The sequence below is a fragment of the Hyperoodon ampullatus genome, assembly GCF_949752795.1.
Source record: "Hyperoodon ampullatus genome assembly, chromosome: 6".
Classification (NCBI taxonomy): Eukaryota; Metazoa; Chordata; class Mammalia; order Artiodactyla; family Ziphiidae; genus Hyperoodon; species Hyperoodon ampullatus.
Genome location: NC_136919.1, coordinates 103,339,328 through 103,411,416, shown reverse-complemented (window position 1 = coordinate 103,411,416; position 72,089 = coordinate 103,339,328). Strand labels below are relative to the sequence as shown.

Below are 72,089 nucleotides of genomic sequence, written 5' to 3'. Positions count from 1 at the left end.
TGCAATTGGGGGAGGAGAACTATTGCATTAGGGAGAATGCTGTGACCCTACGATCTGCAAGCCTCTCAGTGGTTAATCAAAAGGGGTTTTTCTTCTCTTGAGCGTAAGTAACAAGTGTATTAAGGGTAGGCTGTGGGAAAATGGGATAAAAGAGTAGCTTGAGTGGATGGTAGATCAGAGAATATTTTACCCTGAGGTCAGCCTGTTCTTAGGAGAGATTATATGTTGACTCAGTCTGACAGTGAGTCAGAGTTCTGGAGCCTGGAGGAAGGAGTGAAACTTTACAGTTTGATTAATTAGCAGTTTGTTCCAATTGATTAGTAGGAATAAACACTTCAGATGATTATTTATGAGACAAAAAAATGGCAATTTGGAATATCTTTGTCTGGCATTGGCATCGGTAAACAAGAGGAGGCATCTGTGGTGGTTCTTAGGATTAAGCTGTTTTCCACAACACAAAGGGCAGAGAGATATCTTAACTTATACTGTTTTCCAGGATTCGAGGGCTCAGGTAAAATTCAACATTATCACTAATAATAGTTTTCAGTATTGAAGGACACAATTAGACTATATAAAACTTTATTTTCTTTTCCAGTGGTCATCACACAGCCAAGCAAATGTATCCACTTGTTAAATTTAATTACCTTTTATCTTAGAGAGTTCCCCCAAATTAAATAGGTCGGAAATTTTTATAAAGAATCGAATATTGCTTTCCTGCCTGAAAAGTGTGGACTGAGTATCAGAGACTTATCAGATTCCTTTCAAGCTAAAGTCACCTTCATTCACTTGATAAGACTGTAGAGGGCACAATTGGACTGAAACAAAGCTTGAGTGAAAGAGTGTGAGAACTTTATTACACCTAGCTAATACCCAAATGTGTGCTGTCAGTGATTCATATCTGCCTTTCAGAGCAAAGGTTTTTTAAAAAATCTTTTTAAAAGAGGGTTTTCTTATTTGTCACTTTACTTTCTTTTTACTTAATCCTAACAACATTTCATGTGGGAAAATGTGTTTGAAGAGATGGAATTATAAATGAGTCCAGCATTATTGTTATAGTCCCTGTATCAAAGTGTTACTGTAAGCTAAGGCAAGGAAGTCAAAGATAGTAGATTAAGAGAAAACTGCTGGGTAAATGAGCAAGCATTATTAAAAACAAGTGAGGGCTTCCCTGGTGGCACAGTGGTTGAGAGTCTGCCTGCCGGTGCAGGGGACACGGGATCGAGCCCTGGTATGGGAGGATCCCACATGCCGCGGAGCAACTGGGCCCGCGCGCCACAATTGCTGAGCCTGTGCGTCTGGAGCCTGTGCTCCGCAGCAGGAGAGGCCGCGATAGTGAGAGGCCCGCGCACCGCGATGAAGAGTGGCCCCCACTCGCCGCAACTACAGAAAGCCCTCGCACAGAAACGAAGACCCAACACAGCCATAAATAAATAAATAAATAAATAAATAATAAAATAAATAAATAAATAAATAAAAAATAAATAAAAAATAAAAACAAGTGACAGGTTTGTATTACTCTATTGGAAGTAGCATATAGTAGTGGAAAGACTAAGGAATTAGTTGGGCTATCCGTAAGCTATTTGAAGCACAGCTTTTCCAAAGCTAAGTAAAGATTTCTCTAATCTTCAGCTAATTTGTGGTTTCAAAATCCTGTAGTGTTCTTGATGCAGTTACCACCAAAATGAAGCATGCCCTTCTGCCTAATGGTCTACTCCTCCCCTTCCTTGTACTATATGTGCAAAACAAATGACATATACGAACTCTTTATGTTCTCTTTTCACCCTGCTTTCATTCCACATTGCACCAAGATTTTATTTTCCACATCAGTAATGGCTTTATAATTTCCAAATTCAAAGGTTTTTCTTGTCTCATTCACTTTAAAATCTCAATTGCTTTTGATCTTTTGCTCCTCACAGATGACTCTCATCTTTTTTGCTGTAATTGTGTTGACTATGTACTACTTGTTACTCTTTTTACATATTTAGCAAATCAGTTTGTTACTTTGAGTGCTTCTTTTTGATTTTTCCCATTCCATTATTTTGGGAATTCACCATACTTCTGTATTTTGTGTGCTGGTTCTCCTCTATCAGACTATTGATTCAATTTTATGTTTCTAGCTAAAACCTGCCATTGGATTGGCTATTACCTCAGTGGGAAATGGCTATGGTATCCATGTAATGTACTCTCACTAAAGCCCCAACTTTGTATTGCTAATTGCCTTCTAAATATTCATAAATGGATGTCTTGCTATTCCTTGAAAGATAGCTATTCAAAATCATTTTTCTCTCCAAACCTAGTCCCGCTTTCTGATTTTCTCATTCTTCTATCTCTGCCATAGCCTTTAGATACAAAAAAAATTTGAATGTTTTTTCAACTAACACTCTGTAGGCTCCTTGCTATCCTCCTAGGCCAGGTCTTTGGGCCAAGGTAACTAGTCTCTGGATGCATTAGAAAGTCCAAGGGGGCAGAATTTTCTTTATGCTTTGTTCATTAATGTAGCCTAATCAGAAAGGATGATAACTAGCTCAATTAATATTCATTAATAAATGAATGAGCCCAAATGCCCAACGTTGTTAGGTTCTCCTATTATTTATTTTACTTTAATTACCAGATGACTATTTTTAATACCACTTTTGTATTGCTACTTTTCTGATCAGAAACTTCATTTAGTCTATTTTGTCTCTTTTTTTCCGACTTTTAAGATTGTCCATTTTTCTATTCTAAGGAGGTCCTAAGAAAGTGAATTAATGTTGTGGGTAAGAGTGAATGTACTGGAGTTAAACAGCCTGAGTTTGATTATTGTTCTTTCATTTACTAACTGGGAGAGATATTTAATTTTTCTGTGCCTTGATTTCTACATCTGTAAAATTGAGATAATGATCATTGGATTGATGTTAGGATGAAATAACTTAGTGCCTCTTAAGCACTCAAACAGTGCCTGATATTTAATGAATGCTCAATATGCATTATTACTATTATTATTAACCTCCACATTTGAAAAGCGTCTGTACAGTCAGTGACATCCAAATGTTTAATACAACATATCCCACCTTTCAAACAAAATTTTACATGTAATCCCAATAACTTTATGAAATACAAAATAAGTGTTGCTTTGATTATTTGTATCCTCCACTCTTTCATAAACTCATAAGTGTCCTTGACAAAATCCCCAAACTCCAAGAACTACAATTTAAAAACCACTGGTCTCAGTAAACATTTTTTTTTTTTTTTTTTTTTTTTTTTTGCATTACGTGGGCTTCTCACTACTGTGGCCTCTCCCGTTGCGGAGCACAGGCTCTGGACGCGCAGGCCCAGCAGCCATGGCTCACGGGCCTAGCCGCTCCGCGGCATGTGGGATCTTCCCAGACCGGGGCACGAACCCGTGTCCCCTGCATCGGCAGGCGGACTCTCAACCACTGCGCCACCAGGGAAGCCCCTCAGTAAACTTTTTTTAATATTTATTTATTTGGCTGCACTGGGTCTTAGTTGTGGCATGCAGACTTCTTAGTTATGGCATGCGGAATCTTAGTTGCAGCATGTGGACTCTTAGTTGCAGCATGCATGCGGGATCTAGTTCCCTGACCAGGTATTGAACCCGGGTCCCCTGCATTGGGAGCACAGAGTCTTACCCACTGGACCACCAGGGAAGTTCCTGGTCTCAGTAACTTTTGATATAAGTATTTATTGATTGACTAAGTCATTTTGAAAACCATTAGATTGTAGAAAGAGCAGGCATTTTAATAATGCATCTATTATATTCCTTTCTCAAATGAGGGTATTGTAAGACAAGGAAGTTACATTTGAAAATATTATCTAGCACAGAGAATTTATATCTATTTTAGTAAATTAATTTAGATCAAAAGAATGAACTTTTTTATAATAAATGAGGGGTAAGTTTGAATTAGAAATCATATTTAAGGAATCAAAGTATTGTGTTATTATGGTTGTCATATATAGAATAGATTATTTGCCCTTTGAGCATTTGGAGATGACTTAAAACATTATTTGTTTCTGAAGTAAGCCTATAAGATGTAAAAACCATTTTCTCAATGATAATATTGATATTAACAATACTTATCCTTTTACTTTCAACTCTGTAAGCTTAGTAAAACTTCAGACTTTATTGATATACCCATATCTAAAAGATATTTATCTCTACTGCTTAACTGGAAATTTTTGAGAAAAAATTAATTGATGTTATTAAAAGAAAGGTGTCATCTAAAATTACACTGTCTTATTCTTAGAAAGATTTTCCTGAGTAATCCAATGAACATGTGACTAAGAGTCATGTACCCTTAAAGGGGTTGAGAACTTGTTGTTCATGAGATATTTTAGTCCCTTACAAATGAGAAAAACATGAGCCTTCTTAGCTAAGCAATTTACCAAAGATAGATGATTGCATATTAAATATTAAGAAGTATTAAAATCTCTGTTCTCAATCCAATACTCTTTCCACCATTTGGAAAATTAATCATACAGTCTCAAACATCAAACTATTTTTTCCTGTATCCAAAAGAGAACAGAATGTCATGTTTTAGAATCCAGATGTCATATCAACTTAAAAAGCAACATAAAAAACAATTTTAAAATAAAACTTTGGATTAAGCAGATGATGACTGCTTGATTGGCTTATAGTGGAATATAAAGTAAATCAATAAGCAGAAATACTTCAGTCATCTGTTTTTCTGAATGTCAATAAACAGAGCTGTTCTAAGAAGGATTGAGAAATAGCAAAAGGCTGGTCTTTCTCCAATCTGTGGTTGTCTTTATTGAACTCATTTTCTTTTTTCTTTGCCCTTTTAGGTGCCTCTTATCTCTGTTCTCTCCTCCTCCTACCAAAACTTCTTCTAGGAAACTTATATCAAACTTGTACTGAAATGTAAATGGCTTACAAGCCTTAAGGTGCTGCCTCTCCCAGGGAAGTGTGAGGAGTGAGATTTAAGAGGGGCAATAAAAGATAAAGTTATAGAATATATATCTAAATATGAAATTTTAAGCATCAATGAGGAAGAGAGTAGCAGTTTTAAATTGTAGGAGAACACACTTCCCAGTGATTTTAAAACCATTGTTACTCTCCACAAAGAAACAAAAACCAAACAAACAAATATGCAACAAATATAACAGCCAAACACAAAAACAAAAATAAAAAAACCCAAATTAATGGGACTTGACTATGTTGAAACTGAGATTAATATGTGAAGTATTGATTTCTCTAATAAGTTGATTCCCTCAGTCCATGAACATGCTATATCCCTTTATTTAGGTATTCTTTAATTTTTCTCAGTAGTGTTTCATAATTTTGCATATAGAAATCTCCATATCTCTCATTAGATTTATTTTTATGTGTTTCACTTTTTAGATATTACCATCAAGAGCATCGTTTTCTGAATATCCTATTTGCTGTTGGTCTGTACAAATACAGTTGATTTTTAAAAATACCTTGGATTCAGCAACCTTGTTAAATTATCTTATTCAAATGGCTTACCTGTAGAATTTGTTTCAAATACCATAATGATTAAAAGATCAATTCTCTAAAACAATGTAATAAATCTAAGATTTCATACAAACAATAATGTTTTTAAAAATTCATACAGCAAAACTTGACAGGAAAAGAAGAATAAATATGTAAATCCACAATCATCGTGGGAGATTATTATTTTTATTTTTATTTTTATTATTATTATTTTTTGCGGTACGCGGGCCTCTCACTGTTGTGGCCTCTCCCATTGTGGAGCACAGGCTCCGGACGCGCAGGCTCAGCGGCCATGGCTCACGGGCCCAGCCACTCCATGGCACGTGGGTTCTTCCCGGACCAGGGCACGAACCCACGTCCCCTGCATCGGCAGGTGGACTCTCAACCACTGCGCCACCAGGGAAGCCCTTCGTGGGAGATTTTAACACAACTGTCTCAGTAGTAGGTAGAACAACCAGCCAAAAGTCCATGGAAGATTTTTAATACAAATACCAAACTTAATCAATTTGAAATATATAAAACGCTTTACGCAACAATGATGGAAATCACACTTTTAACAAGTATGTATAGACTATATTACAAAATTAATTACATGGTTGTACATAAAACAAGTCTCAACATATTTCAAAGACTGAAATACAATAAAATATGCTTTCTGACCATTGAGATGTTGAATTAGAAATCAGTAACAAAAATTATTTTAAAATAGATCCAAATGTTCAGGAATTAAACATTTTACTTAAATAATCCACAAAGTAGAAATCACAATTAGCATAAGAAAAGCAAAATATTAGGTATACTCCCATGGTTTATTATATATGTGTGTACTCTAACACCATCACAGTTTCCCCCACAAGCATATGCACTAACAGAGTTTGTATCCTATTTATCTAGTTTCCTTTAGGGTCTGATAAGGCCAATTGAAGATGCTTACTAAATACTAATTGGGTGTATTGGCAGAACTCTTGGTTTTAAGCAACATGATATGACTTAGATAACTTTAAGAAAATGAATTTATTACAATGATATAGAGTAGCTCACAGAATGGTTTGGAGAGTCAGAGAACCGTGGGTCTAAACTATCAGCCAGGAGAAATGTCTAAACTTATTTCATGGTCTGATGTGGTGAAGATGAGATTGCCACTACTGCTGGATTACTTGATTACTCTGCAGATAGTAATGTTGAGCTCACAAACACAGAACGTTAGATGCTGCTGGAAAGAGGATATTGCTTCCACTAGGGTTCTTTTGTGTGACCAGAATAGATTCTACAATTGCTGTTTTCCACTCACTCACTGGCAGCTTTTAATTGCAAATCTGGGGCATATGCATCCAACTGATAGAATTCCGTTTTTGTGCTAATGCCCTAGTTTCAAAGGAGGCTGAGAAAACAAGTACTTGAGATCTTTAGCTTCTATGGTGAAAGGTGGATTTGCCTCATAAAGAGGGAGATTCCTAAAACATAGGGAATGGACAAGGTTCATGCAATTTATCTATGACTTTCAGGCAGACATGTGTCTTGCCAAGACACTTTGGATAGTCTATTTACTGATCTGTAGGTTCTCTGAGCATGATGTCATTAAAATAGAGGATAAGTGTGATGCCAGAAGGTCAAGGTCCCTATGAGCTAAGCTGTGATATAGAATGAAAAAGTTGAGACAGTACAGTGAAATTAATACTGCTGCCTTGTGATTTGCAAGCAAATTGTTCTGATGTTCTCAGCTTTTTAGAATAAAGGAATAAAAGCATGTGCCTAATCGATAGCTATCGATTACTTAGAAAGCAAAGCAGGTTCCTTAGAACCTTATTGATTTGTTCTAGTGAAGGGACCACATATAGAATAACGGCCTCAATTTGCTGTCTCTAGCTGATCAAATTTATAAGTCTTCTGTTTTACTCCTGAATATTCTGACTTCTACACTAGACAAATTGAAATTTTAAAAGGGAATATGATAGAAATCACCAACCCTGAATTTGTAAAATCTTCAGTAGTGAAACTAATCACTGTGATTCTCTTAGGGATTTAATCATGCTTTTGACATATTATTATAATAAATAGAGGAAGCTCTTGGGGCTTTTAGTGGGGTTCTCATAATAAAAATATAATTCCCTGAGACACGCAGCCAAGATGGTGATTCTGCTTGTGGCTGAGTGTACTACTTTAATGATATACTAAGAAACTAATGAAATATTTATGGACATTTGGGGCATCCTACTAGTCCTACTGGGAGGCAGACTTAAGTCAAACTGCCGTTTATCATTTCATCTTCATGTCTCCACCCTGACTAGTGGAGAATAGTGGTATTGCAAGTACCAAGAATCAATACAGTGAAGGCTATAGAGGTTGGGATGGGAAAAATTGACTTCCATTTTCTAGGTAATTCTTCTTGGCTAAGTCATTACATGTCTCCAATCATGGCGAAAAAAATGTTAATATATATTGTAAAATTGACTTCTCTTTAGAAAGATGGCAAGTGAGGGTTGGAGAGTCCTTTCTTTATTGGAATCTACCATTATATCCTCATCCCACTTCAAAGAAGTCCAGTTCTTTTTCAGTCAATGCCCCATTCCAAGATGCCAATTAAACTCTCAGAATAAAGCAGTCATCAGAATTAAATGTTTAGAGTTATTCTATCTCAACTTGTGGATTCAAGAAGTAAGACTTTTACCACATTCACAGAAAGTTAATGATATTTTGGCATTACCTTGAGCTGGGAATTTAAGACTGGAATATTACATTCTTATTACATTGGTGTATCCTGTTGTCTTTATTTTTAATTTATTTTATTAATTTATGAAAAGAAATTTTATTGTGGTAAGAAAACAATATGCGATCTACTCTCAAATTTTTAAGTGTATAATACAGCCTCTGGCAACTATCATTCTATTCTTTGTTTCTACGAGTTGGACTATTTTAGATATCTCATGTAAGTGGAATCATGCAGTATTTGTTCTTCTGTGACTGGCATATTTCACTTAGCATAACATCTTCAGGTATATCTATGTTACTGCACATGGCAGATTTTCCTTCTTTTTTAAGGCTGGACAATATTCTATTGTATGTATATATTACATTTTTTTTTTTTTTTGTGGTACGCGGGCCTCTCACTGTTGTGGCCTCTCCCGCTGCGGAGCACAGGCTCCGGACACGCAGGCTCAACGGCCATGGCTCACGGGCCCAGCCGCTCCGCGGCATGTGGGATCTTCCCGGACCGGGGCACGAACCCATGTCGCCTGCATTGTCAGGCAGACTCTCAACCACTGCGCCACCAGGGAAGCCCTATATTACATTTTTAAAATGTATTCATCCATCAATGGAAATTTAGGTTTTGTCCATATCTTGGCTATCATGAATAATGCTGCAGTGAGCATGGTAGTGCAGAAGTATCTTCTAGATCTTGGTTTCAAATCTTTAGACTATCTACACAGAAGTGCCATTGCTGGGTCATGTGATAATTCTATTTTTAAGGTTTTGAAGACCCTCCATACTATTTTCCATAGCAACTGTACCATTTTACATTCTTACCAACAGTACACTGTAGTTCCAATTTCTCCACATCTTTACCAATACTTTATTTTTTTATTTTTATAATAGCCATCCTAACAGGTTCGGGATGATATCTCATTGTGTGGGGTTTTTTTGTTTGTTTTTGGGGGGATTTTTTGGTCTGCACTGTGTGGCATGTGGGATCTTAGCTCCCTGACTAGGGATTGAACCTGCATCCTCAGCAGTGAAAGCACAGTCTTAACCACTGGACCACCGGGGAATTCCCTCATTGTGGTTTTGATTTACATTTTTCTGATGATTAGTGATGTCGAGCACCTTTTCATATATCTGTTGACCATTTATATTTCTTCTTTGGAAAAATGTCTGTTCAAGCTCATTGACCATTTTTAAATTGGTTTATTTGGGGGGGTTTTTTGCTATTAAGTCATAGGAGTTTCTTATAAATTTTGAATATTAACCCCTTATCTGATACAGGGTTTGCAAATATTTTCTTTTCTTCCATAGGCTGCCTATTCATTTTGTTGATTGTTTCCTTTGCTGTTCAGAAGGTTTTTAGTTTGATGTAGTTCTACTTGCCCATTTTTGCTTTGTTGCCTGTGCTTTTGGTGTCATATAGATAGGACATCATTGCCAAAATTAGTGTCAAGGATCTTTTCCCCTATGTCTTCTTCTAGGAGTTTTACAGTTTCAGATCTTATGTTTAAGTCTTTAATCCATTTAGAGTTGATTTTTGTGTATGATACAAGAGTCCAGTTTCATTCTTTTGCATGTGGATATCCAATTTCACCAACACCATTTGTCAGTTGTGACAAAGAGCAAAGTTGGAGTCATAAGAGTTTCTGATTTCAAAAAATGTATTACAAACCTACAGTACTCAAAACAGCATGGTACTGGCAAAAAGACAGACTAATGGAACAGAATAAAGAGCCTAGAAATAAACATATGCATATACAGCCAACTGATCATTGACAAGGGAGCTAAGAATACAATTGGGAAAGGATGCTCTCCCAGTGCCCTTAGAAGTAACCATGACACCCTACAGATTTGGAATACCCAGGGCCTTCATACTTTTTTAAAAGGTAAATTTATTTATTTATTTTTGGCTCCATTGGGTCTTCATTGCTGTGCACGGGCTTTCTCTAGTTGTGGCGAGTGAGGGCTACTCTTCATTGCAGTGTGTGGGCTTCTCATTGCCGTGGCTTCTCTTGTTGCGGAGCACAGGCTCTAGGCTCATAGGCTTCAGTAGTTGTGGCACACGGGCTCAGTAGTTGTGGCTCGTGGGCTTAGTTGTTTCCCGGACCAGGGCTCAAACCCATGTCCCTTGCACTGTCAGGTGGATTCCTAACCACTGCACCACCAGGGAAGTCCCAGGACCTTCATACTTTTACATGTAAGTTACTACTTGATTTTCCTTAGTCAGGTCACTAGTAGGCTTTAAGTTCCAGGACACTCTAAGGATAATTTTTTCTCAATTTGTTTCTTATTGCCAACTAGAGATTTACTGTCTCCAGTGCCAACCAGGCTACATAACTGATGGCAATTTCCCCTATATCCTCAATGATCTGTTGTCTGTGATCTCTCCTGGTATCAATTTTTATGTTAGAGCAATCGGTGACTTACTCTGGGTTAATTAAGTAGAAAATAAACTATTAAAAAGATATTGGACAGTTTATGGAATCTCTAAATAAAAGATTCAAGAACCAGGATTGGTGTTTGGAAGTTTAAACTTATGCCTAGGAATCATGCTGTAGAATTGGTCCAGGGAGCAACCTAGTGCAAGAGTCACTGGGCAGAGACACTTCAGCTAGAACTACAAATATCAATGATAGGGGATGCTAAATACAGTAATATGAATCACTGATACATTTGTTCTGGATACTGAAAACAGTGTGTGCTTTCCACTTCCAGAATATATTCTAAGCAGTCTTTTCTTCTTGTCAGTAGCTTCTAGTCCAGTCTCCAGAATGGACATAACTGATTGTCAGAGCTAAGGTCATATGCTAGCCTATGGTTTTAAAGGATACTCAGAGATTAAGTAGGTGGCATTTTCAGTCTGTATAACAAGAGACAGATTCTTCCTCATAAGATGGGGATTTCCATAACTTATATATGGGTTCACACACTGGACAAAAACGAGGAGTAGAACTCTCCATTAGAGTTTATTCATGAATAAATACCACAGAAGTCATAATTTTCTTTACAATAATATTTTGGAAACAAGAATAAGGAAGTTAGATATATATATATATATATATATATATATATATACACACACACATCCATATATGTATATATGGGTGTGTGTGTCTTTATAAATTCTGACTTTATATAAAGTAGGCCTTTGTTTTTTACTGTTACTGTTCTGAATGCAGAATGGGGATCCTTTTAGTTACAAAGAGGAAAATGAAAACTTTTTTCTGAACTAAACTACATGAAATGTGAACATGAAGATTAACATCATCTCTGAGGCAGGAACCTCAAAATTATACTCCTTTTCAATCAATGCTATTGTCAGTTCTTAGTTTTATTAATTATTAAAGGAAAATATATATCCAAGACATTACTGCAAATAAATATTTTAGAATATGTCTGGCTTTTCCTGTACAGTGAAAACATTTTTGTAATATGAAATGTAAGAACAGATATTTTTCCCACATAAATTCTCGTTGCATATTCTCACACATTATAACCATATATAATTACTGTTAAGTGAAAAGCCTGAATTAGATGAGTAAATTGTTACAGCCAGTGGTAAGAAAATAATTATATATATATTTTTAGCACAGTATTTAAATTTTATATTTAAGAAACTTTTGAGAGACTTTTCATCTAGCTAATAAGTGAGTTAGCTTAAAACAGAGGAACGTTGTGAAGAGTGGCACCATGGTGTTTTTAGAATCAGAGAGATATGAATTCAAATTATTCAATGATAATTTTTGAGATCTTACCACAGCCAGGTACATGGCTTTTACATTTTCTCTAGGAATTTCATTTTCATCATCTAAACAATAGATATAAAACATTTAACTAATGAAGTTTTTGAGAGCAGAACAAATCTTAAAGGCAAGACACAAAAAGGTGAAAACCTTTCCAAGTAACTTGACTATGTTCCAGAGCAAAACTCAATAATATTTATAGAAATATAAAAATATTCATCACTACTACAAGGCAAAATTAATAAGTTATGGCATCCAACCAAGGATTACCAGGCATACAAAGGGACAGGAAAAGATGAACTATAATAAGAATAATCACTTGAAAGTGACCCAAAACTGGCACAGATGTTAGAATGAGAAGATAAGAAAGTCAAAATAGCTTTTATAATTGTACCACACATGTTAAAAAAAGTTATGTCGAAATATAGAAGATATATAAAAGAACCAAATTTAACTTCTAGAGATGAAAGCTACAGTTATTGAGATTAAAACAAAGCAAGAAACAAATCATTTGATAGGTTTTGTGTGTTTGAAACTTTGTTGTTTGAAAATTTGTTTCATTTGTTCTACCAGTCAGACCTGGTAGAAGAAACAGTGTTTCTGGGTAAGAGATGATGAAAATACCAGTCCTCCAGTTAGTTCACTGTCACTCTCAGAGAGCTTAAAAGAGAACTCAGTGTGGTCAAACAGTAGCCCAGAGAATAAGTTGGAGGGGGTTATTGCTTCCACTTTGGCGGGGTTCTTCCGTTGTAAAAGAGGCAAGAATGGGGATGAACCATAAACTCTTCCCATGCTGAAGCCACAGAGTGAACCCATCCCATGTTATTAGAGGCCACTGATATCAGAGGCAGAAGACCAGGATCATAACTGCTAATGGGCAGCTAATTGTGCTTGTAGTCAGAGGAGGGTCTCCCTCTTTTCCCCTTTTTCTTCTTAACTCTAAACTCAGGGTTATAATTAAACAAAACAGGAATTTAGAGAAGAGCATGTGGGAAGCTTTTTGGCTATTTGGAGTTGTTGCTTTGAAAAAATATCCCCCCAATAAAAATAATAACATAATAATAGCAGTACATGAAATGTCCATGTAGTTACTTAAATGAATTCTTTAAAATTAGATGTAATTTTTGGTCTAGACTGCAAAAGCATTAAATTTCCCTTGTAGCACTTACTGAAAAAAAATTAAACATTTAAATTTTTTTTCTTCATCAAGATTGAATTTCTCAATCAAGCCACATGTGATTAACCTGGTTTTTCAATGTATCTTTTATAACAGACACATAATCTGATAATAAACATGGCATTGTTTTCTAAATTATTTTTAATAACATACATGATAGAACATGAGAGGATCTTGGCCCATTTAGCAACCCCCATACTTTTATTTTAATGGAACATACAATTATGTAGAAAATAGAGCCTAGTGAATTTAAAAAGAATTATCTTTGGAAATGAAAAATAATGGAACTGAAAGATTATGTATAAATTAGAGACTATAAGGATTTGATTTATTTGAAGTACAGAGTCCTTAAATTGTGCTTCTGGTTAATAAACTGGCTTTAGACATTGGAGAGAGGTCTGTAATTTCTTCTACTACAGTCTGGTATTTCAAGAGCTACCAAGAAAACACTGCTGAATGGCTTTGGGTCTCACAAGTTAAGACACAAGAGATGTCAGATATCACCACTATGGTGGTAAATTCCCTCTAGGCGAAACAATTTTTAAAAATTTCACTTCTCTCATTAGAATACCACAGTGCAGAACTTCCGTGGTGGCGCAGTGGTTAAGAATCCGCCTGCCAAGGCAGGGGACATGGGTTCGAGCCCTGGTCCAGGAAGATCCCACATGCCCAGAGCAGCTAAGCCCGTGTGCCATAACTACTGAGCTTGCATGGCACAACTACTGAAGCCCACGTGCCTAGAGCCCGTGCTCCGCAACAAGCGAAGACACCGCAATGAGAAACCCACACACCGCAATGAAGAGTAACTCCCACTCGCCGCAACTAGAGAAAGCCCACGTGCAGCAATGAAGGCCCAACACAGCCAAAAGTAATAAAAATTAATTAATTAAAGAAAAAAAAAGAATACCACAGTGCAATGTCATCATCTCCTCAAGAAAAAGTGCCATATAATTCTGTTCTGTCTCTTCAGTGTTATGCAGTAAGACAAGATCTGTTTTCTCCAAGTACCCCCTCCCTTTTTTTGGTCATTTCCTCCTCCTAGAAGAGAGCCTTAGCTTAGATGAGAAAAGAAAGTTTCTATTATCATAACGCCAAATAAAGGCTATCAACATTTGAAAGAGATATTTTGATTGTAGATGTTTAACTGAAAGATTAAAACATATTTCCGTGGGACCTTCAAGGTATCTGACCTCTCCCACAGCCTATCTTGCTGAGATGAAAGGCGCCTATTGACTGCTAATCAAGTCTTGCAGAGTAAGAAGAAAGCCAAAAAAAACCAAGGTCATGGTGAAGAGGAGAAAAGTTAGGGAGAACCTACAGAGATGCAGCTTTAAGCTGAAACCTGTATAGACTTTAAATGGAAAAGAGGAAAACACTATCCATGCTCTCCACTGTTCTCTATGTGTTTTGTATTGTAAAGTAGGCTTTTCTTCTAGTAACAGACCCACTTTCATGCTCTTCCAGATATTCAAGTCTACATAAATAAGGATTTACATACTTGTGGTCTTGTCTGAGATTACTGTACTGTGACATAACTTATGGCTGTGCCTCCATCTAAGACTACCATAGAAATTAGCCAAGAAATACTCCACCGTTTATCTAAACTACCAGATTGTTGCTGAGGAAGGGGAGTGCTCACAGCTTTTGTAAATTGATGTAATGAATACTCTTTCAGCAGGGGAGTAACTTGAGAAAAGTAGTAATCTTGGCCTGGAAGCACTGGCCAAGTGTCAAGTTTGAGAATGCATGGTTTAACATGAATGCTTAGGTTAATACTTTCTTGTGAGTTTATTAGTTTCCCATAGGAAAAATACACAAGCTGTTATCAGGCAATGAAGAGAGGGAAGAAGTCTGGGGAAGGTCATTTGTGTATCTGCATCATCCAAAATGGATGATAGAAGGGAAATTAGATTGTTTATGAAGACGGAGGAAAAGTCCCTGAATGATATGGCAATATTGATGGGGGCAATGCAGTTGATACAGTATTTGGCTCCAGCTACATTTGAAACAGGGCTTGAAACTAGTGAGAAGACAGCCAGTAAGTACGTGAGAAGAAGAATGCATTATTTAGGAATTCATGATTCTCTGCCATTCTCAAATAATTCATTGAATAATTAATTGAGAGGATGGGTAAGGGAAATTGATTAAATAAGCTTTAGAGGAACTGATATAAATTATTTAGTGGGCAGTGTATATTATGATTGATTTAAGAGATTTTCAAGGGTAATTTTGACTTTCCTCCCTTAAACAATATTTTCCACTGATTTTAGCACCTAATCAAATATCAGAGTAATATTTGACTCCAATTTATGGACAGATTTGAATATACAAAATCTTAAGTAACCTAAGAATGGAAGGCAAGTTTAAAGAGAAGTTATAAGGTATGAATACAAATGTTTCCTCTCAATAAGCAGTGCAAAAGGAGAACTACAGCTGTAGAACCCTAGAGTTTGTAGAGCTTTTCAGTGTGATTGAGCCATCAGAGATCAATGTTTTATGGTACCATAGTAGGAAATCCTATATTATGATATCATAGTATCAAAGTTAGTAATCTTATTCAATTGTGATGGTATTTTAAAAGACTAAGAAAATTAGGATGTGTGTGTGTTTGTACTAAAGGAAGTTGAAGAAGAAACTATTAATCATTAATTTACTATATCCCAAATTCAGAATTCAGAAGTTGGCATGGTATAGATGCAGGAATATTTTTTGTCTGTGTTAGATTTAAGGAAGGAGTGACTATTATTTGATACCCATAGGAAGACTAAACCTAAAGAGAATATAAATACTTTTTTCTAGTGAGATTTTTTTTTCCTTTGAAAAAATGCTTCAGGGTAACACTAGTGTCTAAACTCTTTGGGGACAGTGGCTATTGGTGAGAGTATTTGGAAGTGTCGGTCTAGTTAAATAATAAACTTGATTCTTGGAGTTAAGGACTCTGAAAAAGCAAGAAAAGTTACTTCTCTAAGGGCAAGATCACCTTAAGGAAGTTAATTTGAAAATGTCATTTAACAGGTGTGAGTTTTGACACACTTCAGTGAATATGTACATCATGTTGTTTATTGACAAGGGGAAAAGGAATTACTTATCTCATTAACAAGACCACTTCTTACCAATCTGAAAGAACTAATGATATTTGGAGAGTTCAGATGGTATTATAATTGGTTCATCCAAGATTACTCCTAGAGTGAAATAAGTGGATTGGCATTCAGCATCTATTTGATCTATAGTCATTTCCCTTTATTCGAGGTTTCATTTTCTGCTGTTTCAGTTACCCACGGTCAACCGAAGTCCAAAAGTATTAAATAGAAACTCCCAGAAATAAACAATTCATAAATTTCTGAGTAGTGTGATGAAATCTTGTATCATCCATCCACCCACCGGGGTATGGACCATCCCTTTGTCTGGCGTATCTCACCCTTTAGTCACTTAGTAGCCATCTTCCATATAGAACTGACTGTCTCAGTATCACAGTGCTTGTGTCCAAGCCACCCTTATTTTACTTAATAATGGCCCCAAAGCAAAAGAGGAGTGATGCTGGCAATTTGGATATGCCAAAGAGAAGCTGTAAAGTACTTTCTTTCGGTGAAAAGGTGAAAGTTCTTGGTTTAATAAGGAAAGAAAAAATCATTTGCTGAGGTTGCTAAGATCTATGGTAAGAATGAATCTTCTGTATGTGAAATTGTGAAGAAGGAAAAATAAATTCATGCTAGTTTTGCGGTCAGACCTCAAATTGCAAAAGTTATAGCCACAGTGCATGATAAGTGCTTAGTTAAGATGGAAAAGGCATTAAATTTGTACAATAAGATATTTTGAGAGAGGAAGGGACCACATTCACATAACTTTTATTATAGTATATTGCTATAATTTTTACATTTTATTATTAGTTATTGTTAACCTCTTACTGTGCCTATCTTATAAATTTTATCATAGGTATGTAAGTATAGGAAAAAAACACAGTATATATAGGATTCGGTGCTATCTGCTGTTTCATGCAACCACTGGGGTCTTGGAATATATACCCTGAGGATAAGGGGGCTACTGCATTTTCTAGTATACCTTCCTAAGACAGAGGTTAGAAGTTAAGAAAAAAAATCCCAAACTCTCTTTCAGCTTGGGATCTTTATGTAAAAGAAATTCCACAAACTCAGTGCATTTACGTGAGACTTGGAATTTGAAAATAAGGAAAGGCAGTTATCCTGGTGCTTTAGCTTTTGTGGCCAGCAAGCATCGCTGTGGAGACATAAGTATTCATCTGTAGCATCATTCCTGTGTACTTAACTCCCTAGGTAGTAAGCACAATAGCTGTTTCTCTTTGTGAGTTTAGATGGAAAATCTATAGACTCTATGTACATTTAATGAAAGTTATGAAGCGGTAACAATTGTTACAATCACACAGGTCAAGAAATGGAACATTGGCAACAACCAAGAATCCCCTCCATGCCTTGCATCATCACAAAACCCTCCCATAGCACAAACAATAACCACTTACCTAACTTTTATGTTAACCCGTTCATTGTTTTTCTTTGTAGATTTATTACTTATGTGCACATTCCTGTAATACTGTTGATAGATATTTGTGTTGTTTTCTATTTATGGCTGTCATGAACAATGCTGAACAAGATACATGTTTACATATGTATCCTAGTACACATGAGAACACATTTCTCTAGGGAGTGAACTACTGGGTTACAGGGAAGTTTCAGGAATGAGATGCTGAGTCACAGAGAAAATATGTCCTTAAACCACAAGATAATGACAAGTGGTCAAATCAACTTACATTTCCAACAGTGGTGGTGACTCATATTTAAATTCCTTGACATTAGTTGTTATCATTTATTTTAATATTTCCTATCTAATCTGTGTGTAGTGGTACCTCATTATGGTGTGAATTTTAGTTTTCATGATTACTAGTGAAAATATAAATATTTTACAATTTTAAATATAGTTATTGGCTTTTGGGATTTGCTGTTTTTTGAAGGGTCTATTGAATTTTTGGCCTACTTTTCTATTGGGTTATTTGCCTTTTTATTCTCGCTTTTAAGAGTTTATTTCATTTTTTAATTGAAGTATAGTTGATTTACAATATTATATTACTTTCAGATGTAGAACATAGTGATTCAATATTTTTATAGATTATACTCCATTTAAAGTTATTATAAAATTTTGGCCATATTTCCTGAACTGTAAATATATCTTTGTAGCTGATTTATTTTACACATTTTATACCTCTTTATCTGCTACCCCTATCTTGCCCCTTCCTCCTTCTCTTTCCCCACTGGTAACCACTAGTCTGTTCTCTATAACTGTGAGTCTATTTCAGTTTTGTTATATTCATTCATTTTATTTTTTAGATTCCACATATAAATGATAACATACAGTATTTGTCTTTCTCTGTCTGACTTATTTCACTAATCATAATACCCTCCATGTCCATCCATGTTGTTGCAAATGGCAGGATTTCTTTCTTTTTCATGGCTGAGTAATATTTCTCTCTCTGTGTGCGTATGTGTGTGTGTGTGTGTGTGTGTGTATCATACCACATGTTATTTATTCATTTGGCTGTTAGCAGGCACTTAGGTTTCTTCCATATCTTGGCTATTGTAAATAATGTACATAATGCTGCTGTGAACATTGGGTGCATTCATCTTTTTGGATTAGTATTTTTGTTTTCTTTGTATATATACCCAGGAGTGGAATTGCTGCATCTTATGGTAGTTCTAATTTTAGTTTTTGAGAAACCTTCATACTGTTTTCCATAGTGGCTGCACCAATTCATATTCCTACCAACAGTGTACTAGGGTTCCCTTTTCTCCACATCCCTGCCAACATTTGTTATTTGTAGTCTTTTTGATGAAAGCCATTCTGACAGGTATGAAGTGATATCTCATTGTGGTTTTGATTTGTATTTCTTTGTTGATTAGTGATGTGCATCTTTTCATGTGCCTATTGGCCACCTGTATGTATTCTTTGGAAACATGGCTATTCAGGTCTTCTGCCCATTTTTAATTGTTTTTTTAATATTGAGTTTTATGAGATGTTCATATATTTTAGATATTAACCCCTTATAGGTCATATCATTTGCAAATATTTTCTGCCATTTAGTAGGTTGTCTTTTCATCTTGTCAGTGGTTTCCTTTTCAGTGCAAAAGCTTTTAAGTTTATTTAGGTCCCATTTGTTTATTTTTGCTTTGGTTTCCTTTGTCTTAGGAGACAGATCCAAAATAATATTGCTATTATTTATGTCAGAGTGTTTTGCCTATGTTTTCTTCAAGGAGTTTTATGGTTTCTGATCTTGTATTTAGGTCTTTAATCCATTTTGAATTTACTTTTGTATATGATGTGAGAAAGTGTTCTAATTTAATTGTTTCACAAGTAGCTGTCCAGTTTTCCCAGCACCACTTATTGAAGAGACCTTTTTCCTATTGAACATTCTTGCCTGCTTTGTCTTAAATTAATTGACCATAAGTGTATATGTTTATTTCTGGTCTCTCTATTCTGTTCCATATGTCTGTTTTGGTGTCAGTACCATACTGTTTTGATTACTGTAGGTCTGTACTATAGTCTGAAGTCAGGGTGTGAGATACCTCCAGCTTTATTCTTTTTAAGTTCTTTTCATATTTTGAATAGTAGTCTCTCTATTGGTTTTATATGTTGCAACGATCTTTTCAAACGCTGTGGCATGACCTCTCTTTTAACTATCTTTGTGTTTTCTTTTGTTGGAAAATATTTCTTAATTTAATGTGGGTAAATACATCAATCTTTTCCTTTAAAGCTTATACTTTTTTCCATCTTTCTACTTTGTGGCTTAAAGATAGCCTCCTATATTGTCTTTTAAAATATATTTGGTACCATTCCACATATAGGTCTTTAATCCATCTGGAAATAATTTTGTTTACAATATGATACAATTTCAATTATTTTTTCTTTATGGATACCCTAGTGCTCAGCATTTTTTAATCGAAAAGTTTGTTATGTCTTTGTTGAGGTGCTGTGATACCTCTGTTATACAGAGGTGCCATATGTATGTGTGTGTGTGTGTGTACATATATATACATATGATTTTGTTTTAATAATATATGTTTTGGTTTGTTTTTCTGTGTCTCTATTAAGTCTTCTTTTGGTTCATTTTTTTGTCTCTGTATCAAAACTGCACCCTCTTTGTTACTATAGCTTTCTAAGAACACTAAATATTCAGTAGAACAACTTTTCCCACATTTATATTATTCTTCAAGTGTGTGGTGGGCTTTTGTAATCTGTATAAATTTTTAAAGAAGTTTTTCAGGTCCAAAACAAAATCTTTGGCATTTTCACTTAGATTTTTCTTACTCTATAACTTAATCTTTACAGACTTAACATCTTTTCACTCTTAAGATATCCAACTTATAAACACAAAATATATCTCTATTCATTTCTGATTTCTTCAAGGTCTTTGAAAAACTATTATAATGCTGTCTGTAAAGGCTTTGTATATCTTATTGGATTTATTGCTACTTCAGCTTTTTGGTGCTATCTAAAAGGATTTCTTTCTTTTTACTATCACTTTCTGTTTGATGCTATTATATAAAAACACAATTTATTTTTATTGATTTTTATCTAGAAATCTTAAGAAGCTCTCTTACAAATCCTAGCAATTTCCTGTACATTATTTTGTATTTTCTCTGTACACAACCATATCATATATAAATAGAACAAGTTGTGTGTTTTCTTTTCTAATCCTTAGACATTTTAGTTCTTTTTCTTGACTTTCTCCACTGGCTAAACTCTCAAGTACAATACTGAATAGAGTGATGACAGGGGGCATCCTTGTCTTCTTCCTGATCTTTAAATCTTTCATCATCTCACCTGTATCTATAATGTTACTCTATGGTAGATAGCTAATTTTCATTTAAGAAAGTTTGTTTCTACTTTGATAAGATTAGCTGCAGGTCTTTGTAAAATCATACATGACTGCTGAAATTATAAGAAACTTTTGATTTAATTTTTTTGTATGTTTAATTTTATTAATTTTGTTGTGTAAAATAATTTTGGTTGTCTGTCATGAAATTAGCTTTTTATATTGGACTCAGTTTGCTTATATCATATTTATCATCTGTTTTCCTGGGTAAGGTCACCTCTAATTATGCTTTCTTATACTACCTTTTCCTGTCTTGAAATGAAGAAAATATTAAAAAGTAGTTGCAAAGAGTTTGTGTACTACTGGAATTCTTCCTTCCTTTAGAACACACTAGTGAAAAATCTTGGATTTCAGCTTTCTTCATGGTGAGAGTAGTGAGTGCTGATTCAATGTCTGTAATGTATAAACGCATGTATAAATTTCTATTTCTGTTTTAATCTATTTTGATGTTATATTTTTCTAGGGGACTGTGACTTTTATAAAATTTAAAATTTATTTGAAAACATTTTGTTCATTTTTTCCTTTGTAAAGTCTGTAACATGTATGTGATATATGACCCTTTTACCTTTCTGATATTGGTTTCTTGTGCTTTCTATCTTTTTTTATTCTTTTTTGGTCTTGAGAAGACTCTCAAGTAGATAGCCATTTTTATTAGTATTTTCAAAGAGCCAAGTGTTAGCTTTTGAATTTGTGTTGTTTATTTTCTATGTCATTAATTTCTGCTCTTGCATTTATTATTTACTTCTTCCACTTTCTTTGGGTATGTCTCTTGAAGATAGCACATAGTTACATGTAATTTTATACAATCTGACACTTATTTTCTTTTCATTTGGAGCAGCCAATCCATTTGCATTAAATGTAGTTACTAATTTGGTTTAAATCTTCCTTTTTTTCCTACTTGTCTAAATTCTTTCATATTTTTCTTTTTCTTCTGGAATCATGAAATATTTATAGCAGTCTACTTTTACTCTATTAAGTTTGAAACCGTAAGCTCTATTTTATTATTTAATGACAATTTCTGTCAGAATTTACTAAATATTTAGAACTGAAAAAAAAACCCTTGCTGGGAACCTGTAAATCAATACTTGTAATCTGTGTCACAAACACACACACACACACACACACACACACATATTTGAAAGGAAACTTACTAGAAGTTAATTAGCTAAGTTTGCAACATAAGAATTAAATAGATTGTGCCATAGAAGAAGAGGTAATTAATAAAACAAGTAGGACAAACAGAAAACAAACTATAGAGGGTATCAATAATCTCCAACTTGTAGGAGGCCTCACACTTCACACTATTTAAAAAAATAGTGGTAGGACAGTAAAATGGCGTCACTCAATTGAAAACCATCTAAGCAGTTCCTCCAACAATTAAACATGAAATTACCATATGACCCAGCAATTCTACTCCTAGATGTATACCCAAGAGAAATGGAAACATATGTTCACACCAATTGAACAAGAATGTTTATAGAAACATTTTTCATAGTAGCAAACAAGTGGAAACGGCCAAAATGTCCATCAGCTGATAAATGGATGAACAGAATTGGTATGTCCATACAATGAAATATTACTTGGTTATAAAAAGGAATGAAATACGGATGCATGCTATCACCTAGATGAACCTTCAAAATATTATGCTAAGTAAAAAAGTCAGTCACAAAAGACCTTATATTGTATGATTCTCTTTCTATGAAATGTCCAGAATAGTGAAATCTACAGAGACAGAAGATAGATTCGTGGTTGCTTAGAGCTTGTGGGAAGTAGGGTGGGAATATAGGGAGGTGATGCCTAAAGAATATTAGATTTGTTTTTTGAAGTGATAAAAATGTTCAAAATTGACTGTAATGATGGTTGCACTTATATGAGAACATACTCAAAATCACTGAAATATATAAATAGGTGAATTCTACGGTATGTGAATTATATGTCAGTAAAAAATGGGATCTAAATAGACAATAGAGAGGATCAGTAAACTTCAATTTTGTTTCTTTGAAAATATAAAGAATGGTATTTTTTTATGTTCATAGAAGAGGAAGGCACAAACAAAACTATGGAAGAAAAGGGGTTTTATTTACATATATTTGGAGTTTTACTAATTATAGGAATAAAGTAAAGAGTATTATGCCATTAATATGAAAATTTATAAAAAATTGAGTTAAAAAATAAAATTAGCACAATTGTCTTAAGAGGAAATAGAGAAACATAGTATACTAACAACTTTTACATGAATAGGATAGTCTGGTCAAATGTCTACAAATCAGCAAACAAAAACACCAGGACTAGACATTTTAAAAGTGACTTTGCAAATCCTTCAGGGATCAAATTAACCTTTATCATATATAAAATTTTTCAGAGAGTGAAACAAGCGGGTATACTCACTTTTTCAATATACAATAGCCAAACAAAAACAAATAAATAAATAAAATATACAACACATCCATTTATAGAAATCAGTAAAACTATTCCAAATAAAATATTAACACAAGATTAATTTATATGTACAGAAGCAAAAGCCAGTGGAAAATATATGTGAAAACAAAAAAAAGAGGTGGAACATGTCTGCATACAAAATACAAGAAAATCTGTAATCTCTGAACTTGCTGGATGACTGATGTACAAAAACCAATAAGAATTTAAAATATTAGCAACAACCAGTAAAAAAATGTACTACTATTAGTTTATACTATTCCATTAATACTTTTACTATTAAGTAAAAATATCATTCACAATAAAACAATAAATATCAGGTATTTGAGAATAAATATAATGCGAGTCAAATATTCATAGAGAAAATGAAGCTTTCTTAAAGGATGTAAAAAATTAAATGGAACACTTTGTAATATTCTTTGAAAACGTGAATCAATATCTTATAATTGACCATGCCACTAACTTGTGTATGCATTGCTATTACAATGAAAATTGCAACAGATATTTTCATAAGCCATGACAAGCTAAATCTAAAGTTTATATGGGAGAGAAGTGTATTAGGCAGAGTTCTCCAGAGAAACAGAAGCAGAGCCAATAGGAGATGTGTATGTGCAAAAAATCTGCAGGGCAGGGCAACAGGCTGGAGACCCAGGGAAGAACTGATATTTCAGTGTGAGTCCAAAGGCAGTCTGCTGGCAGAATTCCCTCTTTTTGAGGGGACGTCAGTCTTTTTTCTATTAAGACTTTCAACTGATTGGGTTAAATGTTAATCTCATCTAAAAAAATTCTTCACACAAATATCATGAATAATGTTTGACCAAATGTCTGGTTACCGTGTCTTAGCCAAGGTGACCATTACGTATAAGTAGGGAGTTGAAAGTAGCCAAAAATTTTTGAAGAAGATATGAAAACATTAAGAAACATGAAGAAAGGGCAACCTATGCTACCTGATATAAACATTTAAAGTCACATTAATTAAAACAGAGTGGTACTGGCACAACAAAGGTATAGACAAACAAAATTGAACAGAATATAGGGCCCAGGAACATAGATAGATTAAAAAAAAAGACTATTGTGGTAACATTACAGATTTGTGGAGAAAGGATGAACCTTTTAATAAATGGTGTTGAGATTATTGGAAATTCATATGGACAAAGGATTAGACCCCTATTTTAAAGAAATGAGAAAATAAATTCCAGTTCAAATCAAAAATTAAATATGAAAGAAAAAACATGAATACTTTAAGAGCAAAATATGGATATAGCTTTATGAAATCAGGTTAGGGAAAGGTTTCTTAAACACAACATTTAAACAATCACAAAGTATGAAGAAAAGCTGAACAGATTATATGACATTCATATTGAAACATTTCCACAGCAGTATAGACAAATGGACAAATAAAAACACAAAAGAATAAATCTGGGTGGCCACGAAACTTATAAAAGAAAGGTCAGCCTCTCTATCATTAAGGAAATTCTTATTTATCTACATTAGAAGCTATGTGCATTGGAATCTTAATGTAGTCCTGTTTATAATAAGGTGGATGTTACCTAAATTCCGTTCTTAAAGGTAATTGATAAATAAATTATGGTTTGTTCTCAAAAGTAATATTATACAATAGGTAAATTGAATGAAATGGTTTTTGTGTGTATTAACATGGGTGGATCATAATAACATAATGTGGATTTAAAAAATAAATTGCAACTACAAAAAGAGTATGTAGGTTTACAAATATATGAACTGAAGGGATGGGTGTGTGTGTGTTTGTGTATGTATGTGAGAGAGAGTGAGAGACAGTGTGTACATGAGTTTTTGTGTATGTTAAATAAGAATATATATGTAGTCAGATATGGTAACATGAACATAGAAGATTCACATACCTTTTGGATAGAGAACTCTCTAATGATTGGGGATGATCTGAAGCAAAATGCAGGAATCAGATCTTTGGAAATACCGTCAGGCTCCACGTGAAGTTTTGAAAAATTTACCACTTTAAATAAACATTTTCTTCTCTGAGTCTGTTAAGATTTATTGCAAGTTCGATCTAATGAGCTGTATAGTAGAATGAACTTTTCAAAGTATGCTTGGTAAGGGATAGATTTCAGATCATTGATTGTTCCCCTAAAGACTAAGGCTATTTGGTGAGGAGGCTCCAAAACAAGGATTTTGTCGATATATAAATCTGTTTTCTTGAAGAGCTAATTATTTGTAGTTATGGCAGTATAATTTCTTGAAGTTTTAATTTGTGTTTGTTTTCCCCAATAACTCTATTACCACCACTTCAAGATGGTAGTCAACATTTGCTGTTAATTACTTCAGGGGAGATTTGTGTTAGGGTGAAAAGCTGGTGTTTCCTGGAATTGACAGATTTTCCTTTGTTCTTTGAAAAGCACAAATACTTCGAAAGAATAATGTTAGGTGAGAGAGAGAGAGAGAGGAAAAAGAGGAGAGCCATTGAGACTCCAAAGGAAGAGGGATAGATGTCCCTGAAGCTGGAGAGAGGGACATATCTTCATGTAGGAGAAAACTTAAACATTCACTATGGAAATGTGAAAATAGGGCATGTCTCCAGAGATACAGAAAGATTTCAGAAACAGGGTTTATGCACTTCATGCAAGTAATATGGGTTCAGCCACCAATTTTCCTGTTATTCCAGTTTATCAGTGAAGTAGTAGAGTCAACAGACTTAAAGCCACCATGAAAGTTCAACAAGATATATCTTTTGTTTAAGGCCCAAATACAGAGCCTCTACCACACTTTCTAGGGTTATTTTAAGCCTCTAGAATGTTCATGTGATCTAACGAAAGAAATGGATTCTTGAATGATGACAAACTGGTAGAGTTTCTTCTTTGCCTGATGGGATGAGGGCTTACATTATTATTAAATTTGAAATAAAAGAAGTAAATGAGCCTCTTCTTGACCAAACACTTGAAATTCACTTTAATGAGAATACCAATATGGTGTTGTAGAATAACAAAATCTCATGCAAGAAGGGAGCCTAGTGAGCACTCCATCCAGCCTACCATTTTGTAAATAAGGAACCTGAAATTGATCAAATGTGGACAACTTGCCCGAACTTAATATTCTGGTAATTAATCAAGCTGTAATTCAAACTCTGGTCTTTTGATTCCAGGTCTAGTTTATTTTTCCCATTATATTAGGCTTTGTTTAAATAGATACAATTTTAAAGGTACATGATATCTTTACTCACTGTGGGACAGTATTCCAACATGAAGGTTTTATTTCTATTTGCCTTTCCTTGAACCTAGGACAGTTGAGGACGACACACACACACACACACAAACACACACACACACACACACATCCCACTCTGTAAATCTTCATTGCTTGGACTATCAATCCATTGGTATTTTAGCGTTTCCTTCAAAGATATGATGCATCCTAAGAAGCTATATTTTCAAATAGCATATTTCAGATGAATTATCTAAATGTGTGGGGGTTAGTTCCTGAAAATCTATTTCTCAGTTAATTGCTAGTTAATGTTTTTCTATTTTTACCACCTTAATCTGCTATCCTTTACCTGGACTCTTAAAAAGGGCCTTCTAAAGTTTCTTCTTGAATCCTTGTTTATTTGTCTATAGGAAACTCCCCATAGATAATCTTTTTTTTTTTTTTTTTTTTTTTTTGCTGTACGGGGACCTCTCACTGCTGTGGCCTCTCCCGTTGTGGAGCACAGGTTCCGGACGTGCAGGCTCAGCGGCCATGGCTCACAGGCCCAGCCACTCTGCTGCATGTGGGATCTTCCCATACAGGGACACGAACCCGTGTCGCCTGCATCGGCAGGTGGACTCTCAACCACTGTGCCACTTGGGAAGCCCCCCCCCCGTAGATAATCTTAAAAAATAAATTAGATCATTTTTCTTCCATGTTTAAGCCTCAAAACCCAACTCTGCGTTGCACTATCCTATTGTAATTGAATAAAATCAATATTTCTCACCATTGACTAAAAAGCTTACATGATATGGCATCTCCCAAATACTCCTTTCTTTGGTCTGCTATGACAAAAATACCATAGACTGTCTTTTTCTGTCTTATATCACTTATATATGGAATCTTAAAAAGCCAAAGTCATAAAAGCAAAGAGTAGATTGGTGGTTTCCAGGGGCTGGGGGTGGGGAAATTGGAAAAATGTTGGTCAAATGATATAAACTTGCAACTGGTATTGATAGATAAATAAGCCCTGGAGATTTAATGTACAGCATAGTGATTACAGTCAACAATACTGTACTATAAACTTCAAAGTTGCTAAGAGACTAGATCATAATTATTCTCACCATAAAAAAAAGAAATGATAATTGCGTGACATGATAGAGGTGTTAGCTAGTGCTACTGGTGGTAATCATACTGCAATATACAAATGTATCAAACCAACAAGTGTACACCTTCCACTTACATAATGTTATATTTCAACTATATCTCAATAAAAAATACTATAGGCTGGGTGGCTTAAACACAAATATTTGTTTCTTATAATTCTGAAGTAGTATTTCCCCCAAATACTACTTCACTATTGAGTTGTAAGATCATCTTACATATCCTGGATGCCAGTCTATGTTATGTATATATCTATATCTATATCTATATCTATATCTATATCTATATCTACATCTCATGAATATTTTCTCTATTCTGTGGCTTGCCCTTTCATTTTCTAATGGTGTCTTTAAAAGTGCAGAAATTTAAAATTTTAATGTAGTTATAATTTTTTTTTATAATTATCAAAATGCTATTTTTAAAATTCTGAGGTAATGTGGTTTTAATTATAAATTGAAAAGCAGATAGCATAGGTATGTGATTTTGTATCTCATGCAGAATTTGGCAGTCTGGTAGCTTGTGAATATTTTCTATTTGTACTATTATTGCATGTATGAATTTATTTACGATAAATATACTTATGTGATACATAGAGAATATTTAAATTGTCAGGATTTGCTATTTCCCCATAACCTTTCTCCTCTCAATACTCTGAGGACTTGAAATGTTTCCTTTCTTAATTGGTACAAGGCCTTTGTTGAGGTGGGGGGTGGATGGGAGAGAGATATAAAGAATGTAAAGGATACAAATAATAGCCCAGGTTATTCTCTATGAGGAAGAATGAAAGAGGGCAGAGGGGTAAGAAGGATAGGGAACAATAAAGGAAGGGTGAGGACAGGAGAGAAGAGGTAAAAGGAAAGAGCAGTCACTATCAGGAATGGGATTTAGGAAAGGGAGTGTGTAAAAAATCTTTCGGAATCCTAGCTGTGTGCTGCCTCCATCTTTAAAACAAATCAACATGATCTTCAGTGCTTTCTGGAGGTTGGTTTCTGTTTGTGCGCATTATCATACTTAGGCTGTGATATATCTGACATCCTAAATTTTCATGGAGTTTATTTCCCACTCTGACATCTATGTATCTTACTGACACAACTTGAGTACTTCCTACTTTTTCTCATGTCCAATCACCATAAACTCATCAATACAATGGACTATCATAATGCTTTTGTGATATCCAGATGACTAATCTCCCTATGGACTATAATATTATAGACATCGGGAGACTTGGCATAGCACTCAAGTAAGACAGAGTTTGAGTGTACTTCTGTCTCTGTCAGATAGAAGTAAACTGCTCCATTATCTTTGCTGTTTGATGTGGAGACAACTATTCGCCAGATCAATAGCTGTATATCAGGAGTTAGAGATGTTTTGATTTGTTCCAGGAAAAAAAGGCCCATAAAATCCAGCAGCTTTGATTAGAATTAGTACCTCATTATCTTATGATAATCAACAATCATTGTCCATGACTTATTTGCCTTTTTTACAGGCCAAACAGATTATTTAAATGGGGCAGGTGATGGAGATTACCATCTGCATGGTTATTTTAGTCCCTGCAAATTCCCCAGGTATGTGCTATTGCTATATTTTGGTATTGTGTTCATGTAGGGACAGTTCCAGGAGCTTCCACTTGGCCCTTCCTATGTATTTTTTTCCAGTTGTGGCAAAATATGCATGACATAAAAGTTACCATCTTAACCATGTTTAGGTGTACCATTTAGTGGCATCAAGTACATTCACGTTGTTGTGCAACCATCATTACCATTCATCTCCAGGACTTTTTTCATCTTCCCAAACTGAAACTCTGTACCCATTAAACAACACCTCTCCATTCATCACTGCACCCAGACCCTGGCAATCACCATTCTATTATCTGTCTATATAAATTTGATTACTCTAGTACCTCATATGACTGGAATCACAGTATTTGTGTTTTCGGTTCTGGCTTATTTCATTTAGCATAATGTCTTCAAAGTTCATCCGTATCGTAGTGTGTGTCAGAATTTTTTACCTTAAGGGTCATTAATATTCCATTGTATGTATATACTACATTTTGTTTATCCATTCCTCTGTTGATGGACATTTAGGTTGTTTCCATCTTTTGGCTATTGTGAATAGTGCTGCTAAGAACATGAAATTACAAACATCTGTTCAAGTCCCTGCTTTTAATTCCTTTGGATATATACTCTGAAGTAGAATAGCTAGATCGTATGGTAATTCTGTTTAATTTTTTGAGGAACTGCAATGGAGAAGGGTTCAGATTTCTACACATCCATGCCAATACTTGTTATTTATTATTGTTTTAAATAATAGCTATCCTAATGGATGTCAGGCAGTAGCCGTTCTTAATAGCACTTACCTTGGTTGAGAGTTCTGTCATTTTCCAAGTATGTGTACTCCAAAAGGACATTCAGATATGGGGAAATATAGAGTAGGTCACTGCACAGGATTTCTAGTGAGGTGAACTTATGTCAAAATTTCAATTATCACATGGCTTCCTTAAGCCCTATTATGACCTGAAGACCACAGTGATGTTTTGGAACCTCAGGTGTGTAAATTTATCTTAATAATCTCTGAAAAATTCTGAGTTTTCCACTTTTCTTTCTAAACATTCCCCCTGGAAAATTGTAAACCCCTTTGAGGTAGACCTGGAGAAAAAAAAAATCACACTCTATATTTTTGACAGTGTTGCAGCAAAGTTTCTGAAGCTATTATAGGCACCTGATCTCTGGTTTAGGTCTGGGCGAGGCTGTAATTTTCATTCCTGGAAAATCAATGCAGGTTTCTGCTCATTGTGCTTGAATTTTATTTTCATTTATACAGTTCAAGCCTGCTCATCAATGTAATTTCCAGTGTAAATGTGATTAATCTGTTACTGCTGGAAGTCACTTTGGGTCAAAATAGTGCCACTCTGCCCTGCTGACCTTTATGATAATTGCACTCACCTTGTTTCTCATATTAAATGCTACCACTTAACCTCTGCTACTCTGTAACCCCATATTCCTGTTAAAAGCACGGGGGCCATTTCATTGGTGCTATCCCGCATTGTCATCTTTAGCCCACAGAAGACAGATGCCACAGAGGTTTTCAAGGATGCTTGTATTTCTCTCATCAAAGAATGTCTTAATGTCTTGAAGAAGAATGTTATCGATGACCTCTGTGGGGGCATAACTGTGGGATAGTTGAGTGGGTTTTACATAATTAATCCACTCCAACATTCTCATTTTAAGTACATGGATTCCTTGTCTACATTCTGTCAGATAAATTATGGCATCTTGCCCTCTTTGAATGTTGCTGACTATTGAATCTATGTTTCAGTCAGCCAAACAGGCCAACGATTAGAGCCAATTCCATCAGCTAGAGCTAATATTTTGAATCTCAGGTAAGTTCTTTATAATAAATTCAACCCCTCCCAACTTTATATTCCATCTTTCTCAGTCTAGCACCTATAAAACATATGCCAGGGTTTCCCTTGTGGCGCAGTGGTTGAGAGTCCACCTGCCGATACAGGGGACATGGGTTCGTGCCCTGGTCCAGGAGGATCCCACATGCCGCAGAGCAGCTGGGCCCGTGAGCCATGGCCATTGAGCCTGCGCGTCCGGAGCCTGTGCTCCACAACGGGAGAGGCCACAACAGTGAGAGGCCCACGTACCGCAAAAAAACAAACAAAAAACCCCCCAAAAAAACAGATGCCACACACACATTCTACAGGTTTCTGCTGATACACATTAGCAGGATATAGCATTTCTTCTGATGTATATGCTAACTCCTGCCAGGGTGGACATTATACTTGCCTCCTGGGGCCTGGTGGAATCTGACTGTAGTTATTAGGATGCAGTAAGTGCTGATGTGGGTGGGTCTTGAGAAAAGTAGAAATTTCCTTGAAAACTAACCTATTTAGATGAGGTCTTTAGAGATATGTTAAGTAAGGGAAGGTTAGTTTCCTCAAATGGGGAGGAAGAAGGGTGGCTTCCTTTGGCGAGGAAACCACAGGAAGATTTGGGTTAAAAATTTTGATATTAATCTGAGTCTGCCTACCTGCACTTATCCTAAATACTCAATATATCCTTATCTTAATACCCAGCTCTTCCTGATCAATGTCCTGATATTAATCTGTGAGACTTAGCACAGATGTACGTTGAACTTGCATTTTAATTCTGCAACCCACACTTTTAGATTTGAAACTTGATCCTCAGCCATGTCTGCTGTGTAGCTATAAGACATGAGAAAATTTTAAGGTCCTCAGTGTGGCTCTCTGTGTCTTCCCATGCCTCGATCTGAGAGTTTAAACACCTAACACCTTTTAACATTAAGTGTAAACATTTTCATTTTGTAAGCTCTCTGGTGCTATAAGAAGCAGCTAATGGTCCCCGTGGTGCTTGTAGTTATTACTGCTGTAATAGACAAAATCAGCTGCCACTTGACACGTAAAAGTATTGTCTTCAACTGGCAATATGTTCAAAGCAAATATTGCTGGTAATTTATTTATTGCTTCCACTACTCGGAAGAAGCACTTGTCTTTGCATTGGCAATGGAGTCACTACTACATTCAAGCTCAAAACCTTATTCCAGAGTCCCATCTTGAGCATCTTTTTCCTGGGATTACTCATGCAGGACAGGAAATCTGCTTCAGGAAGTTTAGAAAGTAGATTTTAATAAAAGGAGCTTGTTTCAAAAGTTATAAAATCTGGAGTCAAATGAAATAGGAAGGCAACCTAGAGTTTGGAAAGACTGAATCCCCTAAGCAGAACTGTAATGAATATAGAGACTGCTGGTGGGTGCCTGGAACATGGAGGGAGAAGCCCTTGAGCAGGAATTGGATGCATGAGGGAGACGAAGCCTCAGTTGTATGTACAACTCAAAGAAAGAGGGCATTCTGGGTTCTCCCCTAACCCCTTCTTCCAAACTCTCACCAGTCCTTCCTTTACTCAAAATTAATTGGAAGCTAGTTGTCAGTGAATCCTGGGAAACCGAGTTTTCAGGAGTCAGTCCTCTAAAATAAAAATCAGAGCTGGAAAAAGAGAAATAGTCTTTAAAAATTATTAACACAAATATGCCATCCCTTTACAATAACTTCTCACATTCCAGTTCACTTGTTCAAATACCCCACCACTATGATAGTACTTTGACGCAAGTCTGTTTACTCCCTTGCTTTCTCCTGATACTGCTTTTGTATCTCTCCTTACTCTCTTACATTCCAATGTCCATTATCTAATAGTGTGTTTGTCCCTAGCCCTGTTCCAGTGTCTTTTAATTATGCTGGATCAACCCAAACCATTGCTTTCTCTTTTCTTGATCTCCAGCTTTCAAAGTCTTCCCAAGTAAAGTGTATAATAGTTTAGATTGTTTCCTTTATAAATTCATGATCACTAACCTAAAAGGTCCTTTAATATTGCCCTTTAATTCTGCTACATTAATCTGGACCCATCATTTCTCACTCTTTACAGTTTGTTCTCTCTTTCTGCATTATTCTTTTTTTTTAATCTTTGTTGGAGTATAATTGCGTTACAATGTTGTGTTAGTTTCTGCTGTATAACAAAGTGATTCAGCTATTGCAGTATTCTTAAATGGCATGTCCCCACCATTTGCTATAATATCAGGAGATAATCTCTTTTAATTCACAGAAAAGAAAAGAAAAAACATTAGGAGAAATTTCCTGTTAATTAACATAATAGAGTTACTACATCTGCTGCCATCTTTATCTCCTTTGGTAATTTAACAGAACAGAAGCTCTATTCCTACTAAACCCAATTCCCTTACTCCTGATTTGGATTGCATCACCTTGCACTCTCTAAGGATCCTTATTTTGTTCAATACCTTCTCTAATCTGGATCTTTTCCACTATCTTTTTGAAACATTCTAAAATCTTCCAAATTGGGAAAAATAATAAAGAAGAGTAAAGCAAAAAAGAAAAGCAAAACCAAACTCACCTTTCTCCACCTGACTTCTATTACTAATTACCACACTATCTCTTCTTCAAAGGCACAGTTTTTAAAATAATTCTTGAAAATGTTTTTCTATATCTTGGCAATTGTGAATAATGCTTCAATGAACATGAGAGTGCAATCTTTTTGAGATCCTGATTTCAGTTCTCTTATACACACACACACACACACACACACACATATATATATATACATATATATATACATATATCCATTCAGAAGTGGGATTGCTAAATCATATGATAGTTCTATTTTTAATTTTTCGAGAAGCCTCCATACTGTTTTCCATAGTGACTATATACCATTTTGTATTCCCACCAACAGTGTACAAGAGATCCAATTTCTCCATATTCTCTCCAGTGCTTGTTACCTTTGTATTTTTGAAACTAAGCATCCTAACTGGCGTGAGGTGATATCTCTTTGTGATTTTGATTTGCATTGCCCTGATGATTAGCAATGCTGAGTACCTTTTCATATACATTTTGGCCGTTCATATGTGTTCTTTGGAAAATGTATATTCAAGTTCTTTGCCCATTTCTTAATCGAGTTATTTGTTTTATTTGCTACTTAGTTGTGGGAATTCCTTATAAATTTTGGATATTTACCCCTTACCAGATATATGATTTTCAAATATTTTCTCCCATTCCATTGGTTACCTTTCCATTCTGTTGGTTGTTTCCTTTGCTGTGCAGGAGCTTTTTATTTTGATGTAGTTCTACTTGTCTATTTTTGCTTCTGTGGTCTGTGCTTTTGGTGTCATAGCCAATAAATCATTGCCAAGATCAATGTCAAGAAGCTTTTCCCAAAATGTCCATCGACAGATGAATGGTTCAAAACATGTAGTATATATTTACAATGGAATATTTTCAACTTTAAAAGAAGAAGGTGGTTCTACCATTGTGGCAACAAGGATGAACCTGGAGGACATTATGCTAAGTAAATAAGCCAGTCACAGAAGGACACATACTGCATAATTCCATTTATATGAGATATCTAAAATAATCAGACTTCATGGAAGTGGAGAATAGAATGTTGGTTGCCAGGGGCTGGGGAAAGGGAGAAATGGGGAGCTGTTGTTCAACAGGTATGAATTTTCAGTTATACAAGATGAGTAAATTCGAGAAATCTGCTGTACAAATAGTGTCTGTAGTTAACAATAGTGTTAAGCACTTAAAATTAGTTAAGAGGGTCAATTTCATGTTAAGTGTTCTTACCACACACAGAAAAAATGGGACACAAGGAAGCTTTTGGAGGGGACAGATATGTCTATTACCTTGATTGTGTTAATTGTCTCATGGATTTATGCATATGTCCAAACTCATCAAATAGTATACATTAAACATGGGCCATTTTTTGTGCATCAGTTGTACCTCCATAAAGCTGTTTAAAAATGTTTATCTATATTTGATATCTTCACTTTATGACTTCCTTCTCATGCTTCAACCCACTCCCAATAGAATCCATCTTTTATTACTCCAATAAAAAGGTACTTCATAAGTTATTTCCAAATCCATGGATGCGATGTGAAAATTTTATCTCCTACTTACTTGACCTGTAAGTAGGATTTGCTTCTGTCTTTGAGACTTGATTTTCCTTGACCCAAAAACTCCTCTGGTTTTCCTTTAATCTCTGCGGCAGTTCATTCTCTATCTTCTTTGCAGGTACGTATCCTTCTCCTCAGACATTAAATGTTGAAATTCTTCAAAATTCAGTTCTAGGCCATTATGTCCTCTCACTCTAGAACTCATAATATGATTTCACAGAAACACACAGCTTCAGTTAACAACTCCATAACGTTTGGACATTTGTGTACCTGAGACCTCTAATCTGAATTCTGTAAATCCAGTTGCCTATTTAACATCTAAATCTGTGCATTTAAAATATACATAAAGCTAAATACTCATGGTCTCCCTAAACTGCCGAATCTCTCCTCCTTCATTTTCATTTGTCTTAGTGTGTAGTGACACCATTCACCCAGTTGTATAAACCAGGCACCTAACAATAATCCTTGAGTTCAACCTCTCGCATCAGCCACTATATCCTATCCATTATCAATCTTATCCATTTTACCTCCTAGATACTTCCTTAATCTATCTAATGTTCTCTATCGACTCATCATTGTAAGTGGTAAATTAATGCATGAATATAAATTTCCCTGATTGCTTTGCTTGGTACCTATAGTTTTTATGGCAGAAAAATTTATATAAACAAAAAATCCGTTCATCTTCCCTATATCTTCCCTTCTGTTCCTCCATCCTCCTGTCCCCATTTCAAGCAAGTATACAGGACTCCCTAGAAACCTCTTCCTCAGGAAATATGCCATTTCTAAGCATCAAGGTGTGAAGGAGGAGACTACAAGGCAGTTGGAGGATTAAAAGCCAGTGAGTACAACAAGCACTGCCTGACACTACCTTGTTACTGGATAGAGCCTTGGAGCTGCACCAACTCATTAGAGGGATGTAGTTGAGAGAGATATAGGGAAGGCATGTAATAGGCATGGTGTATCTATCTCATCAAATATTTCAGCATCCCAAACATTATACAGGAACATTTATAAATGGGACATAAAGGTACAGGTGTCCCGGTCTCAGAAGACCAGAAGGACCTCCACAACACTTTCATGTTACAGGGTTTTTATACCACTTTGGTTGTATAAGGTGCCTCTAATAATGGCTGAGTCTAAATTCTCTACCTGCTCAGTTATTTAAAGAATTAAATTCATTTAAATCAAGTAAAGAAACAGTAGGTTTATAGCAGCTCATAACTGCTTACTTTTTAAAAATTATTTATTTATTTGTTATTTTTGGCTCTGTGTTGGGTCTTCGTTGCTGCACGCGAGCTTTCTCTAGTTGCGGAGAGTGGGGGCTACTCTTTGTTGCAGTGTGCGGGCTTCTCATCGCGGTGGCTTCTCGTTGCGGAGCATGGGCTCTAGGTGCGCGGTCTTCAGTAGTTGTGGCGCATGGGCTCTAGAGCGGAGGCTCAATAGTTGTGGCACACGGACTGTAGAGCGCAGGCTCAGTAGTTTTGGCGCACGGTCTTAGTTGCTCCGCGGCATGTGGGATCTTCCGGAACCAGGGCTGGAACCCGTGTCCCCTGCATTGGCAGGTGGATTCTTAACCACTGCACCACCAGGGAAGCCCCTTAACTGCTTACTTTATGTAGAAAAGCTGTCACCAATATATGGCAAGAACTTTGCTTGTATAATTTACACTAACTGGTATAATACACCTTCTACAAGAAAACTGAACAAGAATGAACTAGGGAGCAAAACATTTTCATCCTTTGAGCCATTCTGTTTTTAAGGGTTCTTGTAAGCTCTGATGTTTTATCTCTGAGAGAAAGAAAAAAAATTTTTTAATTGGAAATTTAGAGATTTTTTTAAGCCTAAAATGAAAGATCTTAGTAGTAATTGAGTGTATAGTATTGTGTCATATGTTTTATCATTCAATTTATAGAACTAATTGCCCATGTGTTCCTATAATAGGGGAGGAAAAATAACGGTTTTAGTCCCAGTATAGATATTGCATGATAAAAGGAGAATGATGACCATCTCCATTTCCAAAGGGAGAACAGGAATTCAAAACATGCTATGCCATAAAACGTTTAATTCAGCATTTTAAAATATTTTGAGCATTTTGAACTCAATGTTTTGTAACCTCTAAAAAAGTATAATGTATATACATAATTTCCACACATTTAAAATGAGTTGTTAAATTGTTAAGACCTGACTTCTTTCTCAAAATTAAGGTATGCTAGTCGGACCTGAGAATAGCCTCCAGAGGGCGACCAAGTTTCATCACTGCAAACAACTGCATCCAAATTTAACATTGCTTCCAACAAAAGCAAGGACTTTCTAAAGTTAAAATTTGAAAAGCCAGTGATAATAGTTAATCCTTGAAAAAATACCATGACCCAAAGTCTGAATAGCTCTGCAAATATTGGTTGTTTAAGAAGGAGACCACCTCTAATTTGATGGTTTAGTAGAGCAAGGGCCTTTGAATCTAGACAAATCTCACAAAGCTACTAGATCAGCAAAACTTGTCATCAGTTCACGCATGCTCTAATTTTCCTGCTCACTGAAGACTACCTATTCTAAGCACCTTGTATTAGCAGGGTTTGGCTCTTGCATTTCCACAGACGTAAGGCCTTAAATTCAAGGGTCAGCTCTACAATTGGTTGATATATTACTTTGTAAACAGAGTTTCATCTACGGACTGGGATAAATATCTTCCTTATGTGTCATTGTTTTGTGAGTATTAAATTAGATAAATATATGAAAACACTTGACACAATGACTGGTAGGTAAACTTACTTTCTGCCCATTTCTTTTGCCCTCCCTTTTTTTCTCCTTAAATTGAGAAAGATAGGATCTTATTATGTCATTCACTTCAATGTTTTAGTGCTATATCACTCTTCCATTACTTTTCCCCAAAGTATATTTTTAAAAATCTCACAGAAATAAAGTAGTGATTAAGTTTAAATAATTGATATTTCTCAATCCCTAGACAGAAGTATATCTAATAAAAGTAGGTTTGTTAATCCTTGACTGATAATGACTAGAAAATAAAGAAGTATTTCTAATTGGGCAATCCATCCAGTTGGCTCTCACCGTGTACCAATGGATTATTTTTTCTACTTATTTCATCTTTATTAAAGCTACAACACAGAGAACATTAGTTAACTTTGTAACTGCCCTTTCTCATTATTCCTGACCTGTATCTAACTAGCAGACAGTTACTTTTGATTCTTCTGAGAAAGTTTATAAAGCATTGCTTTTCTTTATAAAATAACCTTCCTGAAGGTAATGCTAATTTTAACTACTGATCAAGATGGCCTTAATGTGTCCCTCAGTTTGGCTAAACTTCAGACAGGTTTTTTCTTTACCATAGGCCCCTAACCTCCCTTTTCTGAAAACATTTACTTTAAGAAACTTGAAATTGTAAATTCTTTCTCTGCCCCTTTGAGAGGTAAATTTTCTCCTAGTCACTTGATAATTTTCCAACCCAGAAATGTCTTTCTCAAGGACCTGGGAGTCAGCTCTTTGAAATATAACCTTCAAGAAAGGTATTGCCCCTAGTTCCCAGTCTCTGTGGGGAGTATAGGAGCCTAACTTTGATAAGAGCCAAAGCAAACAGAGATGGTCTAATTATATTGACCAACCTCTTCTCCAGCATCCTCTACTATTTTTCCTACAGCTCATCCTGGCATCTAAAAACTTCCATGCCTTTTGTTTCAGCAGAACGGAGTTCAGTCTCTCTCCCTTATTACAGAGTCATCTTGAGTAAAGTACTCCTTGTCTGTTTAACCATCTGGTGCAATTTTTCTTTGACATCACTCCATCACATACTCCAAACTGCCTACCACTTTCAGATTAATCTTATAAAACTTCGTATATGTGCTGCTGAAGTGAGCACAATCCTTATAGAACTTTGAATCACTCCCTATTTCCTGTGGCATGAAGCCCACCATTCAAACTTCTCCACAGTCTTATACCTTCCAAACTCATTAGTGTTATCTTCCAATTCCTGAATTCTCTGCTCCAATAATATTAGTACATTTTCTTCCTAAACGTGGCTAACATTTCCCCATTTTGAGATTTCATGTCTCTTCTAATTTTTTTAATATTTGGAAATTTTATTATACTGTATTTGCCCATAACAAATAAAATAGAAATTGTTTCAAGTCTTTGCAAATAAATTTAATACAGGGTATTAAGAGCACCAGTGATGAAACTTCTGAGAAGTAAAGAAGGGCCACCTAGATAATGGAGTGATTAGTAGGAACAGGAATTTACTTTTACCCCTATGCTGGAAAGGCAGAGTTAAGCAGAGGGTTGTAAAGGAGTCCAGGGCCAGGTTAAATGATCATCAATGTCAGACCATACCAGTTCTGTCTCATTGGAGTTGGAGCCGTGGAAGTTACAAAGTTGCTGCTGGAGAATCTTCACAAAGTAGAGGAAGAAAGGGAGAAATCTCGTAGCTTATCCCTAAACTCCCATATACCCTCAGTTGCTTCTTTTTGGCTGCGCCTGATCAGAAGTAAGCTGCCTGTATGAGTCTGCTATCATGTGATACAAAACAGATTCGAGAAGGAACGATGACTAAATTCAAGAAAAAGCAGCCCAAAACTAGTATTTTTGCTTGAATGTTGTGCAACAGTCTGTTTTCTGTATTTTTTCTAACTTTATTGAGATGTAATTGACATATAGCATTGTGTAAGTTTAAGGTGTACAACCTGTTGGTATGTTACATGTTGTGAAATGATTACCACAGCGGAGCTAGTTAACACAACTCCGTTACCTCGCATAAATACCATTTTTTTTTTCGGTGAGAACATTTAAAATCTACTCTCTTAGCAACTTTAAAGTATATAATACAGTTCTGTTAACCTCAGTCACCATGCTGTAGATTAGATTCCCAGAAATTCATGTGCTAACTGGATATTTTACCCTTTGGTCAACATCTCCCCATTTCCCCCAACCCCAACCCCTGGCAACAACCATTCTATTCTCTGTTTCTCTGGGTTTGGCTGTTTTAGAGTCTACAATTTAGTTATATCATACAGTATTTATTTTTCTCTCTCTGACTTATTTCACTCATCATAATGCCCCAAGGATCCATAAATGTTGTTGCAAGTGGCAGGATTTTTTTCTTTTTCATGGCTGAAAAATATTCCATCTATGTACGTACCACATCATCTATATCCATTTATCCATGTATGGACACTTTGGTTGTTTCCATTTCTCGGCAATTGTGAATAATGCTGCAATGAACGTGCGAGTGCAGATATCTCTTTGAAATAGTGATTTCATTTTCTTTGGATATATATATATATATACCCAAAGCAGGATTGCTAATGTATGGTAGTTTTCTTTTTAATTTTTTGAGGAGACTCCATATTGTTTACCATAGCGGCTGTACCAATTTACATTCCCACCAACAGTGTACAAGGGTTTCCTTTTCTGCATCCTTGTCAACATTTGTTACCTCTTAGTCTCTTTGAGTTGATATCTCGTTGTAGTTTTGATTTGCATTTCCCTGGTGATTAGTGATGTAGAGCATCTTTTCATGAACCTGTTGGTGATTTGGATGTCTTCATTGGAAAAATTTTTATTCAGTTCTTCTGCCCAAGTTTTAATTGAATTGTTTGAAAATCTATATCTATCTATATCTATATATCTATATATCTATATATCTATATATATATATATATAGCCATTGTATAAGTTCCTTATATATTTTGGATATTAACACCTTATCACATACATGATGTGCAAATATTTTCTCCCATTCTGTAGCTCGCCCTTTCATTTTGTTGATTGTTTATTGTTCTGTGTAGAAGCTTTTTAGGTTGATGTAGTTATATAACAAGTTGTATATAACAAGTTATATAACAAGTTGTATTTCTCTTGGTGATTTTAAGATTCCCTTGTTATCTTTAACGTTGACATTTTAATTTTAATATTTCTTGGTATAGATCTCTTTAGGTTGATCTGCTTTGGAGCTCTCTGGGCTTCCTGTATCTGGATGTCTGTTTCTTTCCCCAGGTTAGGAAAAGTTTTCAGATATTATTTCTACAAATGTTTTCTGCCCCCTTTTCTCTCCTCCTTCTGGAGTTCCTATAAGGTGAATGTTATTCCATTTGATGTGCCATAAATCCCTTAAGCTATATTCATTATTTTCATTCTTTTTTCCTCCTTATTCTCTGATTGGATGAGTTCCTCTGACCTGTCTTTGAGTTCACCTATTCTTTCTTGTGCTTCATCTACTGTATTTCTAAGTTCAATTATTGCATTCTCCAGTTCTGTGACTTCTATTTGGAACTTTCTTATATCTTCTGTTTCTTCGTTGAAGTTCTCACTGTTTTCATCCATTTTCCTTCTGAGTTCAGTGAGCATTTTTATGACCATAACTTTGAACTCTTTATCAAGTAAATTACTTATGTTCATTTCATTAAAATTTTTCCCTGAGGTTTTATTTTGTTCTTTTTTTGGAGTATAGTCCTCACTTTCTGCATTTTGCTTGACTCTCTGTGTTGGTTTCTATGCATTAAGTGAAATAGCCACATCTCCCAGTCTTGAAGAGCTGTGTGACAGATGAACCTTGTCATTTAACCCTGTCTACTCTTGGTTGCCTCTCAAATCTTTGTGATTGTCTAAGCAGTTTATTTTTAATAGACCTGGCACACCATCCCAGCAGTTGAGGGTGTGCCAAGACAAATGAGCAACCCAAAGTGGAGGATCTCAGGCAGCACCTAGATTCAGGTTGATAGGAAGCCAGAAAATTTGGTAGCAGCTTTTAAAGAATGCAAATATATTTAGCCTTGTGAGATTGCAAGTGTAAGCCCTGCTGTGCCCCAGAAGCAAGCAATCTGAAGGTGTTCCCTGGGGAGCAGTCACAAGAAAACAGTGCTTCAGAGAAGTGTACAAGCTCCATTCTGGGAGATACCAGTGAACTGTAGTAAGGCAGAGTGAGGGTGGAGAGATGGCACCCAAAGCCTACCTTCCCTGAGAGCACATTCGTAGCCTCTAGATGTGTGCTAAACCTGAAGCCTGCTCTTAAGTCTTGTCCCTACTAGCAAATGAGCCTTTTTCATGTAAAGGCTGGGGCTGTGTCTCAGTCTGATGTGTAGTGGTACATCCTGGGGGTGGTATCCTGCCAAGAACTGTCTCTCCAATTGTTACAGTCCCATGGGACCCAGAAAAGAAATCCCTCCTGGCCTCCAGAGCCAGGTGATCAAGGAGCATCCCCTGAGTGGAGGCCACAAAAATGGGATCTCCTGTCTTGGAGATTCTGGCTCTCTGGAGCACATCAGAAGGAAAGTGTGAAGATGATGCTTACTGGCTGAGTGAGGCGGTGGGAAGAGTGCAAAGATGACACCATTTGAATAAAGGGAAAGAGGGAAAAGAAAAGAAGAAGAAGAAGAAGAAAAAAATATATATATATAGCAAGACAGAGGAAGAGCAGGGAAGAAGGAGCCAGCTGGTTGGAGCACAAAGTTGTCACCTGCAGGAAAGGAAAAAGGGGAAAAAAGATGGCACCTTTCAGTTTTATCAAGGCAGAGAGAGAGCAGGAAGATGGCACCCGCCAGCCTCTGTCCCTGGGGAGTATTCCAGCAGGCCCCTGTTCCTCAGATTAATGCTTTAAAATTGGGAAGTGAGTCTCTTTCACAAAAAGTCAGAGTGCTTTTCAAACAAACAGAATATTATTTATGTATATGTCAGTTTATTTATTTATTACAATAATCTAGGAGCTAAGACTTTACAGATAAACAAATGTGCAGAAATATGAACTAACTTGCTTGTGAATAACAAACCTGGAGCATGCCTCAGAGAAAGTGTGTAAAATGGTTCAAAACTAGAGAAAGCATAGAAGCAAACTAACCACTGACACAGCACTAATAGAAAAGCTATCAAAAGTCTAAATCTGAGCAGAACCAGGAAGAAAGGAAATCATAAGAGGGATGAGACCTTGCTAAATAAATACATTTTTATTTCCATAATTAGAGGTAAGCATAAGGAAGAGATGAAACTAATTCCTAGTGTCAAGCCTATGTAAGTGGAAAGGTTGTGATTTCAATTAACAAGAATTTCGTGTTTAGATTCAAAACAAGTATTTGTGTCAAAGAACCAATTCCAGTAGATTCCATGAGACATGCATATTTAGATTCATTTTTCTGCATCAATGCTTTCAAGGTTTTAACCCATCCTTCTGGTAGGAAAGAAAAAGACATAAAAATATGAAATATCTTATCAAGCTTTAATTATGTTTACTTCTTGATTTAAAATTACTCTTTATTAAGTTAAAACGAAGATATTCTAGACTAACTCCAAAGCAGAATTGAAATGGCACACGAAAATGATCAAACATGATTCAAGCATCTCATTTAACTGAGATTTTACTACATTTGTGTAATGATGTCTAAAATTGTGTTTTCATTAAACATAGCAGAGTAGAGCGAAACCGTGAGAGTCATCCTATAGACCTTGTCTGAACCTAAACATACCATCTATTACTGTAACGTTGAGAAAATCACTTAATTTGCGTCAGCCTCAATGCCTTTATCTCTGAGAATACTAATACCTATCTTGCATGGGGCTTGAGATCAAATAAGTTAAAACACAAGCAGAGTGTCTAGCAACTACAGTTGCTCAGTAAATAGCTCTTAATATTACCAGTGGTCTCTGATGTGGGAAAACTATTACATAATAAAAAGATCCATAATCGGGTATCTTTAAAATCAGGCTGAATGCAAAGAACTTCAGATTTTATGTCCTCCCTTTTTTTATCTTTACCCAGAGAATAATGCAATTCAGAAGACAGAGGGAGAGATTAATTTCCACTTAAACTGAAAAGTCATCATTATAAGATTTTTTTCATCATGTGCTATAGTACATTAAAAGTAACCATAAAATCTTTGTTACCTCTCTATTGAAAGGTAGAATGTGGTGTCCCACTTCTTGAATATGGGCTGATACAGTGGCTTATTCAATCAACAGAATGCAAGAGAAAAGGTGTTCTTGCACTTGTGAGGTTAAGTCATAGGAAGCCTTACAGATTCCAGCCAAGTCTCTTGAGATGTTTACTTTGGGTGAAGCCACTCACTATGTAAGAGTTCAACTACTTTGAGATATCCAGGTTGCTAAGACTCCAAAACTACACTGAGAAATTTCATGGAGAAAGACAGAGACAGAGAGAAAACCAGCCCCAGATTTTTCAGCCTGTGCAGCCCAACTCAAGCCCCGGATTTGTGAATGAAGATGCCATCTTGGTTGGACATTTCAGCACCAAAAGATGTGACTCAAAGAAAACTTAGCCAGAACCAAGGCCCCAGACATATGACACCAGTCAAGTTGTCTAATCTATCTCCAATCATTCAAGCCACCACAGCTGAGGTCCAGTCATGATGGAGCAGAGATGAGCCATCCCCAGTATTCTTTATCTTTATTCTTAGCTCACAAAGTCCTGACTATAACAACATGGTTTCTATTGTATCTACCACTCGTTTTGGAATGGATTGTTATACTGCAATAGGTATCTGGAATATATGTCTTGATCATTTCTTACAGTTCTAAAGCCACGGAACTCCTTTTACCCATATTCAGGGAGAATGCTATCTCTTGCTTATTTTCAGTCTCCCTTTGAGTCATAGAATCTGTTCAGAAGCTTCCTTGGACAGAGTCAGTAAAAGAAAACTCCTGATTACAAAACTCCATTATTACAACCAGGATAAAAGAACAGCCAAATCTGCTCACACACACCCCATTTTTTCACCACATCATAAACAATGGATTGGCCAAATTTTTAAGTGCTTGACTCTGATTGAAAGTAAGCAACTTTCCATCTTCAACCTCTTCCCCTCCAACTCAACTTAGAGTGATGCTCTAGTCAACCTCCGGACTTCCTGATGCACCTCCCATCTCTGAAATGAGATGTGAAGAAAAAACATCTTCAGAAGACTTCTGATATCAAGACAAGGGATAGAACAAAGGCCAAAGCAGCAATATTGCCACCCAGAGGAAAAACTACTGAACCTACACTGCAATACTCAGAAGGAAAGTCAAGACATGAGAGAACTAAGTGTAAAGCACAGCTATATTGGTGGCTTCTATTTAAATAATCAAGGTCAATAAGTAGGTCTCTGGGATGATGATCCCTATACCCTGTTACTTGCACCAGAATTGGGACATAACCAGGAACAAATAGTTCAGGAAGGTAGAGTCATTGACACTGAGAGCCAACTACAGGGAACACCAAACATCCGGGGCTATTAGTTCATGTGCTTCTGTACCTAAACTTGGAAAGACTGTAAGACTTTCTGAATCTTCAGGTAACTTGCATACTATTCTAATCATAAGCAATCATGCTCCCTCTTAAGCTAAACCATACAACTTCAGAATCAGGTGTTACTTCTTATTGGTACCACTGTCCACTAAGCAAAGACAGAAATACAGAAGTAATCCTGACCCCTGCCTTTCCCTCATATACTCCCCCTCCCCACTTTTCCCTCTTTCCCACATATTACTAGGTTTAGTCAGATTTGCTGCCTAGAGATCTGTTAAAGTCCTTCATTTTAATCATATTCCTTTGCCCTGATTCAGATCCTTGTCATCACTAGCCTAGGCTGCCCTCTATCTATTTCTGACCCTCCCATCTGAACTCTTGCCCTTCATATTCATCCTCAACACTACTATCAATATTATTTCTAAATTGCAAATTTGACCATCAACTGTCTAAAGACTTCAACATCTTTCCATTGCACTAATGATAAAGTCCAACTTCTAAACATGTCATAAAGGTCTCCATTTTTTGGCCTTGCTCTGCCAATTTAACTAATGTCTTTTTTTAGTAATTAAAATCTACTATCCTTGTTGTTTTATGAGTGTTAGCAGTTGCTGTTCTCACTTTTGAAAATATTTCCCCCTTTCATTCACTTAGAAAACTCCTATTCATCCTTTAAAACCCAAATGCAGTGAAACCGATTTTCTCTCTCACTCAAATCACTTTCTCCTCAAAACTGTAATTTTACCTCTGTGTAGATCAATTGTTTGTTATACTCTAATGACAACAGATTCTTAAATATACTCATCTTTGTATCTTAATATCCGATAATATGACTGACATTTAACAAACGCTAAACATACTTGACACTTGAATTGATTGAATTGAATTAAACTGAATCAATCACTCTCAAGAACACTAACGATTGTTAGGGTTTCCTGCATCAAGAGTACAAATCACAAACTCATAATACTGCTAGTTTTGATTGAGACACAGCAAACAAGTTTACAACCGATTTCCCCTGTGAAAATAATAACTTCAGTAAAAGATAACAAATACACTCGGAAGTCCATAAAGGAGGCAGGGTAGTCTAGGGGATTCTGTTCTCATCCAAAGACTTGCTGAGATTTGATTCAGAGGGGAAAGATTGATTTTTCTAGCTTAAGTTAAACGAGGCATCGAACAAATGTCAAAAGCAGGACATAGACTTAGATTCTTCACTGTCACACCAGTAAAGTTACCATCCTTCCATCTCCTTTAGAACAAACAAGAAAGCCTGCTGTGGACTGTGAACAAAACAACAGCTGTGAATTTACACAGCTCCTTAAACTTCTAAGCTGTGTACTGAGAGTGAATTAGAGGTCTCCTCCAGATAGCATTGCAAATGAGCATTATTTTATTTTCACCAAGCCTTTCAGGTGATACATGCAACAAAATCAGCAAAGTCAGTACTCACTGTGGCAGACAAAGTAACTATTATGTATCTGTCCTAAAAGTTCCTGTGATGTTCTGGCTAGTTTTGTTTAAGTAATATTTGTAATATTTATGAGAAAGGAGGACAAAAATGAACCTGATGCTTTTGTGGAGAAGGAATTCCCTGGCTGAGCAGAAAAGCCTGCCAAAGTTTTGGTGTTTCTTGTTTGTTTGAAACAAGACTGAAGGACCATCTAATGCAAGATGAAGCCATTAACAGTTAAAAGGGAGAGGACACACTAAAGAGACTCAGCCAGGGCCCTGGTAAATTATCAACAATTGTGGGCTTTCTTAGTGAGAGTCTAGGATTTGAGAAATTCATGAGGAGAAAAGGCGGAGGTCCCTGGGCACCTGAAAATGAGAATTGCTGCATTGAACTAGGCTGACTTTGGCATGGCATTTTGAAGAAGGCAGTCAAATGGAATGTAACGAATAAATAGAGCATATCAGAGCCTGAAAACGCCTCCTGAAAACCTGAGAATAGGCTCATGTGGGTGAAACGAGGTGAAGCACGGTGCTTGGTACACTATAAACCCTCAGTAACATTGGCTGGTTTTGAATGAAATGAAACCTAACCTGAATCCAGTCCCTACTCGGTAACAGCGGGGAAGATAATGGGTGCCTAGGCAACGTCTAGCAAGTTCTGGGCTAGAGGCGGCTCCCAACTGTTGCGTTACCAGGGGCCACAGAACTGAGTCGGGAAGGGAGAAGGGAGGAATCTCTGCGGAGGGTCATCCGACTGAGTCGGAACCGGACACTCTGGCAGGAAGTAGAAAGCGAAGAAAACGAAACGACCATTGGTGAATTTCAACACCACGTCGTGAATTTCAGATAATTTTCCACTTGTTTATTAAGATGGAAAACTCGGATTCCAACGATGAAGGAGATGGAGTTTCGGCCCAACACATAAGTCAAACGGACCGATTGGTTCGGGAAGAAGATTTCTCCAGGTTCGTAAATAATCTGAGTGAAGAAGATTACGAACTTATGAGAGACAACAATCTTCTAGGCATTCCAGGTGAAAGTACGGAAGAAGAGTTGCTGAGAAGACTTCAGCTAATTAAAGAAAACGCACCACAAGACTCAGATGAAAATACAGGTATATTCTGCTTTTGGAGGGAATAGGATGGGATGAATAAGGAACTTCATAATAGTAAATGGTAAATTATACAGAAGTGACTTACATTAATTTGGTAAGTAACTTCTCATAAAAAGAACTGGCATTTACTTGATTTTTGGTGAGAATGTCAAGGTATGTTTGTTTGTTTTCCTGATTCACATTTGGGTTGTTTTAATTGGGAAACAGTGCAAAGTAGCCTATTTGTATTTTTCTTGGTTTTCTACCTCAACTGAAAGTCCCTCCTACTTCCTGAATTATTTTTTCTACATAGACATGTAAAAAAAGCAAATACAAATATTCTCCACTGGGGACAATTGTGCTCTCTTCAACACCTGGGGACATTTGACAATGGCTAGAGATATTTTTGGTTGTCACAGGGGAGGCATGGGTGTTACTAGCATCTAGTGGGCAGAGGCCAGGGATGCTGCCAAAGATCCCACAATGCACAGGATGGCTCCCCAAAACAAAGAATTGTCCAGCACCAAAATGTCAATAGTGCTAAGGCTGAGAAACCCTGCTCGAACCTCAGGTCTGGTGGCTTCCCTCCCAGTGAGAAGTAGAGGATTTTGCAGTCTAATGAAGAGGAGACTATAATACTTTTGCTCTTGAATATGGTCTTATAGGTACCATGCTAGGTTCAGTCTATTCATTTGATCGGACTTTCAATTTAATGTCAGTTAAAAATCTTGGTAACATTAAGAAGTGTTCAAAATGCAAACACTTTTAAACCTATAAAACTTGTTTATGTTTGGGCAATAACCTTATATTTTAAAACAGCTTATCGATTATCCAAAGCACATAAGTGAAGAGCCTAGAAGTAGTCATGTTGGAGACTAATGAAAATTAGACAATAATGTAAATTGAACTAAAATACTAGCATTGTACCTTAACTGGTGTTTACCTTGTTTAATTGCATTAGTGTTTTGACAGTGGACTGAAAACAAAGTCTCTTGACATTCCTCCGACAGTGGTACACAGGGCTGTGTATATGATGAAATACTGAAAAGTAGACTTCCTCTGGATTCCCTTTTTAAAAAATTCTCTCAGTTTATCTAGGATTAGCTCACCCTTTTTGGATGGAATCGAAACTTTTCTACCTTTACTTATAAATCTACACAGTGCAGTTTATAAAATATTAACTCTATAAATGTGAAATCAGTTGAAAACATCTGAGTATTTAAGTTCTCATTTTTTGTTTGTTTTTGAAACAAAGTTTCAGAGTGCTATTTTATGATGGTTCTAATTTTGGTAGTTCTTTTATGCACCGTCCCCATTTTTTTTGTTAACAGACAGAGGAGACTCTTCACATGACGTGTCTACTGGTGACTCTCTAATAGACTGGCTTAACTGTTCTGGACAAACTGAAAATATGACAAGTGGACAAAGAGAAAACCAATCTTGGAGAGAAGAGAGCCAAATTAATCCTAAAAGTGATCAGTTCATATTCAGTTTAGAAATAAATGCTAACCTTGATAATGGGAGTCCAAATCCAGAGAATGAATATGTAGCATCTGCAAGACTTCCCAGAAGAGAAAATATGGAAGACAGCCAAAGGCAAGTGGAAAGTCCACAATCTGAATCAATATTTACAAGACCATCTATGTCTGAACAAGATACAACTGAAACATTAATGGAATTCCCACCTACCACAAGTCAGAGAAGAGCAAGAAGTAGGAGCCCAGAGTATCGGAGAACCAGAGCAAGAATTGAAAGTTGGTCGCCTCCACGTTCACTTAGGGAAAGTGTACAAAGACTTAATCATAGTATACCCTCTCAGAATTTTGAGCAGCCTCTGCTAAGTGAGAATGCGAGATTTTCTAGAACTGAGCACCAAGAAATATGGAGACAGCAAATGACTGGATTTGAGTTGCAAAATAGCGGTCTTATTGAAACTTCTAGAACAAGGAATGCCGTTCATGGAGAAAATTCTCCAGATACAACCAGCAGTGGTGAATCTTGGGGAATGAGGGAAATATATCCAACCATACCCTTCAATCTTGAAGTAGGACAAGTTCATTCTGGAGCATATTCTCAGAGAGACAGCAGAGCTAGTAGAACTCAGTTAACATCTGAGACACCAAACAACACTGTCACTTCTGAAAGTGAACGAGGACTGAGGCATATGTATTCACATTCTGAGCAGGCAGGTGTGAGAGCTTATGTCAATACCATTAGAAATCCCGTTTGCAGAATGTTAAATACTAGCTTAAGTGATACAACATCTGTTCCAATTCAGAGCACATTAAGGCAGACAATGACAGAATTTAGTAACTCAAATAACCTTATGGACAGTGACAGTAATTTAGAGCATAGTGTCTTACCTCCAAGTCAAAACATGGAATGGCTAGAGTCACCTAATGGTAGTAGTAGTGGTACATTTGGTTCTGATTCAAATGCTAGCTATGATACCCATTCAAGTTCCACACTGAGTTGTTATTCAAGCCCCAATTGTACGTCTAGTTCCAGTTCTAGTCCTATTTACGGTTCCAGCTCAAGTGATGAAAATTCAGGAATTAGCTCACTGATGTTTGAAGGCAGTGAAGAAACAAACTTATCATCAGGCTTATCATCAGAGACCAGCCAAGGGGGTAGACAAATTAGCCTAATAATATCTGATGAAAGTGACTCTGGGTCCTCCTATAATCTGCAAGAATTTTTCCTCTTAAATGAAGATGATCTATACCAAACTACAGGACTCACCAAAGCACAGATTGACAATTTGGCTGTAAGATCTTTTGGTGAAAATGATGCACTAAAAGCCTGTAGCATTTGCCTTACAGAGTACACAGAAGACAGCAAGCTTCGCATACTACCTTGCTCCCATGAATATCACATTCACTGCATTGATCGCTGGCTGTCTGAGAACTCTACGTGTCCGATTTGTCGTAGGCAAGTAGTGGATTCCAATGAGAGTGAAAATCCTGATTGAGATCTGAATTCTCAGCTCTATAAAGTGTTATAGGGCTTCCCTGGTGGCGCAGGGCTTGAGAGTCGGCCTGCCGACGCAGGGGACTGACAATAAAAATTAATTTCACACCACGGCAGTTCACTGAATTTCAATAAAAACTTAGCATGTGCACTGGGTTGGGATGTTCCTGATTCCATGGGAGAGATGTCTTAATATGATATAGTGAATCTAGATAGATCCTAGTAGTATTATCTAGTCATGTAAATCCCAGACATCTCTTAGCCCTGTTCAATCCTGGTTGTGCATGCAAAGAAACAGAAACCCAACCAAATATCAATAATTAAGAAGCCATTTAACACTACATTAGAGTCATTCACATAAAGAAGTCATGTTACATTCATAGAATGCCATAAAAAGCTTTGAAACCCTTCTCTTCCTATCTCTCTCCACAGCAGTTTATCCCACCTCCCTAACACTACCTTAACGTTTCTCCTATTCCCCACTACCAATGTATCAGTCAGTTCTAGCTAAAAACTGATGGCACACTTTAAAAGAGTGATGGAATAGCATTTAATGAAGAGACTAAAGTGTGTAAAGAATGAAGGGAAACCAAGAGATGATGAAGTACCCTGAGGCTAGCAGCTGTGAGAAGCCAGTATTATAACTACTAGGTTTGAAGGGGCATAGAGAGATAGCAGTTCCTGCAACCCAGAATGTCTTCGAGTTATAGGAGAAGCCCACCCAACAAGAGATGTAACCTTAGAAAATGTGGCATCCACTGCCAACCTAAAGTTTGGAAGGGGGTAGATCATGGAAATAAATACCCTTGCCTTCTTTCCTCCTGACTTCTAATCACTTATCAGTAGTTCATATTAACCAAACCCAACCTGAAGACACAGAGAGACTGGTCCATGAAGCTGATAAAGATCAGCCTCCTGGAATCACGAAGCAGGGTTAAGAAGGATGGCGAGTAGATCCGGTAAGCAAATCAGAGACCCTCTACCACAACCAGTATTCCCAACTCTCTTCAAACCCAGCCTGTGTATGCTTTCTTGCCTCTTCCGCTTCCGCTTGTTCTCTATTCCACTCTATGACTCAGCTCTTTAACAACCCTCTCTATTTTCCTTTCATTTACTCAGATCTTGTATTTTTAAAAGTGATAAGATGACAAAGCCTTAGAACTTAATTACCTTTCCCTTAAACATGTCACACTTTGATTTGCTGTGATTGTAAACAACGAAGGATAAAGGGCAGTTATAGGTATGTCTTTAATTTTTGCTTCTTAAATATATTCAAGCTTCAATTTCTTTCTATATATGTTTAGTTCATATAATTAATTTTTAAAACAGATTCTGATTTCTTATAAAGGGTTTTATGGTTTATATATGACTCTGAATCCTTGTGTGAATGACCCAAAGTAGCCAATTGCTGCTTGGAGCCTCACAAGCTGCAATATGAAAGCCTTAAAGGTAAAACTTGGCTTCAAGAAACATGTCTACATAGTTCAATTCTAATTGTCCCCAGTAAAACCATCACCCAAAACCCCGAGTATTTGAAATCAAAATTTAGGTCATGCTTCCTTCCAACCTAAACATAGTGAAGGATTTTTCTCCTAATTCAGCCTGAAGACTATTTTTGGGGGGTTGTATTGGCCAGTCCAGAAAATTTTGCTTAAATTTTTCAATCCTGGTATAGGTGAGAGTACATTGTATTATAACCTAAAGCAATAATCAGAAATTTTGTGCAATGTGCAACCTATACAAATGTAGGCAGTGTTAAGTATACACCTTCTCTAAAAAGTTAAAGTCAGAAACATCACTGACCTTTCTTTTCTCTGTGAATTGCTGGCAGCCACAGTATTTGCACATAACTACAAAATATAAATGGGGAGTGGTGGTGAAGTTTTTGAAAACATCTTTGAGGTAGCATATTTTTCACACAGAGGATATCTGCATGGCCAGAAATGAAGGCTTGGATCAAACCTCTGAAATTTACATTAACTTCTGAAAGTTGTTTGAATAGTCTGATTTTTAGGAAGTAGTTTTGATATCAGATATACTTCATTTAAAGTGAGTAGAATAATTATAACAATACTTGGCTTTCATACTATCCTAACAGATTAAAACCTTCCAAAGGATGATAATTGCTTAATTAATGCTTCAGTACATTCACATGCACCTTCTGTGGTCGACAGAATTCTAAGATGATGCCCAATGATCTTTGTAGGAGCCCCTCCCCTTGAGTATGAGACCTGTGAATGTGATGGAATATCATTCCCATTATTAGATTATGATATATAGCACAGTTGATTGGGAGATTATCCAGAGTGAGCCTGACCTAATCAGGTGAGCACTTAAAAGGCACACAGAGGACTTCTAATCCAGATAAGATGGTTTATACTTCCCTCTCCCTGCTCCCCCTTTATACGCACAACTATATATCCTGGAAATAATATGAGACAACCAGAGGAGATCTCTGAAAGGTCTAGAGAAGGTGAATTGCCTAGGGACCCTCAGAATGGATGAACAGCCTCATGGCAGGGCACCTTATGACCCTCTACCAACAAAAAAATGTGATCCAGGCCCAGCATTTCCTAACTCCCAACTTAGTAACAGGAAGTGGCTCAAAGAGGCTCTTCCTCCATCACATCAAATGGGAATCCCCCAAACACCAGGCGAGCCTTGCAGAACCTGCAAGGACGAACAATTGGAAGCCCTGATGACAATAAGTGACCAGGGAAAGTGCTTTCCTTCCCCACTGGGCCTGAGATCCCCCTTCACCACCCAGACACATCAGTGGCTAAGGGTCCCAGCAAAAGTGCTCCTACCACAAAAAGCTCCCACCTGGACAATGCTCTCCTCAGATGGGCCTGAGACTCCTCTCCCCTCCCCAGAAACATCAGGCAACTTGCTGGTACCAGCAACGGAGATCCCTCCACAGAAAGCTCTCAACCTGGTAAGCACCCTCCACTCCTTACAGTCCAGGGAGACCCTGTCACAAGTGCCTGGCCCAGGAAGGACTCTTCATCACGTGTTCCAGAGATTCCCTTCCCTCACCAGAAGCACCAAGTGCCGTATCCTGGGGAAGCTACTTCAGACCCCATAAGCAGCATGAGAAGGGACCAGAGGTAACCCCACCTGCACAAGAGAAACAGACCAAAAGAGTACCACAAAGGGTCTGAAAATTAGGTTATCATGGAACCACCGTCCATAAAAGTACAGGAAATGTGTGCCAAACCTATAAAGAGTGAATGCCTGCTAAAAATTAAAAAGAACAAAACACTTTAAATAGGGACCAAAGTATCCTAACATAATAGCCAAAATGTCCAAAAGACAATAAAATATCACTACTTATACCAAGAACCAGATACATGACAGCTTGAATAAGATGTGACAGATGATGCCAACAGAGATGAATTAGATGTTAGAATTATCTGACAAGGGTTTAAAAATGCTGATTTCAGACCTTTAAGACCTCGAACACAGAACCTAGTCACTCCATGCCAGTATCCCAACCTATAGAACTGTGAGCTAATAAAGGGATGCTGTTTTAAGCCATTACATTTGTACTAATTTCTTATGCAGCAACAGACAACTAATACACCTTCTCATCTAGGATCCATCCTGTACCTAGAAAATGATTATAATGAGTCCTAGACAAGTAAATGGCTTAATGTCTTGGTTCTAGGCCCACTATAACATTATATTCTACCATTTTTCCCAAAAATGGAATCCCTAATTCCTGCTACTGAAGCTGCTAGAAGACAGTATCCTTCCTGTTTGAACAACCACCAATATCGTATCGCTCTAACTTTACTTCACATCACCCTATCTCATTCTACCAGTGTATGCTGCTTATATCATAAACCCAATTTAACACTCTGACTTTGAAACTATATAGCCACTTATTTTTCTCTCAAAGCGATTGCTGAGTATTATATTGCTCTTCCAAATCATATTCCTCTCTGTCTGCCCTGACAAATCAGAAATGGAGAAGATTTGTACCTGAATCTTCTGAGCTCAACCTGATACGTTTTTTACATTACAGTATATCAGTTTAAATACACAGCATCACTGTGGTTGTGAGCATAAATATTTCCATCTTAAGAATTTTCTCTGTATTTTCTTGGTAGTTTTTAAAACATTTGTTTATTTTGGCCTAATTCCAAAAAACACCCTTGTCTGAATAACAAATTCTTTTTGAAAGTAGTTATAGCCTGTGGATAAGTTTTTGATAGCAATATAAAGTCTATCTTGTTTGGCTAACCATGAAAATAAGTTGTGCTCTCAATATTCCATGAAGAATTAAGTATAAAGATTCTTTTGTAAATGCAAACAAGCCTGAGCATCGAACAACAGGAACATCAAAACACTGCATGTACTGGAAAGTTCACAAAGAAATGTGACGTTTCTGTTAAGTAATATTACTTGTTATCCATATGCAATACTTTGAGATCTTCAGTATCTTCTTTACTACAATTAACCAAACATTTCATGTCTTTTCATTATTTGAGAGGTGAATGCATACTCCCTTCAATGAGAAGTTTCCTGGTATGAGAATTTCGAATGGAAATCTGAACTGCATTTCTTTTCTGTGACTTCATTTAAGATTTGAACATTCTTTACCATCCTAACTCAGGCTTTTTCACTATGAAATAAGAGGCTCTCCTTTGTGTGATATTCAAAACTCTCCATTTTTAATCATCAAGCCAACATCTTTAACATCACTGCAAAAATGTGGGGATTTGGAAAAGCATGTTGGGGAAAATCCTTTTTCTCTCATCCACCATTCGTAGAGGACAGACACTAATTATAAGCCAACTCTGGGCTCTGGGTTCTCCATTCTCACATCACTAGTCACAACACAGTTATGTACCACCCCTGGCCTTGTCATCTTCTATTCTGGAAGTGTATTTTTTTTTCTTTAGTAGCACTTGTGACTATCTAAAACATTTTTTATTTATCTTGTGCTTGTTTTCTTCCCCATTCCTATCCCAAAATAGAAGCTCCAAAAGATCTTTCTTTTTTTTTAAATTACTACTACATTTCTAAAAACTAGAACAGTTACTGGCACACACACACACGCGCACACACACACACACACACACACACTGCTTCAGAATTTTTGGCCACTGTGAGCATCCCAGACTTATTTTTCACCCTTTATTCTCCAAAGAAAACCTATTTTAATACTGTTACCTACCATCCTGGATTTGATGTATTTCAACCTAGATCTCTCTCACTTACTTAACATATTTGTATAGGGTTTCTTGCCTATTAAGTTATAATATCTGCCAACCCTTTTCTAAATCACTATTTCAGGCATTCAACGCTGACCAAGAATGTGCCATGCCCAATGCTGGGTGCTAGGGTTATAGTTACGAAGTACAGCACTTATCATGGAGAAATGTATTACATTTTAAAGAAGGCAGATGAATAAACATACAGTAACACTCTATGTCAGGGATGCCCTGACACAGATTCAGATACAGGATAAAATGGAATGATCTAGGAGGAGAAATCTACACTAATAATTCAAACCTCCTTAAAGTTGGGTTATATCTGAGTTGTATCTTACAGGACTAGTAGCAATTAGCCAATGAAATGAAGTCATTAATTTTATTCTAAGCAAAATAAACACTGCATGCAACAGTAAAGATGCATGGAAAATTTAGGGCTCAGTAAACAGTAAGTATGAATCCTCATGCTCTGGGGTAGAAGAGGAAGAGATGTAAGTACATTAGCAAAAAATGAAGAGATGAGGCCAAAGAGGTAACAAGTGGTATTGTGTATCAGGCTGAAGAGTTGAACTAGATCTTCTAAGCAATGCACAGTCAACACGATTTTTCTAATAGGAATAAAATTTTTCAATTTTTAGAATGGTCATACTAGCAGGGATATGAACAGATTGTCAAAATTTAGATTGTCCCACTTACGGAGTTATGGCATTAACTGGAAGAAAAAAGTATAAAGTCCTGATATAATGGTGAGACAGTTGAGATATGGATGCATATAGATTCAAGTAGTATTAAAGAAGCACAATAAAATTTGGTGGCTGCTTGGATAATTTAAAGATGACCTTAAGTTTCTGGTTTAGGTGACTGAGTAGATGGTGAGAAGTTCCACTGATATAAGAAATGCAATATAACTTGTTTGTCACAGTAGAGGAATAGATGACAATTCCGCTGGAATCTCTGAGATTTGAGATGTCAGAGTGATATTTTAGTGGCAATGTTCATCTAGCTATCACGGAATATCAAGTATGCTTCTAAAATTAGGATAAAGATGCCAGACTGAAGTCAAAGAAGTATGAGGTATTGCCTGTGAAAGTATGTTCCATGGTAGTAGTGGAGGGAGATGGATGGAATCCTTTGGAACAGGAGCAATTATAAAGTAGACAGACATAAAGAAGCTAGCAAAGATAATCAAGACAGAAAAATGAGAGGTGTAAAGATAATCATAAACACAGAGCTCATGGTCTTCATTCGTAAATATGAAGAGAAAACAAAATATCTCTAGATGTTAAGAAGAATGTAAACTCCTAGGAAAGCAAGGGTTTTGTAATTTTCACTACAATAGTCATAGCACCCAAAAAATACTGCCTTGCCCAAAGTCGATGTTCCACAAATATTTGTTGAGATATTTGAGATAGGCATGACATAAGAGAGAATAAGATAAATATTAAAAATAGCAAAATAAATCCTGGGAGAAATAGGAATAATTCATGGACTAGGAAAGAACGTGAAAGGCTTAGTTTTACCATGAACAGATGGAGATCTGCCACTATTCTAAACACATACAAATGTTGAAAGAGTAAGTCTTTGGCAGGAACTGTAACAAACACATTGGACATTATAGATCACCTGGAAACAGTCTTTACATATCTTTTTTAAAAGCCTCCTTTTTAAAAGAAAGAATTGTTAAGAGGGTGGTTAAATGCCTTTCTGTCAGGCTTTTTGTTTGGAGAAAAAGGTGTAGGTGAAGTAACTCTGCCCCACATAGACTTTCAGTCTACTTCTCCCTCTTGCCATCCTGAGTTACTCAGGAGTTCTGCTGGGCACATATATATCTCAGAAGTTGAAGCCCCCTCCTTGCATATTATAGTAGTGGGCTTCCCTTTCTTTCACATTTCACCGTTATTATGACAGGTTTTTGAGAGGCAAAGGTAATGGCTACGTATGCTTACATTCACAAACATCTTGAAGCAGAGCCCATTTTCTTTTGTATTTTGAAATCCAATATAAAGGAATTTAAAAATTCAGCAAGAGGGAAAGGGTTTCAGAGTATTTGAACTTGAAAGAGTATATACCCATAACTTCATTTTTGCAAGAAAATTAGCTTCTTGAAATCTTATGCAATTGCTGCCATGGTCATTGTATTAATTTTAGGTTGTAATTTTAGAGAACACTTACAAATTAGTTTAAAGGCTAAAAAGGAATTTATTGACTCACAATACAACAAAGTTTGAAAGTGCTGATACTTTCAGACACAGGTAAGTGTGGGGGCCCAAAGGATATAAATAGAAAATGTTTCTCTGACTTGGATATTCTTCCCTCTGCAGTTTGTTTTGTTTGGTTTGTTTTGTTTTGTTTTGTATTATTTTGGGGAAACCTTTCTCCAAGGGGTGGCAAGAAAAATGACCAAACGCAACTCTATTTTTGTATATTACCAATTTACTGAACCCAGGCAAAGAGACAGCCTTTATACAAAAGACTGACTCAGCTTGGGATTTCTGTTAAAACCTCAGGTTCAGGGAATTCTAACTGGCCAGGTCTTGGTCACATGCCCAGCACGAGAATATGGAGGTGGGATCTCCAAGCCAAACCAGATGGAAATGTGGACAAATTCACCAAAAGTAGCAATGAAGGTCTTCTAAGGGTTCTCTTTTGTTTTTCACACTCTTCTGGAATCAATTCTGGTGGTATATATTTTACTAGGAAATAATCAATTTCATCCAGTTTTTAGATTTTTACAGCATATTTATGTTCCGTGCATCATCCTAAATTTAATATATTTCCCTTTGTGTTATTTTTCTTTCTGTTCCTATACTTTATACCTTGGCTTTCTCCCTTTTTCCTTGATCAGAATATCAAATGACATTCGATAAACTCTATATTAAGGTTTGGTTGGACAAGTAGAACCACTAGAAGGACTTTATTATAGAGATTCAACCTTACATGATAGTGGGGCTTTGTTAAGCAGTCTATGTAAATCCACTGCCCCTGCCTCTTGGTGCCAGTCCTGAAGTCAGTAGGGCTGGCAGTCAGGAATGAGAGATGATCTGAAGTTAGGAGATCAAGGATAAGCTGGAACCTTCAAAGATAAGCTATAATCCAACGAGAAAAATGAACTGAACACCATATTAAAAGGATTCTACATCATGGCCAAGTGGGGTTTATGTGTAAAATGGTTCAACACACAAAAATCAATCAATGTGATACACCACATTAACAGAATGAAGGACAGAAAAACCACATGATCATCTCCACTGATGCAGAAAAAGGCAGAAAAAGTATGTTCATTGGAGTTCAAAACTCCATAGAAAGTTTAAATAACATATTTGATAAAACTGAATTTGAATTTTATAAGTTGAAAATAAGCCAGAAAAAATGATGAGATTAAATGAAAATGTGAATGATAAAGGAATAAAGGATAAAACGGAAGACCCACATTCATCTAATAATATTTTTAGAAGGTGAGATTAGAGTGAATTTAACAAGTATTTGAAGAAATAGTACTTCTCAGAGATTAAGTTAGAAATAAATCCTCCGATAAAAGAAGTGCATGGAGTCACCAGTAAAAGAAATGAAAACAAATATATGACTATATCCTGTATCGTATACCTCACCTCAGCCCGATCCTTCCTTTGTTCCACATTAAAAGAATGTGCAACACTGGCAGACTACTTATATATACAATCTGACAGTGTCTCACTGTGTTCATGATTCCAACAAATCTATCCTCCACCTCTCTCCTTACTCCAGCAGGTGAGAATATTCCTAAAGCAACCCTTTCAGTTCTCCCACAGGCTAAACCCATGGATGAATTCTTTCTCCTTTCTTCACATTCCCTCCCCATAATTTTGAGATCCAGTTTACAGAACTTCCAGAGGTCAAATCCCAGCTTGATCATGCATTCTCATATTGAATCGCCATCCTTCCCTGCTTCACTGCTTTTGCCCTGCAACCCGGTTCACTTGCATTGTACTCTCTAATTAAATAATAGCACATAAACTCTTGGCCTGAAGCTCTGCTTTCTGGGGAACCAAGGCTAAAAAACAGCTGGTAAACCACATCACATAATGGCAAAGAGGAAAGTCTACAAAGCAACTTGGAAGAAAGAAAGAATATCAAATAAAAAGAGCAATGAGACTAGTAGCAATCTTCTCATCAGTAACAATAGATGCCAGAAGATAACTGAAAGCACTATCCTTAAAGTACTAATGGAAAAATCACTCTTAACCTAGAATAGAACATTTAACTAACCATATTAAAAAATGAAAGAGATGACATTTTCAGACAAAGACAGAAATTTCTACCTATAGATCTTCAATACTAAAACTTCCAAGGAATAGGTTTCTTACAGAAGGGAATTAAACTCACCGTGAAGAAGTGGGATTAAAGAACAAACTGAGCAAAGAAAGTGATATACATGTAGATAAATCCAAGAAGTTTAACTGTTAAACACTGTGTAATTGTGTGACTAATTTGGGGGCCAAGTCAAAAATAAAGTGCAATTCAATGGAATATTACTCAGCCATAAAAAGAAACGAAATTGAGTTATTTGTAGTGAGGTGGATGGACCTAGAGTCTGTCATACACAGTGAAGTAAGTCAGAAAGAGAAAAACAAATACCGTATGCTAACACATATATATGGAATCTAAGAAAAAAAGAAAGGTCATGAAGAACCTAGTGGTAAGACGGGAATAAAGACACAGACCTACTAGAGCATGGACTTGAGGATATGGGGAGGGGGAAGGGTAAGTTGTGACAAAGTGAGAGAGTGGCATGGACATATATACACTACCAAACGTAACATAGATAGCTAGTGGGAAGTAGCCTCATAGCACAGGGAGATCAGCTAGGTGGTTTGTGACCACCTAGAGGGGTGGGATAGGGAGGGTGGGAGGGAGGGAGACGCAAGAGGGAAGAGATATGGGAACATATGTATATGTATAACTGATTCACTTTGTTATAAAGCAGAAATTAACACACCACTGTAAAGCAATTATACTCCAATATAGATATTAAAAAAAAAGAAATTAGAAACTAAAAAAAAAAAATAATAAATAAGTACAATTAAAATAGAGACGATAATTACATGGAGATGATATAAAATACAATCAGAACCAATGCTTTGAAACTCATCAATTTTGTTTTCTGTAAGGGTTAGAGCTATTAAATATAAGACTGTGATCACTCAAGTAGGAATGTTAGACCTTTAATTACTAAAAATCTAGAATTAGAATAGATAAACTCCAAATCTGTTGAGGGGAAAAACATAACATTGAATGAAAAATGCAAGTTACAAAAGGAAATATATTATTTATGCAAGTTCAAAATATAAAAGAGTAGAATATGATTTCTAACTATAAACAAATTCTTGATTTACAAAAATATGGATGCTAGAGTATAGTCAAACTTTAGACAGTGTGTAACTAGGCAGCAAGGAAAATGCCATGGACTTTGAGAGCTCTCATGTGTATCACTAATATTTTATTCTAAAACAAGGTACCAATCAAATAGGGAAAAATCACATCTTGAATCTGAGTTTTGGATATACTAGTGATTCTGTGCTGCTTTATGAAGTTTAAATAGTTGTAAACAGTAAAAGTTAAAAAGAAACTGTAATGGATCAATGTCCTTTACTAAGTCCTGAGTCTTAGATCATGCTTTCTCCTCCTCCTTGGGCCAGTCCTTCTCTCTTCCTCCTTTTCCTTTTATCTCTAGTACATAACCTTGTATATGGAACATAGTAAGTACACATTAAACATGTGTTGACATGAATAATTCACATGAATGAGCTTTGCAAACTAAAGCCATTATCATAAACATAAACTCCTCACAAAATAGCACAATTGTCTTCCAAGAAGTGAACCACTATAATAAACTCTGTTATGTGCTACAGAGTACCTCAACATTAGTAAATGTGAAAATATGTACCATAATTAGAAAGCTATCTTAAAGAACATTAAAAACAAAAGAAACAATTAACTAGCATCAGTATATTAGGTAAAAATTGCTTTGTTAGATGTCTTTCCAGAAAACTGCTAGACTACAGAAAATTGTAGACGAGGAATTTTCTAAATATGATTCTGACGTGAATCCTGTAGACCTATTTTTGCAAATAAAAGTTTCTGTAGAGAAAGTGACATCATATAACACTGGTGGAACCAAAGCTTTTATGACTAAAGTGCACAATTACTGGTGCACAATTATATATAACTTTGGTGGGAGACTATTAAATATCTAGCATGCGAAGGTAATCTATTAATCTAAGAGTCGAATTTTTAAGAGAGGTGAGAGTAGAAGGCCAATTTTTATGATAGCATAAATGCTATCAGAATTGCACTTGCATTACTATTATAAAGTAGGACACTCGCTGGTACAGAAAAATAGGTTTCTCAAGTGTGGCAGGTGAAAGAAAGAATAATGGAAATTTTAGCTTTTTGAACATAAAAATGTGAAATATATGCTTTAGCAATGAAAATGAAACTACAAAATAATCGTTTTTATTAAAAATATTTTCTTTCCAGTTACTAGGTCTTGCTAGAATACTTTTAACCAGATCATTTAATTCCCATTTCAATCCATTCTATATACCCGATTTGGTTATGATTTCTAAAAGTAATATGTATTCCCCCCCAAACCGCAATATTTCACACAATATGAAAAGAGAATATTAAGCTTACCGTGAGATTGAGTAAAACCTATCATTATGCAGTGTCCTCATAATGAGATTGCATAGTATAAAAAGAACAAAACAGAATTGAAATAATGTATGAACATCCATATGTTATAGTTAGTTCTACTTGGGTGACACATTATACAATAATTCCGTGAAATTAATTGGGGAGAAATATCTCAAGACTTGAAAAAAAATCCAAATTCACAGACATTAATCTACTCTAGCATTAATTTTACTACTGTTCTTTAAAAATACTGTGAACCTTTCTTGAAAATCTATTCTAAGTCAAACTCTCTTTCATAGTCAACTATGATTTTTGTACATTTATTCTATGGACTCAAGGAGAGAACTGAATGCTGATATCAGAATGTCCCTTGAGTCCACAGATAGATTCGTTGACAATCATCTATATACATAACAAAAAAACATGAGCTGATCCTCACTACACGCAACACTTTTGGTATTCATACTTAGAGTGTTTCCTTCAAATTGATGTTCCATAGATTTTTGGTATACAATTATTTATGGAAAAAAAGATGAAATATTAAAATCTATAAAATCGCATAAATACACATACAGTTGATAATGTCTATAAGCAGTTAAACCAAATTTTTAATTCATATTTTATTTTTTGCATTTTGTGAGAAAAGTATCAAACTCAAAGAAAAGTTGAAAGACCAGTATAATGAATAAATATACCAACTATTAATGTACCACAATGCCAGTTTTCTCTCTCTCTCTCACTCTCCAAACACAGACACACACACACACACACACACACACACTCACACACACCTATCTCTCTTTTATCAAACAATCTGATATTAGCCTGAGGATATTATACTTCACCTCTAAATACTTCATTATGCCTGTAATGAGGATACAAACCCATATCACCACTACCACACTTATGAAAATTAACATTAATTCAATTCTATCATCCATTATACAAAAGTGGAGGAAAATTTGGGACCCCAAAATATGCCTCTTTGGCATAAGAATTATTTTAGATTGGTTATTTAAAAAAAAAGAGCAGACTCAGGAGAAACTCAGAAAACCAAGTAGAAGTTACCCTTTTGTAAAGGACATTTACAAGGGGAAATCTCCATTTGTAAGGGTGTCTCCCCCTCTATATCAGAAAAGGAAGGATGACTCTAAATCTCTAGAAACTCTTATCAGTAGAGAGGAAAATGACTTAAATCTGCATAACAAACATGTCTTTATTTACTGTGCTTTGCCCGGTAACCTCCCATAACTGCCCCCCCACACTAAACATCTTCTTTGTCTTTAGCTGGAGATGGTATCTAAGGTGGTGGCTTGGGCCATTTTGGGGAGATACTCAGTTTTCCTGGGTACCTCCCATGTATATAGGAGGTATACCTGTTATTAAAATTCTGTTTTGGGACTTCTCTGGTGGCACAGTGGTTAAGAATCCACCTGCCAATGCAGGGCACATGGGTTCGAGCCCTGGTCCGGGAAGATGCCACATGCTGCGGGGCAACAAAGCCCGTGCACCACAACTACTGAACCTGCGCTCTAGAGCCTGCGAGCCACAACTACTGAAGACCGCATGCCTAGAGCCCGTGCTCTGCCACAAGAGAAGCCACCGCAATGAGAACCCGCGCACTGCAACGAAGAGTATCCCCAACTCACCACAACTAGAGAAAGCCCGCATGCAGCAACAAAGACCCAATGTGGCCAAAAATAAATAAAATAAAATAAATAAATTTATTTTTAAAATTCTCTTTTTATTCCTGTTACTCTGTATTTTATTATAGGAGGATTAAAGGGGAACACATTTTTCTACCCCAAAAGATGTCTCTTTGGCATAAGGCTTATTTTGAGCGAAAGATAATCAAAATACATCAGATTCAGGAAAAGCCCTTTAGCTCCCCCTCAACAGCTTAAATTTACATTGGAAAGGGAGCCTGTACCAGGAAAAAAGCCATTACCAGAGATAACTTTTTACCTAAGAGACTTACTTGCGTAACAGGGCAAACTTTGTTTTCTAAACATCTCTTCCTTCCTGTGAATGGCCTTCTTTCCCTTTGTACCCCCAGACCCCTACCCCTTTCCTTAGCTCAGAATGTTATATAAGCTTCAATTACCTGGCTGCCTTTTGGGGCTCTTATTTTTATGGGGCTCCCATACATATAAAATTAAATTTGTTTTTCTCCTGTTAATGTCTTAGGTCAATTTGATTATTAGACCAGCCAAAGAACCTAGAAGGGTAGTAGGAAAATGTTTCCACTCGAGTTGGTAACCATGAAGGGACCTTCACTGGCTGGACACTGCTCACTCTGGCTGCTGCAGCTGAGAGAACCTGGGACCTCTGACAAAAGCCAAAAGAAGAAATCTCATGTCAGTCTCTCAGATCTCTGCCTGCAGGGTCTGATGGAAGTGAAGGTGGTGAGAGTCCTTTGCTTTTTCTAAATTTAGATTAGCAGGAGAAAATATTTGGGTGAATTCGTTCCTTAGGAACACCTACTCTGGTAAAAATTTGATATGAGTACTCTTGTTTTCTATTGATTCTTTTCCTACTGTTTCTTTTCTTTGTTTATGTCTTTTGTGTCATTTGCCATAAGGATGAAAACCACAGTGTATAACAGAGGCAAAAGTCCCATAAGCTTGTCATTTGAGCCTGCCTCACAGACTGGTGAGTTCACAGTTCTCCCCAGACAGGCACTGTGAGTTAATGTGCACATGAGGTAAAGGCTATGACTAATGGAATTTCAGAAGCAAGCCACAAAATTGGTGGGCACAGTCGAGCACTTAAAAGCTGTTAGAGCACTTGCAACCTAACTCAAAGACCCCCGGGTTAGGATAAGTTGGTCATGAATGGGTTAAATTGACTAGGTCACCACCAACCTCAAGAAAATTTCCATGTCATGAGGTACATGGTAAAATACCACAATCCCCAATCCAGTGGCACATGCCTCTTAGCTATCAGTTTGGCTCCAAGAGACCCAAGGCTTAGCTGAAGCCATTCATGTGTACATGAAAAGAACAAAAGAGGTGCAGGAAATTTTCCTTTTGTGTTGTTCTATGCTTAAGAGCTTAGCTTTATGACCAGTGAGAATATCACCTCTAGTCTCCACCACCTGGAAGGTACCTATCCTTATGTGCATTTCCAGTTGAAAAGACTGGGATTCCAAGTGCGGTAGCCAGTTGATCAGAATCACTGGTAACAATCTGGGCTTGCAACTGGCATCTCTTTGTCTGACTATGCCAGCTCTCAGGGGAGTCTGTCACAAGGGGCCCTGCACCATAAGGGGCCTTTGTCATCTCAACCTTCATTGTCTCATTCTAGATATTGTTAGGGCTGCATGTTTGCAGTCTCCTTTGGGACATTTCTTGCATCCATGGTTAAGCCATAAAAAGTCTTATTGGTTTGATTTGATCTTGAGATTAATATAAGATCCTACCTGTCAATTGCCAGACAATGGGAGCTTCAAATTGGCTATATTTAAGTGTAATGGCTATTGTTAGGGACTCCCTTAATAAGACGAGAGAACAGAAATTAGACTCAGAACAAAAATAACATCTACACCTGACATAAACTCCCCTTTTTCATCCTCTTATACATTCCTTTACCCCCAACTCCCTGTCCCTGACCCTCCAGATCTTTTGGCTCTCTGGGCCTCTGGTCTAAACCCTACCTCTCAAAATCCAACTCCATCACCTCAGTGAACTCCCTTAGGTCCCCAGATTCCTCCAACTTCCCCCAAAATCCATTAAACATCAAGTTGCCTGTTTTGACTTCCCTTTCTTTACAAGATTTACAGAGAGCACTCTGGCCTAACCTCTAGGCCTGGGGTATACAGATTAGGCATTAAAATACTAAAAGCAAGGAATTGAATTCAGAACAAGTACCAGAGACAGATGGTAGGGATCATTTTTCCATCCCTTATGACCCTTGTCACTTTCCAGGGCTCTGTAAACAGGCTCTGCCAGCTTTAGGCCTTCCTATGCAATGCCTCTGTGGTTGTTTCCAGGACCCACACCACAAAAAATTCATGTCCCCCAGACAGCAGCAGATCTTCTAAGTTATAAAGCCTTTTTTTTTTTTTTTTTTTTTTTTTTTGCGTTAGGCGGGCCTCTCACTGCTGTGGCCTCTCCTGTTCCGGAGCACAGGCTCCGGACGCGCAGGCTCAGCAGCCGTGGATCACGGGCCCAGCCGATCCGCGGCACGTGGGATCCTCCCGGACTTGGGCATGAACCCGCGTCCCCTGCATCGGCAGGCGGACTCTAAACCACTGCGCCACCGGGGAAGCCCTATAAAGCCTTTTACCTCAACTTTCAGAACATCTTACCAAATTTAGAGAGGAATGGAAAGCTTAGTGGCCATTCACAACCACACTCACAGCAACCTAGATCGACTGTTAAGGGATGTTCTTCCCACCCTTGATTATACTACAGCTATCAGGCAAGCCAGGCAGTCCCCTGAGTAACACCTCCCCACTACAGAGGAAACAGATGGCCAGAAGTTCTCCCAGGCCCTCCTACAAATGATCGGGAAATGGGTCACCTGGAGGCCAATGTTTAGGGGCTAGTAGAAGCAATAGTACAGGTTTCTCCCTAAGGTGAATTGGTCTGAGGTTGAATTTTGTACTCAGAAAGGTCTTTCTTAAATGCTTTAGACAGACTTTTTGAAGGCATACTGCATTAAACCCTCAAGCTCTAGAAATCTTTTAATTTTCATCTTAGTTGGAAATCTCCCTGATATAAAGAAGCAAGTTTAGTTGGATGGGCACATCAGTCCCTTGATAGGCTGTTAACCAGGTCTTTGGGGAATTGGAAACAACAATCTTTGTCTTACAAACCTCTAAAAAACCAGAAATGTGGCTCTAGAAGCAAATCAAATTCCACCTATTTTACCAATCTCCAAATCTCCCCTATTCATCTCAAAATGCTTGTCGATATTGTTAAAAACCAGGACATTGGAGACAGAACTGTCTTGCACTTAAGAAAAAGAAAAATTTAAATAGTAATTACCCTGGACCTCTGAAAACAGGCAAATATGCCTGAAAAACTCCATCTTGCAGAAAACTTGGATACTTTCTCTATGATGTAGATTTTCTACCTCCATCTCCTCTATTGACTTAACAGCCATTCCCTAAAATGCAAATTTTAGGGAGATGTTCCTCATCCGAAAAAAGGGGAGGGATGGTAATTGGAAATTGGGCAAATAAAAAAATCTTAAATGTCCTCTCCACAAATATTAATAAAAAGCTTTAGCCATCTGAGCAGGTGAACGTCACTTATTGCAACTGCCAAAACAAAATTTGGATCCACCTGTTCATTTATAAACTCGTGAGTTTTATATTACTGTACCTTAATCATAGCTAAAATTTTAAAACTATAGTTATAAGGCCTGTTTGCATCTGTCTGTATGTTTATGTGTGTCTATATATGTACGTGTGTCTATATATGTACATTGTATATGTGTGGTATTTTTCTACCTTAGGATGGTATTGCCAAAATTAATTTGTAAAAGAGCTCTATTTAGTTGGGTTGAAGGTCAAGTACTTGAAAAAATTGGGTCTTCTAAAACTCTCAGAAATAGAGAAACTAACCCAAGTGTTAATCTGGGATAATCTTCAGTAAATAAAACCTAGTTTAAGTTTGTTATTTTAATTAAAATGTGTGTTGGTTTAATTAAAATAATGAATGTAAACAAATTTTATTCTACCTGAGTTTACTAGAACTGCTCCTATAGAACACCCACTGATCGCTGGCAGAAGACTTCAGACCTCCCAAAAGGCAAGAAACTCCCCACGTACCTGGGTTGGGCAAAAGAAAAAACAGAGACAAAAGAATAGGGACGGGACCTGCACCGGTGGGAGGGAGCCACGAAGGAGGAAAGGTTTCCGCACACTAGGAAGCCCCTTCGCGGGCAGAGACTCCGGCTGGCGGAGGGGGGAAGCTTCGGAGCCACGGAGGAGAGCGCAGCAACAGGGGTGCGGAGGGCAAAGCGGAGAGATTCCCGCACAGAGGACCGGTGCCGACCAGCACTCACCAGCCCGAGAGGCTTGTCTGCTCACCCGCTGGGGCAGGCGGGGGCTGGGAGCTGAGGCTCGGGCTTCAGTCGGATCCCAGGGAGATGACAGGGGTTGGCGGTCTGAACACAGGCTGAAGGGGTTAGTGCACCACGGCTAGCCGGGAGGGAGTCTGGGAAAAAGTCTGGACCTGCGGAAGAGGCAAGAGACTTTTTCTTCCCTCTTTGTTTCCTGGTGCGCGAGGAGAGGGGATTAAGAGCGCTCCTTAAAGGAGCTCCAGAGACGGGCGCGAGCCGCGGCTAAGAGCGCGGACCACAGAGACGGGCATGAGACACTAAGGCTGCTGCTGCAGCCACCAAGAAGCCTGTTTGAAAGCACAGCTCACTATCCACACCTCCCCTCCCGGGAGCCTGTGCAGCCCGCCAGTGCCAGGGTCCCGTGATCCAGGAACAACTTCCCCGGGAGAACACACGGCACGCGGCAGGCTGGTGCAACGTCACGCCGGCCTCTGCCGCCGCAGGCTCGCCCTGCACTCCGTAGCCCTCCCTCCCACCGGCCTGAGTGAGCCAGAGTCCCCGAAGCATCTGCTCCTTTAACCCCGTCCTGTCTGAGCGAGGAACAGATGCCCTCAGGCGACCTACACACAGAGGCGGGGCCAAATCCAAAGCTGAACTCCGGGAACTGTGAGAACAAAGAAGACAAAGGGAAATCTCTCCCAGCAGCCTCAGGAGCAGTGGATTAAATCTCCACAATCAACTTGATGTACCCTGCAACTGTGGAATACCTGAATAGACAACAAGTCATCCCAAAATTGAGGCGGTTGACTTTGGGAGCAAGATATATTATTTTTTCCCCTTCTCCTCTTTTTCTGAGTGTGTATGTATGCTTCTGTGTGAGATTTTGTCTGTTAAGCTTTGCTTTCACCATTTGTCCTAGGGTTCTGTCCATCCATTTTTGTTCTTTACTTTAAAATGAAAATTGATTCCTTGATAATTATTTTTTATTGTAATAACTTTATTTCATTTTATATTACTTTATTTTATTTTATCCTCTTCCTTCCTTCCTTCCTTCCTTCCTCTCTCTTTCTTTCTTTCTTTTTTCATTCACTTTTTCTCCCTTTTATTCTGAGCCGTGTGGATGAAAGGCTCTTGGTGCTCCAGCCAGGCGTAAGTGCTGTGCCTCTAAGGTAGGAGAGCCAAATTCAGGAACTGTTCCACAAGAGACCTCCCAGCTCCATGTAATATCAAATGGCGAAAATCTCCCAGAGATCTCCATCTCAGCACCAAGACCCAGCTCCATTCAACGACCAGCAAGCTACAGTGCTGGACACCCAATGCCGGGGTCAACAATATGATGACAGTTGACAACTAACCTTTTGGTGGTGAGCACACTGTATATTATATAAATGTCAAAATATAATATTATACACATGAACCTTATGTGTTATAAACCCATGAAAATATAAATAAATAAAAATTTAATAAATAAATTTACTTTCATTAACTTATGAAACAGCAACATTGTTTGCCCAATTTACTTAGCTTCAGAATTTTCATTTGTACAGTTGGAACCAGAAGAAGTACCTTTGTTGGTTTATTTTTTTTCTAAAATTCTAAGACTAAATTGTTATTACAATGTCTTCAAAAATTATTAATAGAATGCTTTCATAATTATCTCACGTAAATATTTAGGTAAATAGCTATGTAATAGCTGAATTTTCTCAAACTGTTAAAATATTATTTCTAAAGGTATATTTCAGGTTAAGAAGGATTAAGCTGCAGAGATATAACGTTTAATGATATTTCTCAAGTGATAAGAACTTACTATCAGAAGCATGTAATATATTAGTACCCTCATTATGAAGTTCAGATTCTCCAGCAGAAAATGCTCAGGGCATATGTGAGTGATGATAATTTTTTTTTCTATGCCTATATTCCTATAGCATTTCTTATCATGATGTCATTGTGTAACTGCATTTAAAGTGGGCTCTTAGGGACTTCCCTGGTGGCGCAGTGGTTAAGAATCCGCCTGTCAATGCGGGGGACACAGGTTCGAGCCCTGGTCCGGGAGGATCCCACATGCCGTGGAGCAACTAAGCCCATGCACCACAACTACTGAGCCCGTGTGCCACAACTACTGATGCCCACGTGCCTAGAGCCCGTGCTCTGCAACAAGAGAAGGCACCGCAATGAGAAGCCCGCGCACCGCAACGAAGAGTAGCCCCCACTCCCCGCAACTAGAGAAAGTCCGCGTGCAGCAACGAAGACCCAGCACAGCCAAAAATAAATAAATTTAGAAAAAAGATGATTCTTTAATAAGTCAATCAATCAATAAATAAAGTGTGCTCTTAAGCATTTGCCAATTAAAGAAACTCAACCTAAAGACCCAAAGACCCCATCTGAGTTTGCTAAGTGATGCAGTGTTAATAAAACTGTGGCTCATTGGAATCTAGTGTGTTACAGGATTTTTTGCACACTTAGCTCTTCAACTGATTTGGTTTGGCTTCTAGTCAAATTACTTGGTACCTTGGTTAAGTGGGCTTGTGAAAAATACCTGATGTATACAAGCAGTTCCTATGGAGCTAATAGCTATGTGTTTGCTAAGTATTTTGTGAGAAGAAAAGATCAGAGAGCAAAGAAAGCTGGATTTCCTTAAAAGCACTGAACTGTAACATGTATGTAAAGACTGGGTAATTCCTGGGCAGAAACAGGCCTGCCAGTAAAAGCCAACTATATGCAGCTCCCTTCTTTTGCTGAAAATCTGTCCTAGTTTCATGTTAAATTATATATTAAAAGAATACTACATTTTTCTATAATGATGTTTTTATAATATAGAGGGTATGTTTCTGACCAAAGACTCTACATCCACAATATATGATAAAAGCAAAGGTATAATGATAAAATATCATACTCAACTCATTTAAGTAGTAAAGTATATTCTAAACCTCATAATGGACAAATATAGTCACTGTGAGGTGGTTCTATAAGTCTCTAATATATTTTAAAAAGGTATATATCATGTTCAAACCAATTTCTACTATATCTTAAATTATGACTATATAAAATGAACACATTAACTTTCATGACCACTTATTTACACTAATATAAGTCTGTTCCTCAACAAGAAAGATGTACATATGTATATGGGTGTTTGTATGAGTTAGGTAACTGGCATCGTTTAAAAAACTGTTCAAGAAAGT

The 72,089-nt window shown here is 36.9% G+C and overlaps 1 protein-coding gene across 1 annotated transcript; it reads left to right on the top strand.

The window, feature by feature from the left end:
- Positions 1-47,811: 47,811 nt before the first annotated feature.
- Positions 47,812-51,005, top strand: LOC307054865 (E3 ubiquitin-protein ligase RLIM-like; the record flags this gene model as incomplete). Its single annotated transcript, XM_079706735.1, has 2 exons — positions 47,812-48,055; positions 49,366-51,005. 2 exons carry the CDS (start codon positions 47,812-47,814, stop codon positions 51,003-51,005), a joined length of 1,884 nt encoding a protein of 627 aa, XP_079562861.1.
- Between the last annotated feature and the right edge of the window lie 21,084 nt (positions 51,006-72,089).